Source organism: Triturus cristatus, chromosome 1_1, assembly GCF_964204655.1.
Source record: "Triturus cristatus chromosome 1_1, aTriCri1.1, whole genome shotgun sequence".
In the NCBI taxonomy this organism is placed as follows: Eukaryota; Metazoa; Chordata; class Amphibia; order Caudata; family Salamandridae; genus Triturus; species Triturus cristatus.
Window position 1 is genome coordinate 96207603 of NC_140579.1, and position 72089 is coordinate 96279691.

At 46.9% G+C, this 72089-nt stretch overlaps 1 protein-coding gene across 1 annotated transcript; it reads right to left on the bottom strand.

The window, feature by feature from the left end:
- Positions 1 to 12403: 12403 nt before the first annotated feature.
- LOC146869604 (telethonin-like) lies at positions 12404 to 46909 on the bottom strand. Its single transcript, XM_085608540.1, has 2 exons — positions 46510 to 46909; positions 12404 to 14157 (listed from the first exon to the last, which is right to left on the bottom strand). The coding sequence occupies exons 1-2, from the start codon at positions 46656 to 46658 to the stop codon at positions 13743 to 13745; spliced, it is 564 nt and encodes a 187-aa protein (XP_085464666.1). The 5' UTR covers positions 46659 to 46909; the 3' UTR covers positions 12404 to 13742.
- Between the last annotated feature and the right edge of the window lie 25180 nt (positions 46910 to 72089).

Genomic DNA, 72089 nt, shown 5'->3' on the forward strand with positions numbered 1-72089 from the left:
TTTTTTACTTTGCTGCCATTCCTCCAACCATCCAGTGCCTTAATGGACGAATCCACAAAATCCACCCATGACTGATATGACTTCTGGTTATCTCTGATCTTCAGGCCATACTTCTCAGGGGTCAAACCAAACTTATTGATGGGGGCTTTCTTCATGAGAGCACACTTCATCTGGTGAGCTACTTCCAGGGCCAGTAAGGTATCCCCACAATGGGCATGTGCTTTCACAGGCTGGCCCCCAATCCCTTGCTGGGACTCTATGCATACACAGGGACACTTCATATGGTGCAGACCACTTCACTATGGTTATACTCAAACACATTGCTAGGCACCAAGTATTTGGGGATGTGAACATTTGTACCTCACCCACTCATTTCACTGTCACTGCCACTACCTTCACTGGACTCAGAGGTCCTCCTGGCCCTCAGGTCTAGCCCTCTCTGGCTCCTCTCAAGGGCCAGATGGAAAATTTGAGAGAAGGAGTGAATTTAGGAAAAATTTAAAATGACCAATTAAAAATCAGAAGTCAGTTTAAAACTAAAAAGTCGACTTTGATGTCACATTGGAAAAGGGATTTTTGATTTTAACTTTTTCAAGTTTTAAGTACAAATAATGCCAAGAAGCACGAAGTGCCAGTGATAGTCAATGGTCATGGTAAACTGGAATGTAGGCGTGATTTGATGCTGTACTACATATACATTTTTAAAGGAGGGTCCGAGGGACATTTTAACAACCTGCAAGGATTCCATCCCCAATTTTACACTTCCTAGCAACAAAATCCTTGGGTCTAGAGCTAACTCAACTAGCATGTAAACTGACACGCAAAATCACACAGGAGAGCCTGTGGAATGATCCCTTTCAGGACAAAAATGTCTCACCGACCATAGGTGGCATGCTTCATTATTTGGGTTTCTCCTCTCAGTGAGAATTCCTTGTCCCACCAAGGGCCACAAATCCCTCTCTGAGAGGGAGGCGCTCAGGGATGTTTTTGTATTCCCACACTAATGAGGATATACTAAATCCAGTAGATGAAAGACAAAGTCGGGTGAGGGCTCAGCGCAACTTAGAATAAACTGAAAAGAAAGTGATCTTTAAACTAACTAGCGGGAACACAAGAGCAACTATTAATATCTTGTTCTCGCTGTCAGGATTAAAAACAGTGCACCTGCAGTACGGATTTAAAACTGCATGTGCAAGACAAAGGGGTCTACATGTTTTAGCCAGGGTGACCCATCTGGTGTCAAGGCTTTCGTCAGGACCTACAAGGGGTGTTGCTGCCAGAAAAAAGTGCAATTGTGTAAAATAATACAGATAACACTATTTCAATATCAAACCAGTAATCCTGCCAATCTCGGGTCCAGAATATTACTGGTCGTGCCTAGTGAAAGGAAGACAAAAGACATAGTGGAAAACCATAAACACCGTCACTTTAAACATGCTGAACGAGCGCGTTAATATAAATAACGTGGGATATGCTTTTCACCACATCTATTGAGCGCAGATTGCATCACAGGGAGAGTAGAAAAATGTCCATACCCGTAGTGCACAGATAAGTAACCTCACCTCTACCTGGCAACAGCTCAGGGAAGGGGGCACCGCTCTGTAAAATAGGAGATTTTATTTCAAATATGTCAAACATAACCAACATTATCTGTAAGGCCTGTACGAGGATCGAACAGATCACCTAGAAAACAGGCTCAAGTAAACAGGCTAACCCATGTTTTATCGGTGTAAGCATGCCTGAAGCAATGTTTACAATAATGACCTTTAGCATGATAAGTAGTCATTGACGTGTCTTGATCAGCCCTGGCAGTCTCTAGATATGGTACATGTCTAAGACCTAATTTATAAACTACCCTGTTATGTTCTGCGCACTTCTAGGGAAACCATTAGTAAGTTTATCAATATTGTCAGAGTCTGTTGACTGCAAATTTAATTTCATCATGTAATCACTCATTTGTAATTCATAATGTCTTGTCGCGAAAATGATAGGATGGCCTATCTTCTTCTGTTCGAAGCGTAAATTTATGTTGCTATCAAGAGTACTATATATGGGGGCGATATTAGTACTTAATTACTCCTCCAACGTGAAGGTGCTACCATGAGGGGAACTGAGTGACGTACACCCAAAGGAACTGTATAATATTGCGTTAAAATGACGTGATATAGTCAATGTTTCACAGACGTTTATACAACGTGATACAATCAATGTGTTATAGCCTTTTTGTACGGTCGTAACCTCTAGAAAGGTGTGAGTCATGGGTGCACGGCACAAATTCATATTTAACACAGTCAAATGAATGCCAGCAGCGTCAGTGTAAATGGTTGCCCCAGAGGTATTTCAAACCCAGCGTGCGAGAGTAAGTTAAGTGCTCTGGCACATACTTATAATGTGTGCTGATCAGTGCTAAAGTGCATGTGCTCCCTATGGTAAATTGATGTATGGATTAGTGATTCCATGATTGGCTGGTTTGGTTTACCTGTCAGACCCTAGTACAGTGCACCAGGAGTGCCCAGGGCTGGTAATCCAAATGCTGCTGGTGGGCTTGCAGCACTGGTTGTGCCACCCACAGAAGCAGCTTGTAAAATGTGTCTCAGGCCTGCCATTGCAGGGCCTGTGTGCAGTCTGTGACTGCCATGCTGACTGGGCAAGTGCGCCCACTTGCCAGTCCCTAAACCTTCCCTTTTCTTCATATCAGACACCCCTATGGTAGACCCAAGGGCAGGGTGCATTGTAAGTATAAGGTAGGACATGCCCTGATGTGCATGGCATGTCCTAATAGTGAATTACAGCCATTTTTGTTTTTCACTATTGCAAGGCTATCTGTTCCCCATAGTCCAGAATGGGCAGTTTGATCATTACATCTTATAATCCTAACTGACTCAGGGAACATGGTAGAAATTCGAGTTTAGTATGCCTGAACTCAGAATGATATAATGCATCTTTTAGTGAAGTTGGTTTTAGCATTCTGTGTTTGAAAATACCACTTGCAGAAAGTAGGTTTTTTCTTGTCTAACCATCCAAGCCTGCCCCTGCTACGTTGTGTATTCCTTGTCTGGGGTTTGAGTGACAGGGGCTGGGGGATTCCAGGAGACTGGGTGAGTCAGCACAGGGCTGAATAGAGAGATCTGCATCTAGTTGGGTGGGAGGAATTGCACCTGGGACCTGAATAGGGCTGTGCCTTCCCTCCACAATCCTGGCTCCACCTCCTGTGGTGTGTCTGATGTCTCTGCCCTGCACTCTGAAAGGAAAAAAGGAGTCTTGTCAACAAAGTGCTCCAGGACTGACCAGAACTGGTTTGGACTAGGCAAAGGCCTCTCTGCCTTCAGAGAACAAAGAGAAACTGGGTATATATTTTGAAACCCAAACCCAAGAACTTTAGATCACTTTGGGAGACAAGAAGAAACCTTTGCTGAGGAGAGGAACCAGAGAGACTGAGGAGAGACTATCCCTAAGCTTAAGGGATTGGCCTGCAGTGGTTGCCTGACTGCCAAAGAGAGGAGAAAAGGAACTTTGTGTACTTTATTCAACTTGGGAAAGACCTCCAAGGGCTTGAGAAAAGAGCTTGCTTCCTGCTGAAGTCTCAGGGACAACAGACTTCACTCACCAGCTCCCCAAGAGTTCTTTGGAAGTGCCTGCTGTTTTGCGAGGCTTTCCGAGTGACTGCGTGTCGCAAGGAGCTGGAAGCATGTCGCCGAACTGCGGCTGTCGCTTCACAACGAGAAAGCGCCTTGCATCGCCGGAGAAGAGGATTGACGTTGCATCAGACGCCGCCGCATCACCGGGAAGCATGTCGCAGGGCCTGTTGTGGCCCAGAAGAACCGTTGAATCATCGCAGGTTTCCCGAAGCGCCTCGCATCGCCGGAGAAGAGGATCGATGTCACAGCAGACGCCGCCGCATCACCGGGAAGCGTGTCGCAGGGCCTGTCGCGTCTTGCATCGTTGTCAAAGCAACTCGCATCGGCGGAGAAGAGGATCGATGTCGCATCAGATGCCGCCGCATCACCGGGAAGCATGGCGCTGGGCCTGTCACGGCTCGCATCATTGCTGGAGCGTCCCGCACCATCGGAGAAGAGGATCGACGTCGCAGCAGATGCTGCTACATCACCGAGAAGCGTGTCGAAGGGCCTGTCGCGGTCCACATCGTGTCGCAGCAAGAAAAGATGCCATCTTTGTTTCTTTGCACCGGATCTGCATCGCATCACAGCATTGCATGACACATCGCCACGGAAGCACAGTAAGAAACCGACGCATCACCTCCCCTCACAGAGAAGAACCGATGAATCCCCTAGACAGCAGTAGGGACCCGACTCATCACCGTTCTTGCAAGTAAGGAACCGACGCATCACCTTCCGTGCAACACTTTTGTTGTATTGCGTTACGCATCTTAAGGTACATTGAACTCAAAGCATTTTAACATCTAAAAAGAACTAAGCTAATTCTACCATTTTGAGTACAGTATTGTGGATTTTTGTCATGCTTTACACACTGCCTCTCAGATGAGCCTGTCTGCTCGTGCCAAGCTACCAAGGGGGTGAGCAGGGGTTATTTTAGGAGTGTACCCCCTTACCCTGACTAGATGCAAGGGCCCCTACTTGGACAAAGGTACCTACCTCTGCCAACTAGAGACCCCCAAATCTAACACAAGGGAAGGGGAGCAAATAGGAGAAACAGGCGCATCTGGACAGGAAGACAAGGAGGCCCTTTTCCACCGCAATGGTGGCCACCGACACCTTATGGCTACTCCAACACACCCTTCCAACCGCCCACAGTGCCTTACCATCCTCACCCCCAGCTCTTCCCCAACCAGCCTTTTTTAGGATCAGGCTGAGGGAGATCGAGGGGATGAAGAAGAAACCAACAAGCCTATGTACATTTGGGTCCCCCACCTTCTCCGAGGACTACTCGGAGCATGATGAGGCCACATCCGGGAAGCAGTCACGAAACGACTTAGTGGTTAATCTGAGTGGCAGACAGTGGACAGAAGGTGAATTTAAGGTCCTGAATAGAGGTTTGGGCTTTGTTTCATCAAACAAAGGGGACACTTTTCTGATCAAACAAGAACTGGCATGTTTCTTTTGCATGATCTGTCTTCAATTTTTCTTCTTAGACAAACCAAGAGAGAGCTCAGAAGATGAACCAATGAATACCGGTCTAAAACACAGTCGACCTTCAACCCACCAACACATTTCATTCCCTCTCAGGTCTCTACCTTTGAGAAAGTGGTCTTGGGAAATGTGAACAGTATATGCAAGACCAACAAGAGAAACTTTCAGAACCTACCAAAACAAGAACAACTAGTACAGACATTGTCTAACTACGAGTCAATCGTCATAAAACCAGCCGAACTGGGGGGGGGGGCGCTACTGTCATCATGGATGCGTCCTCCTATTGTGCTGAATGCTTAGGACAACTTGAGAATAAGCGTTTCTACAGACCCTTGAAAATGGATCCGACTAAGAGACTTTCTTTGGAGATCAAAAGTATGGCTGATGAAGCTAAAAAGAATGGTTGGATTACAAACCAAGGAGCATCTTTCTTGATTACTTCCCATCCTACCATTCCATACTTTTACGTTTTGCCGAAGATACATAAAAAGCAATGACCACCTCCCAGACGACCTATGATCTCCAGTATTGGCTCTATCCTAGAGCCCCGGTCCACATTTGGGGACCATTTCCTTCGGCCTTTGGTGGCGGAGATGCCAACGTACATACAAGATACTAAAGATCTGCTGAGGCTTCTTTTAGAGACTACATTTTATGAGACTACCTGGTATCTTTCGACGTTGAGTCATTATATGCATGTATCCCGCAGGACGAAACATTGCCAGCAATACAGACTCTGCTCACTGACAGAGACATGGATACCATTACTCCAGCACATTTCATCTTGGTTTGTGCTCTTCTTGCCATGAAAGAAAACTTCTTTAAATTTGAAGAGGGACTGTATCTACAGACATCAGGGGCATCAATGGGCAGAGTTTTTGCGCCCAGTTTTGTGAATTTGTATGTACACCGGTTTGACCAGGAACAGATTCTTGTAGACAGTGACACATATAGAGCACACATTTTGATTTGGAAATGCTGCATTGATGATGTGTTTGTCATATGGCGTGGCACATCGGATACTATCATCCAGTTCCATCACTGGTTAAACACAAGGAATGGGTTTCTGAAAATCACTTGTGAATACAGCAAAACAAATCTGCCATTTTTGGATATGCGCCTTTTTCCAGAGGGAGAAGGCCTAGGAACAGAACTTTTCAGAAAACCAATGGCCAGGAACTCTTTAGTGTCTTACCAAAGTTTCCATCCTAAAGCCCTTTGTGATAATTTGCCATATGGACAACTTTTACGAATCAAGAGGAACTGTTCCACGAAAGAGAATTATACTGCACATTCAAAGAACTTTTCTTCCCAACTCAGAGACAGGAATTATCCATCTAGTCTGATTCGCAGATCTAAGCAAAGAGCAGCCAATAATAACAGAGAGGCCTCAATTGAAATCTCAATACCCAAAGAGGACTCTCCCAGAATCACATGCGTGAACAAGTTCTGCAGCTACTCCAACCAGATAAAGAAGAGCATTCTGAGACATTGGAAAATTCTAACCATTGGTAGCACTCAAATTCCTAAACCACTGTTCGCTTTTAAAAGAAGTACAAACATTAAGGATCAGTTGGTACATACTCGCCCTAGGCTCAAGAAATCTCCCGATCAGGAGACCCTGCTGGGCTTACCCGCTGTTAAGGGGCATTACCCATGTGGAGGGTGTGCTGTGTTGTCCCCAAACAAAACATACTGCCTCTATAGACATTAGGACTGAGAAACCATGGATACTTTCCATACACACGAATTGCAATAGTGATAGACTCATTTATTTGATCACATGCGCGTGCCGCCTACGTTACGTAGGCATGACGACTCGCAAGATTAAAACTCACATTATGGAGCACTAAAGCCCGATTCGCTACAGGAAACAGTCAACTAAATTGACTAACCATTATTTGGAGAAGAAATACCAACCAGATGACTTGAGTTGGACGGCCCTTGAACAACCTTGGATCCCTCCGCCTGTTACTGACATTTCTAAATTTCTGTTTTAACAAGAACAGAGATGGGTCCATAGACTTAAGAGTGACATTACAGGTCTTAATGATGATAGTCCATGGACAGCACTGAGATACGAACTACCCTCAGGTCCACTGGTACACGTTATAATGGAATCTACAAGAACAGCAAGGGGTTGGTCAACATAGCTCAGAGTAGTTCAGATTTGGCATACGATGCAAAGCCCTAGAGCACCACCTGAGACTTTTGTCAATAACACTGGGTCGCACAGACTATTATTCCTACCCACAAAAAAAATATATGTACACTGCCGTCTATTTACACCGTATACTGTTTCTTGACCGTCTTGGGAATGCAGTATAGATGTTTCCTCACCATGAGCGATAAACAAGACTCTTGACTACCAATCGGAGCGATGTAGAGTCTCTGCAGTTCAGCCCCCTGACACAGAGAGCTTGCGTCCATATGCCCCCTATGCTACACAAGTTGTAAGATCTGATGTGTCTCGTTAGTCCGCAGACTGCCCATTGCATGTATCATCACATATCAACAATGTATATAGAGGATAGTTATATTGGTCCTATGTAGACCCGCCTAGGTCTTAGGTAATACGTACCGTTTTTATTAAATCCGATGGGCTGACTTAATTATTGCCACTACACCATTCTGAACAATCTAAGAGGTCTAAGAGGCATACCTCCCCCAATGGACGATCACTGGCAGCCGTGTGGATAACGTAGTGACGTCATTTCACGTACTGCGCATCATGCCGGCCATTCAAATTGAGCCAGGAAGACGTGGCACCCACCTTCTGTTGCAGCTCGCGTACTGACCCGAGGTACCGATGGAGAGGTAAGGGCTTACTGTCTAGCTATCTGAACCTGGCCTAAAATGTATCAATAAGACGTACGCTTGTGTTCCGATATTAATCCTAGAAGTTGTGTACCTCATAGAGGCTACGGCAATGCTGGTTAACTCATGTTGAGGCCATAGTCCAAACGCTCATCTTGACTACCCAGTCCTAGCAGTTACCGTTACAAAGTTTTCTAGTGGTCACTGTAGCACGCATAACTTTGTCAGTGGGTAAGATCATGTTGTTTCTAGCGCATGCCTCAGCGACTAGAACGGGGTTTACTATCACTATGGTGATCACAGGGATTATTTTTACGGGCCTCGAGGGCACGAACATTGGGTTCGGACCAACTATTGGTGATCTTATTGCTTATGACAACTATAGTCATTCGTGCTAAAACCTATGAACATAATAAGTATGCACCAGAGCACTCTCGCGCGCTGGGTTTGAAATACCTCGGGGGCAACCATTTACACTGATGCTGCCGGCACCCATTTGACTGTGTTAAATATGAATTTTTGCCATGCACCTGCTCCACCACACCCTCGACTCACACCTTTCTAGAGGTTACGACCGTACAAAAAGCCTATAACACATTGATTGTATCACGTTGCTTAAACGGCTGTGAAACATTGACAATATCACGTCATTTAAACGCAATATTATACAGTTCCTTTGGGTGTACGTCACTCAGTTTCCCTCTTGGTAGCAACTTCATGTTGGAGGAGTAATTAAGTACTAACATCTCCACCATTTATAGTACTCATTAGAGCAACATACATTTACGCTTTGAACAGAAGAAGATAGGTCATCCTATCATTTTCGCGACAAGACATTATGAATTACAAATGAGTGATTACATGATTAAATGGAATTTGCAGTCAACAGACTCTCTGACAATATCGCTAAACTTACTAATGGTTTCCCTAGAAGTGCGAAGAACATAACAAGGTAGTATATAATGAGGTCTTAGACATGTACCATATCTAGAGACTGCCAGGGCTGATCAAGACACGTCAATGGCTACTTATCATGCTAAAGGTCATTATTGTAAACATTGCTTCAGGCATGATTACACTGATAATGCATGGGTTAGCCTGTTTACTTGAGCCTGTTTTCTAGGTGATCTGTTTGATCCTTGTACAGGCCTTACTTCTCTGTATGGGAGATTTTTGCCAATTATTAATTATTGATTAGCCTTGCAAACTCACTCTTGAATTATATTTTTCCTGAAACTCTTTAAAGAGTTCTGACTAACATAGAATTAGGGGTTTTCCCTCCTGTATGCAACCTATAATATGTTTGTATTAATTGTATTTTTCCTATTTTCAATTCTGTAACCTGATTGATATTTGACTAAATGAACAAAGGGTCAGAGAACTTTAACTTTTAACTAGAAAATAAAACCATTTAAAAATACTCACAACTCTCTTTATTGGCTTAAAAATGAATTGCATTTTTGATTTTTCATGTTTATGCAAAGTCTCCTGAAGGTAATAAACAGTGGCAAGGATCCAGTACCTTTACAGCGGTTAATTAGAGGTAAATGAGGTTTTGCATTGAGAAATTGCCGTGAAATTACCGCTGCATCAGAAGGAAGCATATGATATTAGGATCTGTGCAGTGAAAAGCTCTCAGATAGAACACATTTTCACCCTGTAGGTGTCTTCTTCAATAACTGTCTCAACTCTCTGGCATTCTTCCCCAACAAGTTTTCACCCTCATTCAAATGTTATCCCTTTTGGTGTCAACCTTCAGGTGTTATTTTGCAACAAGTTTATCACCCCATGGGCATTTTTTGCCATCAAGCCTCACCTATGGGTATCCAACCCAAAAAAGTTGTTTCCTTACAGCCATTTATCCCCAAAATGTATCTCAGGTGATCCTCACTATACGTCTCACCCCAAGGGATTTCTCCCCAACTGTTGTCTTGTTTCATGTGTAGTCTTCAGACATGTTCATTCCATATGCATGGAAGGAATGTCCATCCTTACGTGTGTCTGCTCCCAAGACATGTCTTACCCCTCTGACATTCATTTCCAAGTCTTATTCCTAGCAGGAGTCTTCTTAAACCCTAGTTCCTCCAAACATTTGTGACACTCCACAAATGTCCTACTCTAACGAGTGTGTCATCCCTCAGGAGTTCTTCCCTCTGTGAATCCACAGTGGGTCTTCATTTGTTGTGACTGCGCAAATTTATTGAGGACTTGGCTTCATTTACTCTTTAAGCCCCAGCAATGAATAGACTTGGAATGTCAATCATTGAACGCAGGGCTGGCTTTAGGGAAGTGCGACTGGTGTGCTGGCCTGGGGAGGAGGGGGCTGACCTCAGCGGGGCGCTATGTTTACCAATAACTTACCATTCAAAAACACCTGCTGCAGAGTTCTTTGTGCCTCCAGCTTTCAGGCAGCAATAAAAATGTCAAGATATATATTGTGATTATTGTTCCTGCTAGAGAAAGAAATTGAGTTTTGTCTAGTGGTAGTTTTGACTCGCCATAAAGTAGTACAGAGGGTTAATGTGCCTGTTGTAGAGAACAGATACATTGCAGATCACAGATCTGTATTTTATGTGGATAGCTGAGTGGATTACTGCTTTTGTCACAGAGAAGCTATTGTTACTATAGTTCATAAGATACTACTATCATGTAGAACAGTGACTGTTATGAACTGTCATCAAAACCCTGCATGCAAACTGCAAAAAAGGGGTTATATTATGCTTTTTTCCCCAGTCTTTTGTTATATATTCCTAATGTTACCGGTAAAAAAATGGTTTGGGTAGGTATACATTCTTATTAGTAATGACAATCTATACCAGTGCTTTAAAACAAATGAAATGTATGTGAGAGAGGGGCTATGGAGAGATGTGGGGCACTTTTGCCTGGTGGTAATGAGGGAATCCGAGGAGAAGGTCATGGTGGGGCGCCAAAAATGATTGTCGCACCAGGCGCCACTAGCGCTTAAGCCGACCATGATTGAACTCCCTGGGACATGCCTGTAAGTTACACTATCCAGAGGAGTTGTGCAAACCACGGTGGCACACATCGGTCCAGCATGCCACCGGGCATGCGCTGGTCTCCTTTGATGTTTAGAGCTATGTAAAGGATCTCTGATATCGATGCTGCATTAATATTCCTTTGCCGGCTTGCTGGGCAGTATCATGTTGGGAATAATCACATACAAGTCAGCTCAAATCCAGGTCCAGTGCCTGACTGACAACTTAATTATTGACCTGTTTTAAGCCAAGATGACTGTTTCCTTAAGGGATCTGATGTGGAGATGCACCTGGCTGCGACGGATATAGACACCACAACCTCAGCTTCCTTTGTTGGGCGGGCTAACGAGAGGAAACCTAGTACAGGTAACCTGTGCCTTTGTCCAGATGTGGCTGGTGCCAGGTAAGGAAAGCAGGTCGGGAATGGAATGTTCTCCTGACTTATCTGTCCACCGCGGCACTCAACCTATAACGATGGTGCCTCACGCTGTTCAATGCAAACACTTGAATGGAGGTAGAAGGATACACCCAAACAGTCAGTAGCCTTAGGTGAGAGATGAATACTCTACTGGTCTGGGCCAAAACCTGGCTGACAAAGCCTCCAGCTAATGTCTGAAGGAGGCCATTGGTTGAAAGGGGCAGACTCAAAGCCCACTTTATGTATATTGTTAGCAATCGGTCTGTTTGCCAGCTGCGCCTTCAAAACCTAGCCCTACAAAAGGCTTGTATTCATAAGCACTACAAGTAAAGCATTAGGATCACACATAGTCAGCAATGAAACAAAAGTATTGAGGAACATTTTTCAAAAGCAGTGCATGAAAAGTAATGGGAGTGCCTGGCAAATGAGGGCAGAACCTGGCATGTGGTGTGAGTACCTGTTGTATATAGTAAAATCTGGCATGTGGTGAGAGTACATGGCAAAGTGGGCATGTACGGGGAGTATCTGAGCAAATCATGTCACTAATTGGTGACATTTTTCATTAGCTCAGCCTTCCAGAAGGATACTCCTCCAGAAATGTGTCAAACATTGATATATAAATGTTTGTCCCAACCTTACAAAACGTCCATATTTACCCAAACACCCATCGATACAACCATTGATCACTTGGGGAAAGAGAGAGTTCCATGGAGAAGTCCCCTATATGCAGGATTCATGGTATCTATGCCAAGCTGGTGCACTGTAGTCCTCTTCTGCTGGTAGAGCTGGGAGAAATCAGTGGTTTTACCAATGCCTACATCCCTAACTTCGAGCGAAGAATGCATTATATTTTGTTTCTGTGTTGATGTATTCGTTGAGTTCTAACCTGAAATCTGAGGTCCTTCTAATTGAAGTGCATGGTATATTACAACCTGCCCTCTGCACCTACAACAACTAAAATTATCAGACAAAAATAACACACGAATGGGAACAATAATATACAATCGGAAACCAAGGAGTGACTGACAACATATTATCAGATCAATAAAAGCTGCCATTATTTTATACCAGATAGAAAAATAACTTTATTTTGTAAGCGATGAATGGATAGTCAAACTGAATACAATGGCATGCGCGTTATGACACATCACAACAGAGGTAACTGTGAGTATAAGGGAAGGATGCTATGAAATGCTCACACAGCAGTCCTTTCAAAGACAACTCCCGGGGCTCTCCTCATATGGACTGGTCCAATATCCCTCTTCCCCCAGTACCACTCTGCACACAGCACTGAATTGCCCCTGCGTCCACTTCTTTCTCATTTAGCACACATCAATGTGGGATTAGGAAACCTCCAGGACTGCCCCCAACCTTACCGTACCCCTCTGAGAAGACTAGATTGGTCCAACCTTTGTTACCTTTCTGCTCCGTCCTTGACTGTCAAGTAATTTTCCATTTCTTGCCAGTACTCTTTTACTCATGACACTGGACAGAACTAGCATCTATACACTCCCCACCCATCTACCCTTCCTGCAACCCTTAAAGCATCCCTCTTGCCATGCTACCTCTAAATCAAGTAGAGGTGGCCTTGGGTTGTAAGGCTGAGCACCAAGACGCAATGGAAGCACATCTTTTCTTTCGGTTTTGAGAGGTAGCCGACATTCCCAAAAATGTGGCCATGTCGGAGTGCAGCTCAATAACCTTCCTATCATTATTTTTTAACCTCCGGTAAAGGTAATCCTGCAGATATTTCCATGCCAACATCTCGGAAGAAAAAGGCCTGCTGATGAGTTTCCAGTCAACCTCCTACGGTCTGGATGAAATTCTGGTGCCTGCCTTCCACATCCCATTGTCTCTACTCTCATCTTACACCTCACTGCACTGAACTGTTTGTGACTCAAGAGGCTCCAATAACAACCGAACAAAATGACGTCAACATATGGGTATATGGGGAGAAGGCCTAACGGAAGAGTCAATATTAGCAATCCGCTTCCTGAATGTCAATGGTGGCCTTGTTCCTCCCTCTAATCATGGGATTGTCACTTCTCTATACCAAAGTCTACTTTCCCTTTACTGCACTTTCTTATGGCTCCCGTCTGAGCTTTCCAGCTGGGATCTTATAGGTCCTCCCTGCAGAATGGGGGTAGCAGGAGTCCCAGGCTTGTTTTTGGCATTTCCAATCCTGCATCAGAAAGGAGCTCAGAGTGTGAGGGACTGGTGCTGGAAGTCACCATCTTGTCTACTTGGCAGCGTTACCACAGCTCTGCTCTTCATAGCTTTTGGTATGCTAAGCATTGCTGCCTGTCCTAACACAACACATACAGAGCTCCACGGCCTCAAGGCACTTGATTTTCTAGAGAGAGGATTGCAACGCAAGCACAGTGGATTGACCTCCTGCATTCCTTAGCCTCGCTGGGCTTCCTGGGACAAGGTTCTGGACAGCGACCGTGGCAGTGGCACCTTCCCAAAGTCCATGCGTGTAGGCTGCATGACCAGGGGCAACTCTTTGGTGATTTCAGAGATCATCTTCTTGTCTTTGCACAGGCCGTTGCCTGGATTGCTCAGGGCTCTTTCAAACTCAATCATTCTGCGCAGTTCCTGAGGTGTGGGCACTCGTTCCGTCTTGCCTCCCAGGTCCACAGGCTTGAAGATGGGCATTGGCAGGGCCCGCTGGTAGGGCAGACGATATTCTTTCGGTGCCTCCCCAAGGCGACCAAGCTTCATGATATTCCAGGGTGACCTCTGAACCAAGAAAAGGACCTCGTGCTGCTTGGCATAGGTCTCTTTTCGTCGATCATTGGCTTCTCTCAGAGCACAGCTGTGGAGAGAGTGAAGGAGCATAAGTGTTAGAGTCCCTGATCAATAACTGGTATATCATCTTGATGACTAATTGATTTCATTAACAATGCTTATTAGATTTCATCCCAGGCCTTGACAGCCTCCATTTATTTTTTTTAAATATGTTTTTATTATTTCCAAAACATTACAATTCAATTATTATCAGAATACTTAAGCAAGCTGGTGCACATATAACGACAATATAACCTGGTCGCACCCAGGGACAAGTGACATAGCCATAGCCAGCGTGTACTATATATCGTTCTTCAATGTAATAATGCCAAATGTCAACAAGACTCTTGGTAAACAAATGTATTAATAATAACCAATTGTCAACGAGGATAATAGAAAAGGCATCCTAGCCGCCCATTTAAAAATACGAAACGAGCTTTCCCCTCACCCTCTTGTCCCTCCCCTCGGTGTGTCACACACAGCAATAGTAATGGCAACGTCAAGGTGTATCAGAAAGGAGCGCTATAAAGGTACACTGCAGCCAGGATCAGGGAGTGCCTCCGTGGCTGAGGCAGGTATAGTCAGGGATACAATAGGTATAAACATCAGCTTATTAGATACACAGGGGTCCGGGCAAAGCAGCTGGGTCACCAGCAGAAGATCATCATCCAGATCATCGTCCGAAACTTTCAACAAGACCACCAACGCTTCCCACGCCCTCGCTGCTTCCACAGCTTTCTCACTATTTGCTCGATGAGCCAACTGTAATCTAACGCTGCCCTCACATTCTGCCCATTTAAGGAGGTCAGCTTTCCATCTCTGGACGCTTGGGCCCCTCTTGTAAATCCAATGTGCTGTAATGTCTCTTTTAGCCCAGAGGAGGCCCAGGTCCAAATACTTACTAGTTATCTTATTCTTGGAAGTATGGGGAAACCAGTGCAGCAGACAGAGACCTATAGTGGGCTCTACATCTCTTTTAGTGATGTCTCGCAGTAGTGTAACCACCTATTCCCAGTATGTCCCAAGCTGGGGACAACCCCACATCATGTGGCGGAAATCCGCATCCTCCGTGTTGCAGAGCGGGCACATTGCCGTATCCGTGTTAAAATATTTATTAATTGTTGCCGGGGTAAGGTACGCCTTGTGTATTATAAAAAAATGCACAAGTTGGAAATTGGCATTTCTAGAGCCTTTCCATGCCCGTTCGACTAGTTCAGCCCATAATTTCTCAGGAATCTCTTCACCCAAATGCCCCTCCCAATTCTGTTGTAGTATCAGTAATGGAGTTAGTGCCTCATGTATCATACACTTATAAAGGCAGGTAACTGCCTTAAGGGTTCCAGCCACTGATACAATGGATTGGCAGACCATTGAGGTTTGTGGCTCAATGAGCCCCTCCCGCCAATGCTTTTGGATAGCAGCAACGGTGAGCAGTCAAAATATCGACTTTTTTTATATCGACCTACACTAATATCGATTTTTTAATATTGTAGGGACAAAATATCGACGTCAAGAATATCGGTGACCAGAATATTGACCTTAAGGTAAGTAATATCGTTTTTTTATATCAAAGTAAGTAATATCGAAGTAAGTAATATCGATAGCAAAAATATAGTTGTTAATCATATCGATATTTATATTAGTGTTATGTATTTTAGTATGTATTTTATATATATGTTTAACATTTTTTGTAATGTATTTTCATTATTTTTAAATATATGTATTAAATGTTTAGAAATTAGTAATATTTTAATGTAAATTTTGTGTTTTAGCATCAGAATGGGTTGTGGGTTTATAGGGGAATAGGGTGGGAAGTAATTTAAGTATAATTAATTAATTGATATGTTTTTATTTATTGATTAGTAAATTATTGTTAAATAATTACTAATTGGTAATTAATTTGTATTCACTGATTAATTTATCATTATATTAACTATAATTAAAATATTATTTTTTATTTATTGTTATTGTTAATTTATTGTAAATTTACTATTAATTGGTAATTAAACTTATTAATTGATAATTAAGTTAATTGTGTTATTTGTTCATGTGTTGTAGGTTGTGGGTTTATAGGTGAATAGGGTGGGAATTAATTTATTATAATTAAGTATTTTGTTGTTGGTATTTATTATTAATTTTTTGTTAGTTAATTTTTCATTGGTAATTAATTTTTATTAATTGATTAATTGATAAATAAATTAATTGTGCTATTTTTTTATGTGTAGCGGGTTGTGTGTTTCTGGGGGAATAGGGTGGGAAGTAATTTAATGTTATGTAAGTAAATATTAATTTAATTTTATTGGTCTTTATTATACATTTTTTGTTAATTAATTATGAATATGGTATTTATTTTACAAACATTATTTAAATAAGTATGTTAATTTAAACCCTAAGCTATCTTACATTGTCCACACTGTTACACTCACTGGAGTTGGAATAGTAATTTTAACCCCTACGATATCCAACACTTTCCCCACAGTTGCACTCACTGGAGTGGGAATAGTAATTTTTACCCCTACGCTATCCAGCACTTTCTCTACTGTTGCACTCACTGTAGTGGGAATAGTAATTTTAACCCCTACTCTATCCAATACTCTCCCTACTGTTGCACTCACTGGAGTGGGAATAGTAATTTTTACACCTACGCTATCCAACACTTTACCTACTGTTGCACTCACTGTAGTGGGAATAGTAATTTTTACCCCTCCGCTGTCCAGCACTTTTCCTACTGTTGCACTCACTGGAGTGGGAATAGTAATTTTTACCCCTACGCTATCCAGCACTTTCTCTACTGTTGCACTCACTGTAGTGGGAATAGTAATTTTAACCCCTACTCTATCCAATACTTTCCCTACTGTTGCACTCACTGGAGTGGGAATAGTAATTTTTACACCTACGCTATCCAACACTTTACCTACTGTTGCACTCACTGTAGTGGGAATAGTAATTTTTACCCCTACGCTATCCAACACTTTCCCTACTGTTGCACTCCCTGGAGTGGGAAGAGTAATTTTAACTCCTATGCTATCCAACACTTTTCCTACTGTCCCACTGTTTGGAGTTGGAATAGTAATTTTTATCCTTACGCTATCCAACACTTTCCCTACTGTTTGGAGTTGGAATAGTAATTTTATTCCCTCCGCTATCTAATATTTTTTGTATTATTTTAGTTGATGTAGTGTATAATTAATTTAAAAAATATATAAATAATTTAAATTTTTTAAATATATTTATTTAAATTGTATTTATATTATTGTTTTATGTGTATCGATGTATTTCTAATTTATAAGATATTTTTTAACAGTTGATACCTTATTAAAATAATTAATAAAAAATATTAATAAATAATATAAGTATATATAATATATATTATATGTATATGTTTAATAATATTTACATTATATATATTACTTACAATTTTTAAACATTTTAAAATATTTTTAACTATGTTTATTTTAATTATATGTATTATTTACTTTATTTTACATTTTTTTTTACTTAAATAAAAAACGATATTTCTAACAACGATATTTTTAACATCGATATTTTTTTTCCGATATTTTTGTACTTACCATAATGTAGATAGGATGTCGATATTCTTGACTTCGATATTCTTCCTCCGATATTTCTGTAGGTCGATATTCTGACCTTCGATATTCTGTCAGTGATTCGGCCGCAACGAGGGCCGAGTGGAGCAGAAAGTCCCCGCGAGGTAGGTCGTGCCTTCTTGCAGTGTACGAAAGGGGAGCAAGGTATTGTCCTCATACAGGTCCCCAAGTGTGGTCAAGCTCTTCTCCCTCCAGTCAATCAACGCGGACCAGTTGCCCCCATGTGGCAGAGCAATGCACATGGCCAAAGGGATCTCAGGGGCATAAGGAGGTGCGATCTGCCCTCTCCTCTGACTCCTGTTTCAATAAAGCCGAAACGTCTGTAATTCGGTAGTGAGTGCCTTAGGTCGTAGTGGTAGTTGTAATATAATGCGAGACAGTGCCTGCCCGGGGGTCTGCCCATTATCTTGTCCGCCCAGCCCTCGAAATTCCATTGCTACTGCTTGGGTAAGCCACTGTAATTGGGCCACCAAGTAGTATGCCTCAAGGTCAGGAACCTCTAGCCCACCCTCAGCCTTCGGTCTCATTAGTATTTTGAGCGCCACCCTCCATCTGCCAGCAGCGCAGAGAAACTCTGTAATCAATGATTGAAGCTGTTTAAAGATTGAAGCGGGTATCCAAACCGGCAGGGTTCTAAAATAGTACAATAGTCTGGGGAGGGCCACTCAGCCAGCCACCGAGAGAGGCAGGCTTCCCCAAAACTCAACATTACTTTCAAGGCTCCGGATGGCTCTACCCACATTGCCCTCCAGTAAATCAGTCTGCGTATGATAGATTCAGGCCCCCAGATATGTCAAGTAGCAGTATTCCCACCGTACCCCATCTGTAGTTAAAGGACCACCAGCCAGAGGGGCCGCGGGGAACAGGCAGGACTTCGCCCAATTCACATTGAGTCCAGCAACAGCGCCTAGGTCATGCAGTAGACGTTTTGCTCCGACGAAGGCGTCAGCAGTATTCTCCAAAAACATGAGTAGGTCATCGGCGTATAGGGCATTGGCAGCCTCCATTATATCATATAAAGAGACATTAATGGCAACACTCAAATAGTAGCTGAGTTAAAACCAGAGGCAGTCTAGCTTATAAGGATAGGTTGTGCAGATTTAATTATTTAAAGGGTACCAAAGCCCATGCAGTGAAAATCAATTGAACAAACTTAAGAATGAAAGATTACGTTTGGAAGAAATCTCCTAGTAAAACATTTAGACTAGAAGAGAATATCTGATTTGAATCTAACTGGTGTCACAGGTCTTCCAGGAAATACAAAATATAAAAATAAATTGTCACAGCAATCTGCAGTCAACCAGGGGGAGTAAGGCTTTCCCAAAAGCAGCCAAACGTGCTGGTAATTAGAGTATATACTCGTCCGTAGTGCTCCTGTCTTGGTGGGAGTTGTCCATGGTGGCTCAGGCAATGGCAAACCAATTTCTAATTGTCGCCCAGCAGATGCTGCTGGCCTTCACTGCCCTCGGTCATTCTGTGCTTCTGTATTTGACCCTTGTTGCTCATAGTCACTCTGTCCCTGTGAAAGTCATTGTCCAGGGTTGTCTTATTCTTGCAGTTGTAATTGCCCACTCCTGCCTTAACTTGTCCCATTCATGTGTCTGGTCTGTCTGCCTAAGTGAAAGTCGCTGCTCATTGTCCTTCACTGCTCATGGTGGCTTTGGAGAAATCATTGCAGATACTTGTCAATGTCCCATGCACATGAGAGTCACTGAACTGGACACCCTTTCCACATCACTGACAGTTGTTACTCTGTACTTATGAAACCCATTGCTCATTTTGCCCATGATAACCCTATGAATGTGTAAGGTATTCCCCATGGCACTGTGTGCCCACTATAGTCATGTTCATGGGAAAGTATATTTCCCATCATTAGCCATGGTCGCCCTGTCCTTGCACAAGCTGCTGAACCTTCTTTGCTGGTTACCACCATGTCCTTGAGTAAATGATCGCACTTTGCTACCCATAATCGCCTTAAGGCAGTGATTGATCTTGAATACTTCACCCACGCGAAGTTGTCCAGCTATTGTTGCTTTTGGTCTCCCTGGCTGCGTTAATTGTGTTGTCCTTCAGTTCCTTTCCCTAATTATTTCAAGTGGAAGACTTTGCCTTTTATTCCCCTGATGTCACCCTTATGGGTGCTGCTGTTGCCTTTCTTAAAGTTGGCATTCATCATTTCTGAAGGTCCATCTGTACACATGGGTCATTGACCATTAATGCACAGTTTCTGTGGCAGGCATTATCCATCATTGTCTATATTAAAACTAGTTTTCAATGTAGAGTTCTTACTCCTCACCCCCCTATCTTTGTTGGTACCTATGGTGGCCTATTACGATGGCGGGCGGACCGTAACGGAGCGCGGAACTGCCCGCCGAAGCTGCGGCGGTCCGCCATGCACATTAGGTTGTGCCCGCCACACTGGCGGGCTTATCCTGTGCCTTTTCCATTGTGGGTGGATCTGCTGGCTGCAGACCCGCCCGCAATGGAAAAGGACTGTGCACAAAATTGCCATGCACTACATGCCAGGCACCACGTGGTGCCTGCCACGCAGTGCATGGCAATGAGGGGGGTTACCATAGGTACCCCCCCTTGTGCACCCCCATTCACCCTGGGGGCCCGCAATGGGCCCCCAAAGCAAAGACCGTATGCCTTTCCAAGGCGGCGTTGCCGCCGTGGAAAGGCATACGACCGCCAGCATCGTAATATGGATGGTGGTGTCTTTCAGACACCGCCACCGCCCGCCATCCTAATGGGCCCCAATGTTGCTGATGTCTTGTGAGCATTACGTATGCAAATCGATAACTTGCTTAGGTTTGCCTCCCTTATAACGCAACTCAAAACATAGTTGTGTACAAAATGCTCATGATACTCACAACTTTCACTTAAATGTCCAACTTGCTTAGAACTTTATGACCAGTGGGTATTTTTTGTTGTTCGTGTGTTTGTGTCCATCCTTTCTAACTTCACACACCTCCTCCCTCATCCTTCATTAATACCAGAGAACCCGACTGCCATTTTGCGTGCAGAGAGGGGAAATATATAATGCTACTGCTAGCCCTTCATGGAGGAAATGGGTGAGGAGGCGGTAGGACAACAGAGGAGGGCTTAGAATTCGAGGAAGAAGAAAGGGATACATTGAGGAAAAGGAAGAAAGTCAGCAAGAAAGCAGGAAAGGAATAATAAGGAAGAAAGAAAGGGTGTCCTAATGAAAGAAGAAATAAAGAGGCAAAGAAGAAAGCATGGATAAAGGAAAGAAGAAAGGGAGGATGGAAGGAATAATGCAAGTAAACCCATCTAGCATGACAATCTTTCGAGAGAACTGGGTAGGAAGTAGGAGGGTTTGGAATACCCCCAGCAACAACTCAAGACAACATTTCACAAATTTACTCCTGGAAATTCCAATGAACTAGTTGAAAAGGTTTTTACTGGATCAGATTGAGGCACATGACTTTTGGAAAGTGAAATCTGTGTTTCCAACAGAAGAATAGGGAATGTTCTTCTGGTTGACACCTTCAGAATCCAAGAGCACGTCACGGGATACAGCTGGAACCGAATGAAGTTCTTCATAAGTGATCATTCCATGCCCAAAACCCCCATGCTCCTGACTGGCTTCAACAGGCACCAATTTACCTGGTCAACTGTAATTTTCATGAGGGGGGCATGGCCAAATGCTGGGCATGGAGGACGTGAGCTGAAAGAGCTCCGTCCCATACCCTGACACTTAGCGAAATATCCTGTACTAATCTGGACCTACACGGCTGGGTCACCCATCCTTCAACAGTGGAACACTTCTGGGACCGATGACTGCGTTTTGAGCCCCGTGGACTCAGCGGATCCTGTCCATTTCTGTGCTATTCCTGGACGACACTGGGGCTGTGGAGTGACGGAGGGCGGAGCCGCGTCTGCTGCGAGGAGATCCCGCTGAAACTCGCAGCTCCTGCCGTGCCTGCGGCGGACATGGGCGATTTTGCCAAAGGAGATATGGACACTGTTCCTGGTTGGTGCTAGTGAAGGAGGTGACTGCGGCAGAAGACTGAATGCCCGATTTGATATGCGACAGCAACGGCCATGAAAACAAAGTGGCGGATGTAGACGGCCACGAACCCGACCAGCGCACGTAATGGTGGATGAAGGAGGCGCTGCGGTGAGTGACTGAGCACTTGGGGAGAACACTGGCAATGCGAAGCGTGGGTGCTGCGGGCGCCTCCCCCCCCTAACTGGGACATATCCTGGTGATTGCATCCAAAGCCTGTGTGAGGAGGTGTATTGGGAGAGCCCGTGTGGGGACGCCCCTGCTCCTGAGACAGAAACCGCTATAATCCCCGCTGACTATGAAGGGAAACAACCTGCACGAAGACACATTGGGGTGGCCTCCGCCCGCTGCCCGAGCCTCTGTGCATGAATAGAAAAACCGCTGCTGGGACTAACGAACTGTATCGCTGCCAGGGCCGCTTCTGAGCACTGGTGCCCCCGCCCCCATGAATGGTGGCTACACACACTAGCAGTGGTAACGAGCTCTACCTGCTGGCTGCCCTGACTGCAGTGGAGTGCCCTAGACCAAACTGGGGGTTCATTGGTACTGCCTCCATTAGGATTGATTTATTGTCCAATAGTTGTGAGGAGACCAGCATTCATGACGGTGCACACTGGGAGTGAGTGACCGGTGCCTGGCTGGGAATAGACCCATAACACACGGCTGCATGCATAGTTGGTTTACACCTTTGGCCTGAGCCTACCTGTGAGCATATAACTGCAAGGTGAATTGCTCTGGTGGCCCCGCAAGTAAACATCCTGGAGCAGAGACGAATGGGCGAACGCCATGGCACAATGGGGCGCATATTTGGCAGTGACCCCTCCAATGCTTCGGATAATGATGTGATACCTCGCACGTGGACGGATCCCCACGATGCTAATCTGGACTTAATTCTGAAGGAGATACGTGACTCACGAACAGAGCTGGAGGCGCGAAAGAGGACGATGTCCACCAATCTAGGTTTACAGCTGGCGGACCACAAGAAGATTGCCGACAAGGTCAAATTGAATAAGTTGGCACTGGACGATCTCATACCCCAGCAGACCATGCATTCCGCCCAGCTAGAACAATTCCAACGCCAACTGAAGGGCTTGCAGGACAGAGTGGACAACGCAGAACGGAGGTCCCACCGCAATAATGTCCGCATACTTGGAATACCGGAGCGCAGTGAGGGATCCAACCCCACCCAGTTTGTAGAGGACTGGCTGAGGGACCATGTGGCGAAAGAGGGCCTAACATCCCTGTACAGTGTGGAGCGTGCGCACCGAGTACCGCCCAGACCTCCTCAACCACGCGCACCACCCCGCCCTCTGATCGCACGCATACTACATTACAAGGACCCCGACACGATCCTACGGGCCGCTAGAGAGAATGCTCACATACGTTTTGAGAATGGGATAATTTCTCTCTACCGAGATTTTACCCAGGCAGTCCAGAATGCTAGAGCTACTTTTCAAGGAATCAAAAAGAAACTATGTGCACACAACTTGAAATATGTACTGCTGTTACCGGCATGACTGGAGGTTTTTTACGGACAAAAATCGATCTTTTTTGAAAGCCCGGAGGAAGAGGCGGACTGGCTCGAAATAACTTTTACGCTGGAGACCTCACAGTCCTCACTTCCATCAGGACAACTACATCATGCCTCCCTGCTGCGGACTGCTGGACTACTCAGGCCGGGAAATGGCAGTAGTGTGGACACTATGGACGCTGGCCCAACCTCGGAACAGATCACAAACAGCCAGAAAGATGCACTCCTGACGGCAGCGGCGTTGGCTGCTCATGATGCTCAAACTGCAGCGACTTCAGTGCACTCATCAGATGCGGCCATGGTGCGCTCAGACTCTGAGACTAGCATAACGCTGTTCCTCTTGATATTGGCTCAAATTGCCAGAGACTTCTAATGTTGTGTTCCGGGATGATCGGGAGTGGTAATGTATATAGATGCTATGCAATATATACTACTGTTGATGACTGCTTTAGTAGGTCTAGTGTAACTAAGCTGTATAGGGAAGTGTGCTAACATAACCAACGCTTTTTCAAATGGGCAATGTGATGTTTGTATGAACTGCCGCAGTTCAAGCCTCCACCCCCCCCAGGCAATTGCGATATGACATTTACTGTTTGGAGTCCATGTTGGACTTTTGTTTCAAGTTTGGTCCTCTGATGTTTTATGGGGGAAGCAAGTATTGGGGAGTTTCTATGTTGAGGCATGCTCGGCTCGTATGCAGCTCATGTCTGAAGGGCTTCGAACTCCACATGTCGCGTGGCCAATGCGCTATCTGTACCACAATGGCATTACATAATAGATACACCTACTGCACCTGGAACGGGAGGGGCATGGGTTCAATCCATAAGGGACACTGTGTCCTGGCGCAACTCAATAGAAGGAAGGTTGCTATAGCTTACCTGCAAGAAACTCACCTTAATGCTGATGAGGCAGCCAAGTTACAGAAAAAATGGAGGGGGCAACTGTTTGCCATGACATACTCAGCTTTTGCCAGGGGGGGCGGCGGTGTGGGTGTGTAATAATATCCCTTTCAGGCTTCTAGAGCAAAAAATAGACCTTAACGGCAGGTATATGTTACTTCATGGCTTGTTGGATGGGGCTCATGTGGTTATGGGTTGTATATATGCTCCGAACACTGATCAGGAAAATTATCCAGCTGCACTGGGTGTAGCCCTGACAGACTGGGCCGAATATCCCTGGGTGTTGGGGGGCGACTTTAATGCTGTATTGGACATTGACCTGGACAGGTCTCACCCCCCATTACACGCTACAGAAAGCAAAAAGCAAGCTGAGGCACTCAAAGGATGGACAGAGGGCTGGGAAATTCATGACGCATGGCGGGCAAAACATCCAGGGCATAGAGAATATTCCTTTTACTCACCACCACACCGACTGCACACTCGGATAGATAGGTTCCTGTGTTCCGGAGCACTGTTGGGATCAGTTATTATGGTACTCCATATGGGCAAAACCCTGTCGGATCATAACCCGGTGGAATTAACGCTACAATGGGGCAAGATTCCAACTCCAAAACCGACCTGGAAACTACAGCCCACGACGCTGGAAGATCCGGTCTTCCGTCATGCCCTCTCAGAGGCGATTGCCCATTATTTCTCGGAGAACGCGGGGTCTGCTAGTACTCGCCAGATGGAATGGGATGCCTTTAAAACGGTTATCAGGGGAGTGGCAATTAGCACTAAGACAGGAGTTCGGCTTGCTCTGATAGAACATCTCACTGAACTCGAGGGTAAACTGGCTGCGCTGGAAGGGGAAGCTTTGGGGACAAATGAACAATTGACACAGCTACGGGAGGCTAACATACAATACGTGGAACTCCTCGAGCATGTTGTCGATCACCGGCTATACACACAGAGACAACACACACAGGCAGACAGGTCAGGGCCGCTGCTAGCACGGTTGGTTCGGAACGCACCCTTGCCCGCACCTATATTGGAAATTCGAAACAGTGAGGATGTTGTGGTTAACACGCAATTAGACATCAATACTGCGTTTAGGGACTACTATGAGCACCTATATGGTCCACTCACTGGACATACTGACACTGATTTTGAACCCTTCTTTGACTTGGATTATGCTTACCAAAGCTCACACAACAGCAGCGTGATGAATTAGCACAACCGATAACAGGGGTGGAAATCCGACAGGTGATTAAAGCTTTACCATGTAATAAAACCCCCGTGAATGATGGCCTTCCGGTTGAATTTCAGGTGGTATATGCCGACTTGCTGATTCCTCATTTACAATGCATATATCATGAGTCGTTGGAAGCAGGTGGGCTCCCCGCTACTACGCTGCAAGCGCTAGTGGTTTCCTTACTGAAGCCTGGGAGGGATGGATTGATCCTATCGAGTTATAGACCTTTATCACGGACTATAAAATCCTGAGTAAATTGTTGGCCACCCGCCTCTGTCAGTTTATCCCCAAACTAATACACACTGATTGGTACCTGGTAGGAACACGGCACTTAACATCAGACGCCTACACCAAATTATGATGGGCACACTCGGCACGGGAACTAAGGAAACGGGAACTAAGGAAGGTTGCATATCGCTTGATTTGCGGCAGGCATTTGACTCCTTGCATTGAGACTATATGTTCTATGCCCTTGCACGATTTGGTATACCTGCCAAATATATTACTATACACGAACCCCACTGCGCAGGCACGCAGGGGTCGGCATATCTCGCGGCAATACACGGTGACTCAGGGTACCCGACAGGGATGCCCCTTGTCGCCATTGTTGTTTATACTGGCACTGGAACCACTTCTGCACAGACTCCGTTCTTTCTCAAGCTGTAGGGGATAACGCGAGGTCATGCATCTCACACGGTTTCAGCTTACGCAGATGATCTCATTCTTTATATCAAAGACATGGATGCGGATCCTCATCCAATGCCCTCCATATTTGCGTCATTCCAAGAACTTTCTGGCCTGGCTATTAATGCTGCCAAGTCGTATGCCTATTTCTTTGATAGCTCTGTGAGAAGCGGTCAATTTACGTTCGGCCCCTGGACCTTTCACATAGCGCCTGATACTTTTAAATATCTTGGAATACAGATTTACCGTGATGCCACGGATCTCCTAGATGGCAACTTAACGCGCGTGATTACTGCTCTCAAATCTCAGATCCATTTCTGGATCTCGCAGCCCCTATCGGTGGCGGGCCGAGTAACCATCACTAAAATGGTGCTGTTGCCGCGGCTACTTTATTACTTCACCAATCTACCTATACTTGTACCATCGAGGATTTTTAAAGTATTGAACTCTTTATTGATAGAGTTAGTCTGGGGCACGGGGCGCACGCGTATCAGCCTGGCAAAACTACAATTAACCACAAAACAAGGGGAGATCGGGGTACCGGACTTGCGCGCATATTGCTATGCTAGCCAACTGCAGTGGTTGGCATTTTGGCTTGCAGGACGTAATTTAAAAGAATTGGATATGTCACTGCGGGACAGGTCAAGGGGGTCATCCACAGGCTCTTACTGCCTCAGGCCTTCATACCAACATCGACACCCCACTTGCTACGGATAGCCATTACTTACTGGAGGAGCGCAGTGAGGTATACTGGACAGACACCGCCGTATGCTCCCACCATTCCGCTGCTAGGTGTCCCCACACGAACGGGACTGGTCACTAACCGTGCTTTACAGGCATGGACTGATGCGGGCATTACCACAATAGGAGAGTTCTTTTCTGAGGGTGTATTAATGACACCTGCAACATTTATACGCGAACATGGTGCCCCCGATACACTGTTCCTACTACATGCAGATATATACGCACTACATGGTCACCAGAGGATACTAAACCAACCACGAACACACTACTTACCATGCAATACCGAAAGGGACATGGGGCACGCCTGACAAAATGGTTGACTCACGTGATTCGGACTGAAACGGCGATCTCATTACGACCATTGCGCGACAGCTGGGAAGAGGACATAGGCCGCGAATGTACAGACAAGGAATGGTACCCTATACTGGGCTACCCCAAAAAGGTGTCTCGTAACCATAAATTTAAATGCATTCAATTGATGTTACTCCACAGAGCCTATTTAACCCCACGCAGATTGTGTGCTATGTTTCCAGGGGCAAGTGATACCTGCCCACGCTGCTACGCACCCTACGCGGGGCTGATACACATGGTATGGAACTGCCCTAGACTGGGACACTACTGGGCGACGGTGTGCAAAATAATGACGGAAATAGCCCCAGTGTGTTATAACGCCACACTGGAATACTGTATATTGGGACTAGAGCCCCGTGGAAAGAAGGGTAATCCTATTTATCGGTTTGCTAATCTTGCGCTCCTTCTAGCTAAAAGAGCCATAACCACACAATGGAAAGCCGCTAGGGCTCCGTCCCTACAGGATTGGCATACGGAAGTAGTGAGATGGGGTAAGGCGGAAGGGGCTGAACTAAAAAAGAGGAGTATAGAGGTCTACGGAAAACACCGATATCGATGAGCTGGAATGCAATGATGGAGGAATGTGCAGCGATAGATATATTATCCTACTAAGGGGTCATGATGCCATCTGCGGGGGTCTTGGACCACTGGCATGGGACACACAGGCTCCTTACAGCATCAGGGGGATCTATTACTTCTCTGCATACTTCTCAACACCCGTTCTGCATACAAACACGCCGTCGAGCTCTGGGATCTGCTCGACACCTCCGCCCCAGACGTGGCCTTCGTGACCTGGTGGAACGACTCCTCGGCGCCCGACATCGCCATAGCCATCCCGGACGGTTACAAAATCACCCGCAGGGATCGCGTCAACGGAATCCGAGGAGGAATAGCCATCGTCCACAAGTCCACCCTCAAGGTCGCCACCCACACAGATGACACCCTCAACACCGCCGAACACCTGCACTTCTGGATCCACAGCGACCCCAGCACCACCCTCAGAGGAACACTCATCTACAGACCCCCCGGACCACGGGCTCAGTTTAGCGACGCCATCGCCGAACTCGCCAGCTCCCACGCACTCGCCTCCACGGACTACATCCTCCTCAGGGACCTGAACTTCCACCTCGAGAACAACAACGACGCCAACTCCGCCACCCTGATCGACAACCTCGCCAACCTCGGCCTCAGACAACTTGTCACCGCATCCACCCATCCCGCCGGCCACATGCTGGACCCCGTCTTCTCCACAGGCACCCACGTCACCTTCGACCACACCACTGAACTCCACTGGACCGACCACCGCTGCATCCATTTCACCTTCAAGAAGCTCCCTCGCCGCTGCTGGAGCAAAGTCACCGAAGACCAGCTGACCGCCACCCTCACCCAGAACCCACCCACCGACCCCATCAACCCAGACGCCGCAGCCCGCAACCTCAGACAATGGATCGACGACTGCGCCAACACCCTCGCCATGCTCAAGAAACCCTCCAACAGCCACGCCAGCAAGAGAGCCACCTGGTTCACCGATGAACTCCAGACCTCCAAACGCGCATGCCGGAAACTGGAGAAGATATGGCTCCACAAACGCACACCGGACAACCAAGCAGCCCACAAGGACGCCACCCACAGACATCACCACCTCATCAGATTAGCCAAGAGATCCTCCTTCAAAGACCGCCTGGACAACAATGCACACGACAGCAAAGAGCTCTTCAGAATCGTAAAAAAGAACTCTCCAACCCCAGCGCCAACACCAACGACATCCCGCCCTCACAAGAACTGTGCGACTCTCGCGCCATCTTCTTCCACCGCAAGATCGCTGAAATCCACGACAGCTTCAATACCACGTCCGCCGCGACTATACCAGACTCCACCTCCCCTACGAGCACCACCAGCGACAACCGACTGACCTCATGGTCCAACGTCAATGACGACGAGACACGCATGGATCAGGATCTCCATCAGACCCGTGCCCACACCACATTTTCAACAAAGCAGACGCAGCCATCGCACCCCAACTACGGAAGGTCATCAACATCTCCTTCGAAACAGCAACATTCCCGGAAGGCTTGAAGCACGCCGAAATCAAAGCCCTCCTCAAGCAGACCAAGGCGGACCCCAAGGACCTCAAAAACTTCCGGCCCATCTCCCTGCTCCCGTTCCCGGCGAAGGTCATCGAAAAAATAGTCAACATGCAACTAGCCCGCCACCTGGAAGACAACAACATCTTGGACCTGTCCCAATCCGGTTTCAGACGAAACCACAGCACCGAGACAGCCCTCATCGCCGCCACAGACGACATCAGGCCTCAACTAGACAACGGCGAAACATCAGCCCTCATCCTCCTAGACCTGTCAGCCGCCTTCGACACGGTCTGCCATCGCACTCTCAAGAAACGCCTCCTAGAAGCCAGAATCCAAGAGAAGGCCCTTGACTGGACCACATCCTTCCTCTCTGGCAGAACCCAGAGCGTCCGCCTCCCACCCTTCCGATCCGAAGCCACTGACATCATCTGCGGCGTCCCCCGGGGATCATCCCTCAGCCTGACGCTGTTCAACGTCTACATGGCCCCCCTCGCACAAGTGGCCCGCCATCACGACCTCAACATCATCTCGTACGCCGACGACACCCAGCTCATCCTCTCCCTCACCAAGGACCCACACACCGCCAAAACCAACCTCCACGAGGGAATGAAGGCCGTCGCCGACTGGATGAGGAGCAGCCGCCTCGAAGCTGAACTCGGACAAGACGGAGGTCCTCATCCTCGGACCTACCCCCTCAGCCTGGGACGACTCTTGGTGGCTGGCCACAATGGGAACAGCACCAGCACCAACACCCACCGACCATGCACGCATCCTCGACTCCTCCCTCTCCATGTCCAAGCAGATCAACGCCGTTTCCTCCTCCTGCAACAAAACTCTCCGCATGCTCCGCAGGATCTACAAGTGGATCCCGACCGAAAGAAGAACGGTGACACAGGCCCTCGTCAGCAGCAGACTGGACTACGGCAACGCACTTTACGCAGGAATCCCAGCCAAACACCTACGACGACTACAACGCATCCAAAGCGCCTCAGCCCGACTAATCGTCAATGTTCCCCGCCGCAGCCACATCACGCCCCACCTGAGAGACCTACACTGGCTACCCGTCAACAAGAGGATCACCTTCAAGCTCCTCGCCCACGCACACAAAGCACTCCACAATGCCGGACCAGCCTACCTGAACACCAGACTCAGCCTCTACACCCCCACCCGCCTGCTCCGGTCCGCCATCCTCTCCGATGTCCCCCGCATCCAATGAACAACCTCCGGCGGCAGATCCTTCTCCTACCTCGCCGCCAAAACCAGGAACACCCTCCCTACCCACCTACGGCAGACCGAAGACCTACTCGCCTTCAGAAAACTCCTCAAGACCTGGCTCTTTGAACAGTAGCGGCCCCCCCCCCAGCGCCTTGAGACCCTCACGGGTAAGTAGCGCGCTTTATAAATGCACTGATTGATTGATTGATTACTTAATATAGCAGGAATGCACAGTACACCTAGGACAGACTGTGGACCTGAGATACACGCAAATTTTAGATCTGGGCATGTGAAAGTGCTACTATAGGCACTTGTTGCCGAGCTTGCGGGAAGAGGGCGGGTTGGGTAAGTTTTGTTAGGATGGTATAGATGTGATAGGTCATGATAGATTTGATTAACCATGATATGTTATGCTGGACTTCTGATGTAGGCGAAAATGCTGTGTACTATCCGTAATGTCCTGCTGTTAGAGACTCATTCAACGATTTAAGACTCTCATAGACCCTATGCAATGTGAATGTGTACTCTTCTAATTTGATTGTAAACATATGTAACTATACCATGTATCAGTATGTTCATGTCTCGCTCTACGATGTCTGGATAATTGCTGTGGAAAATCAATTAAAAATTTTTTTTTTTAAAGAAACTGTAATTTTCATCAGAGTTCCTACAATGCCCACAATACACCTCCTGTAGGTCACACTACTCAACAACGTATTAAGTATAAATGGAACTAACAGGAACTGTATGGAAGTGGGAAAGAATGCATTGATTTCGTTTTTTTTCCTACAGCACAAATGCACTAGATTGCAACACCGATATTCCAAATATACCATGAACTGACTGGATTTGAAAAGAGGAGAGTTTTAGAAAGGGAATGAGGAAAATAGACAGATGAGGCTGCAATGTCTAAGAAGCAAAGAGGAAGGCAAGAAGAAAGGGGAAAAGGGAAAGAGGATGAAAGAGGAGAAGTAATGAAAAAGGATCGATGAAAGGGGCATGAAAGGAAGGGAAGAAGGTGGGAAATTAGGCAAGGAAAGAAGGTAGGGCGCACAGAGCCTCCTCTGAACACCCACTCACCCTCAAGTATCCACTCTGTAGATCCGCTTTCACTCACCCTCACTTAATCAAACCATAGACCAATCCTCCCTCACCTTCACTCAGCCAGCCATTGTGTGTACATTCAAGCTTCTCCTTGGATTTGCACTCACTTCCTCTACCATCCCCTGGATCCACACTCACTCACCCCCCATAGCCACAGGCTCACTCGCACATCTGCTACTCTCCATATTCTTATCACTTCTCCTAAACGTCCCTACAACCACACTCATCCTCACTCACTCCTCCTGGCTCCACCCCAAGTCAAAAAGGAAGATCATCCTGGACTCATTCTGAAGTCATTCGATGACTTCAGCCAGGCTATTCCTGCAATTATCTGGGGAAGTCCTCCCAAGCCATCCTGAAGTATGCCTATAGGGTGGAATATTTAAATGAGATGACTCCTCGAGTCATCAGAGAAACTACTCCAGGATTAGCTCCCGATTACTTCAGTGGAAAAGATGTCATGATCTTGTACTACTGCAGGATGAGCCCATGATGATTTCAGGATTAGGATGGATTACTCCAGGATGGGTTCCCGATTACTTCAGTGTAAAACATGAGATGATAATGTACAACTCCTGAATGATCCCATGATGATTTCAGGATTAGGCTGGATTACTCCAGGGTGATCCTATGATTATTTCAGGATGGGGCTGTATTATTACAGAATCCTCTTGTGGTGACTTCAGAATGAAGCTGCATTACTCATGGATGATCCAAGGATAACTTTAGAATGGGACTGGGACCGTACTAGTCGATGAATTCATGATGGGGATGTATTACCCAAGGATGGTTTCTGGTTGTGATACTGCATGATGGTTTCAATATGCAGATTTATTAATTTAGAATGACCTCGAGTAGTAATGCTTGATTGACATACACAAGATGTTAGGAAATACACAGTTTTATTAGTTCATTAGCAGACCAAATTATTGCTACAAAAACAAGCACTGGCAAAGCCAATAGGTCTTGCCTTTTTGACGATGTGGCTTGCCAATGTCTTCTGCCGATGGGCTGTAGTATCTGTTAAAATAAATAAGCATTGGGAAAGCCAAAAGGTCTGGCCTTTGAAAAGCTAATGACTTTGCCAATATGTTTTAGCCATATTGTACATGAGTGTGGCTGCTGTTCAGCAGGGCTAAAGGTTAGAGGGGTACTGGAGAGTCACAGTCGAAAAGTGCAATGTGATGAAGTGGCGTAGATTATAGCGGCTGAGTGTCATAGGGCGGTGTAGAACAGAGTGGCGTTGAGAGTCTTGCGTAGAGTGATGTACAGTAGATTGCTGTAGAGTGGAGTGGTGTAGGAGAGAGTGGAATGGCAGAGTGGAGTAAAGAGTTGTAGAATCGGGTGTCAGAGTGGAGTGGAGTACAGCGGGGTGGTGTGCTGTACAATAGAGTGGAGTAAAGTGGCATGGATGGGGTTATGTAGAGCGTTGTTGAGTAGTGCTGTAGGGTGGCATAGCATTGAATAGTGTTGTAGAGTGGAGAGGCATAGATTGGAGTAGAGTTTAATGGAATAGTGCATCACAGAGTGGAGTATCATAGCTTATAGTGTCGTAAAGTGCAGTAGCCTAGATTGAAGCTGTGTAAAACACAGTGGCGCAGAGTAGACCGGCTTAGAGTGCACTGGTTGATTAAAGTGGTGTAGAGTGCATTGGCGCAGAGTAGAGTGACGTAGAGTGCAGAGTATATTGCAGTGGTGCACAGTAGATTGTTTCAGAGAAGAGTGGCGTTGAGTTTAGTGTTGCAGGGTAGAGGTGAAGAGCAGAGTGGTGCAGAGTGCAGTGACGTAGAGTCCAGTGGTGTAGAGTGCAATGGTAAAGAATATATTAGAGTGGCGTGGAGCAATGCAGAGTGTAGTGGTGCAGAGTGCAGTACAGTGGAGCGGTGCAGAGTAAAGTGCAGTGGTGCAGAGAGCAGTGACTTAAAGTGCAGTCGTGCACAGTAATGTGGCATTGAGTTCAGTGGCATAGAATGCAGTCTTGCAAATCTGAGTGTCAGAGTGCAGTGGCGTGGAGTGCAGCGGCGCAGAGTAAAATAGTGGTGCAGCTTAGAGTGCAGTGGCATAGAGATCAGTGGCAGAGAGTGCAGTGTTTCAGATGAGTCTGTCATAGAGTGAAGTGGCATATAGTAGAGTGGCGTAGAATACATTAGCATGGAGTCCAAGGGCCTAGAGTGGGGAGTAAAGGGGCGGTGAGAGCAGTGGTAGCAGAGTGGTGGGGTCATAGAGTAGTGGTGTCAAGTGGTGACACCGAGTGGTGTTGTCGAGTGGAGTAGAGTGTTGTGGAGGGGTAGAGAGTGGAAGGGCAGAGAGAGAGTGACGTGGAGTGGCATAGAGTTGTAGAGCAAACAGTGCACCATCCTTCCGAGACTGGTCAATGTAGAAATATGAAAGAGGGTAAAAGTAAAAATTGTAAGATTTAGCGCTTAATGAAGGAAGTATAGTATAATTTTTTTTTTATACTTTAGTGATAGCAGACCTTTAATGTAAGAAATCACCATATGGTACCCTACCTTCACTGCAGAATCATTTGAAATAAGAACGACGCCCTTGACACTAATAGGACTCCTTGCCACCACATGTGATTGCAATACAATGAAAGGACCCTACCTGACTCTGACTCATAGCTTTATTTTAAGTCTGTTATTTTATATACACACACACATATATATATATATATATATATAAATTCACTGAAAAAACCATAGGTTTCACACATGTTATAGTTAGCGGAAATTTTACTGATAAAAAACCAGTGAAATTCCCCCGTTATAGTTAGCGCAGGCAACTATAACTCACGCGACCGCAATCCTCTGCTGATGCTAATACTGTATTTAGACACTTATTTGCCCATGTCTTCTTCCATACATTTTTAGCTATACATATATTACAAATATTTTTTTTTCATAAAGACACATATGTCATCAGCAGAAGATTGCAGTCGCGTGAGTTATAGTTGCCTGCGCTAACTATAACGGGGGAATTTCACTGGTTTTTTATCAGTAAAATTTCCGCTAACTATAACATGTGTGAAACCTATGGTTTTTTCAGTGAATTTGCAAGGTTTTTTAAATGCTAATTCCTAACTATAACGTGTGTGAAACCTATGGTTTTTTCAGTGAATTAGTACGGTTTTTTAAATGCTAAGTTTTTTTCCCTTATAATAAGCCCTGTACATTTGGTGGCCTTCGGCCACCAAAAGCACAGGGGGTGGGGTAAGTGTGGATAGTGTTTTTTGCCCTTAACATAAGCCCTGTGCTTTTGGTGGCCTTCGGCCACCAAAAGCACAGGGGGTGGGGTAAGTGTGGATAGTGTTTTTTTTATTTTTATTTTTTTACCGTACGCTTACGGTAAGCGTACGGTAAGCGTACCCCGCGAAATTGCCGAAAAAAAAATAAAACCGTTTTTGCACTTGGGGGATGTTTGGGGACTCCCTCAACATGACTATGTGGGAGGGAGTTGTCAAAACAGCCCCTTTACATGTTTTTGGGCTTGATATTTTAAAAATCACTCTCAGTGCGAGAGACAAAATGGCGGCCGCCGCTTCCTGGTTTCGGCCGATTCGAATGTTTACTAAGATCTAAGAGCCAATCAGAATCGCGCTCGCGCACGCTACCGTACGCTTACCGTAAGCGTACGGTAAGCGTACCGTAAGCTGGCTCAGATATATATATTGATTTAAAGGCTATTTTCTCAGAATCTACTGAACAGATTTACACCAAACCTACAAAAGGCACTTCCTTGACCTAGGGACTACCTCTCTGCCAAATTTTGAGTAATTCTGTTCAGCCGCTCGGGCTGTAGCTCGTTCTAAAGGTCCTATGGAAAAATGCATGGGAAAAACGCGTTTTGGGACCCCCCTTTTATCTCAGCCCCCGCTTGACGGATCCCCCCGAGACTTTCAGGGTAGGAGCGGAGCGTAGCGCCCCACCTATTTTGAAAAATTTGCGAGGATTCGTCGACCGGCGCCAAAGTTATTCAAAATAGAATGTTGAGGTTTTCCTATGGAAACGTGGTCCTAACTATAACTACCTACTGGCTATCGCCAGTAGGTAATATATATATATATATATATATATATATATATATATATATGAAGGCTCCCAAGGTTGCACCAGCAGCCGGGTCACTCGCAGGCGGGTGCTATAATGTGGCGGTGCCCCACAAGAAATTGCAGCTCCCAAAACTCTCGTGATCACACAGAGTTAAGCACTCACAGGAGGGGTTCTTTATCAGTTATTCCTTTATTTCGGCAGAAATCAAAGTAACAAGACAGACGCGTTTCGAATCGATCTTCATCAGTGTCTCGATGGCAAGACCGCGCATCTACATTTAAATACAAATTACGTCATGTATTGCGCGACAGCGTGAAACAGATTCAACTGACAGCCACTGAAACAGAAGATGGCTCAAATCCCACTATTTACAATATTCTTGGGGCGGCCATCTTGGAGTGATATATTCACTCATCATGTCCATACAATTTGAGTCTCTTAATCAGGGAAGCCATGATAGAATTAGCAATCATATATAGCATAATTCATCAGATATTGCTGCATATTTAAATAAATCAACAAATCGTCATGGGAAAGGTATATACCGTTATCATGCGAGAGACCATATAGCGCCATGTATTGGCCATAGCTTTCTATACATTCCAGGAGACAAATAATGGACAGAAAGAGAAAAAGGAAAGAAAAAGGAGAGAAGGGATGGGAAACATGGGAAGCGAAAAATGCAGGGAAGACAACGAGATAGAGAATGAAAGCAGTATAACAATAGTAAGCATCACATGTGGGGGTTTCAAACTCATTTCCATAATTCCTATACATGTGAGATCCATATATCTCCAATGTTGAAACTAATCAGGAAAACTTGACATACACTCATGATTGTGCATTCTGCTTTACAGCTTGATTCGTAATCCCTCAAGATATATAGTTCCATCTATCTCTAGAATCAGAGAGTGCGCTCATCTGCCCAGGTGTACACTCAATTCTTCCCCACTGTTAAGACCGTGTGGGGCCTTTGTGTGTAGGTCTATAATGTAGCGGGATTCCAATCTGCGTAGTCTTTGGACTCGGTCACCCCCCCGAGTGTTTGCGGGTACATGATCGAGACCAAAGTACTGTAGGAGATCTCTGTTGCTATGGTGCATGGTGGCGAAATGCCTAGCTACAGGGTAGTTTACATCATTTTTATTGATAGCGCGCTGGTGTTCCAAAATGCGCATTTTTACACTATTGATCGTGCTGCCAATGTATTTGAGCCCGCACGGGCAAATGAGACAATACACTACATGAGTGGTAGAACAAGAGATAAATTTGTCTATGCGCCTTGGTTGCCTGACCCCTGGGATATTGTATGTGAGAACTCTCTTGCAGTTTTTGCAGGCTCTACACTTCCCGCAGGGGAAGAATCCGTGCAGGGCCATGAGAGTACCTGTAGGTTGTGGCAGAGGTGATAAGTGGCTCTGCACCAATTTATCACGTAGTGATCTGGATTTCCGAAAAGTGATCATTGGTTCTTTCGGAATGTCCTTACCGATAACTATATCGGTTTTAAGGATGTGCCAACTTTTTCTGACCATTCTCCTCAGTAAATTTGCGTCGTCCGAGAAGGTGGTTATGAGGCGAAATTTGCCCTCGTGTTCATCTATGTTCCTGTTAGCTGTATTTTTGTATGTCAGAAGTTGTTGTCTGGGTATTTTTCTCACTTTGTTGAGTATAGAGATCAGGTCTGTATGATTATAGCCCCTAACTTGAAATCTTTTGATACTTTGAGTTGCTGCTTGTTCAAAGTCAACTTCTCTTGAGCAGTTCCGTTTCAGGCGAAGCAGCTCGGGATAAGGCGCTTGGAGGGGTACTTTTGACAGGGCGAGCGCACGCTTTGCCCTTGGCAGATGCAGCGAACATGTTCGACGAAGCAGACCGACATGAAGCAGCGCGTGACATCTTCAAGACAACCACTGACAGAGGTGCTACTGGACCCGATGATACACCGAGCGGGTCCAACACTCGGAGCACCTTGCGCATGCAGTATAATCAACTTGAAAGACTCTGTGAGAGAGAGATCAGGAAATGGTGGGAGGCGACCTCACTCCAGAACTATATGGATGTAGACAGGGTGCCAAGAGGACTACGAATATACACAGTACCCGCCTACGAAAATCCGGATCCACAACTCCTGGAGGAATGGGCTGAGTATACGGCAACATCATGCAAAGGAATGTTGGCAATTTTGGTTAAATTCGCTTGGAGCGATAGAAACAAAGCTCTAGCGGAGATAGCTATCCTCGAAAAGGATCTCACCAACAACGCGGATGTTAGCACCCAAGAAACCCTAAGGGAAGAAATGAAAAAACGACTCAAAAAATACGAACTAACAATAAGACAACGGAAACAAGAGAAGTTTGCCCGTGATGAACGCGATTATTCACAGGGGAGGATTTTAACTTTTGCGAAGAAATTCGACGAACCCCGGAGAGCATTGAATAAGAAGCAACCACCTGAACCGATCAATAGAATTGAAACATCGGAATCTGAAGTCACGGAGAGCGAACTCTCCGGAGATGAAGTACCAGCCCCTTCTAGCGCTCCCGCGAAGACTCCTTTTCACCAGGAGTTCAATCTTATACGCCAATCCTGGCTAAGAGGGGGCAAGAGCAAACCACCCGAAAACGTAGACAGACCAGAAGGAGCGGCTGGAAGGGCAAGAGGAAGAGGAAGGGGCAAAACAACGACACGTGGGTCACGGAACAACAGGGGCAGGAGATGGTAAATGAAGTTGATGACCTAACCATCGTGAACCTGACACCGAGAGTACTCACGAATGCCGAAGAGTCCGCCCTTAAACTGGGACTTTCCTTTTGCCCTAATAACCACATGGAATATACGCAAACACGTATTGACTTATTCAAATTCACACGGAAAATGAAGCTTCACAAATTCTTCAAATTAAAACCCACCATGAAGGAAGCCAGACAATTACAACAACAAGGACAACTTCAAGGTACCGATTTATTGACCACTGGTGATCTTGACATGCTGGAAATGTTGGAGGCCCTACGGAACGAGGAAGAAACTGCTGGTACCCCGACAGATGATACGGCAACCAGAGCCATGCGAGTGGGTATAAAACAAACAACACCGGCTACGAGTTTCAAGCCCCCCTCAGTCTTTATCCCGCAAATGCCATATGATGCGATTGACGCATTTTCCGATGCAGTGATGCAGGACCTCCAAAAGTTTAGAACGAAAGCATCCGGCGGAACAGATCAAGTCAATAACCTCACTGAAGAACAAAGGTCCATACTGAAAGACTTATCAAAGGATGCACAAATAGTGTGCAAACCCTCCGATAAAGGAGGGAACATCGTACTACTAACAAGAGAACAGTACTGTCGTGAGGCTTATCGTCAATTGAATGATGTGAAGGTTTATGAAGCAACCAACAATGAACAGTATAATGCAAGCATTCTACAATATCACAACTTATTAGAGAAATGGCGCAATAGAGGCATGTTGGGAACAAACGAATTTCTTTTTCTACGCAATCTGGACCCCATCACACCAACCTTTTACCAGTTGCCAAAAATCCACAAAAACACCAACGACCCGCCTGGGAGACCTATTGTTTCCTCTATAGGAAGCCTCACTGAGAACATGTCTGTATATATTGACTCCTTTCTTTCTCCACTGGTTTTGACATTGAAATCGTATATCAAGGATACTACTGATTTCATCATGCAGATCAAGAAGATCAATTGGGAACCTACATACCAATTAATTGCTTTGGACATCACCAGCCTGTACACGTGCATCGAACATAGCCAGGGGCTAGAGGCAGTAGCATATTTCCTAGCGAAAAGACCATTGAAATTTTCTGAGCACAATACCATGCTCCTGGAATTTATCCAATTTTGTCTGTCTAATAATATTTTTTTATTTCAAGAACAACTATATAGACAGCTGTCTGGGACCGCTATGGGGACCTGCTTCGCCCCCAGCTATGCGAATCTCTTCGTAGGCTGGTGGGAGGAGCAGGTCGCCCTTAGCAACCATATGAACAAATGGACTAATTATGTGATAGCCTGGCACAGGTACATAGATGACCTCTTCCTGGTATGGGGGGGGTCACCAGATGAGGCTCGGACTTTTATCTCTGAGCTCAATAACAATCAATTCAATCTCAGGTTCACATCTGAGATTAGTTCCCTAACGGTGAATTATCTTGATCTGAAGGTGTCTGCTAGAGAGGGTGTCCTCGAGACTGAGTTATATAGGAAGCCCACTGCGGGCAACTCCATTTTACACGCCCACAGCAATCATCCCTCCACACTGATTCGCAGTATCCCGTATGGCGAGCTGCTTCGCCTGAAACGGAACTGCTCAAGAGAAGTTGACTTTGAACAAGCAGCAACTCAAAGTATCAAAAGATTTCAAGTTAGGGGCTATAATCATACAGACCTGATCTCTATACTCAACAAAGTGAGAAAAATACCCAGACAACAACTTCTGACATACAAAAATACAGCTAACAGGAACATAGATGAACACGAGGGCAAATTTCGCCTCATAACCACCTTCTCGGACGACGCAAATTTACTGAGGAGAATGGTCAGAAAAAGTTGGCACATCCTTAAAACCGATATAGTTATCGGTAAGGACATTCCGAAAGAACCAATGATCACTTTTCGGAAATCCAGATCACTACGTGATAAATTGGTGCAGAGCCACTTATCACCTCTGCCACAACCTACAGGTACTCTCATGGCCCTGCACGGATTCTTCCCCTGCGGGAAGTGTAGAGCCTGCAAAAACTGCAAGAGAGTTCTCACATACAATATCCCAGGGGTCAGGCAACCAAGGCGCATAGACAAATTTATCTCTTGTTCTACCACTCATGTAGTGTATTGTCTCATTTGCCCGTGCGGGCTCAAATACATTGGCAGCACGATCAATAGTGTAAAAATGCGCATTTTGGAACACCAGCGCGCTATCAATAAAAATGATGTAAACTACCCTGTAGCTAGGCATTTCGCCACCATGCACCATAGCAACAGAGATCTCCTACAGTACTTTGGTCTCGATCATGTACCCGCAAACACTCGGGGGGGTGACCGAGTCCAAAGACTACGCAGATTGGAATCCCGCTACATTATAGACCTACACACAAAGGCCCCACACGGTCTTAACAGTGGGGAAGAATTGAGTGTACACCTGGGCAGATGAGCGCACTCTCTGATTCTAGAGATAGATGGAACTATATATCTTGAGGGATTACGAATCAAGCTGTAAAGCAGAATGCACAATCATGAGTGTATGTCAAGTTTTCCTGATTAGTTTCAACATTGGAGATATATGGATCTCACATGTATAGGAATTATGGAAATGAGTTTGAAACCCCCACATGTGATGCTTACTATTGTTATACTGCTTTCATTCTCTATCTCGTTGTCTTCCCTGCATTTTTCGCTTCCCATGTTTCCCATCCCTTCTCTCCTTTTTCTTTCCTTTTTCTCTTTCTGTCCATTATTTGTCTCCTGGAATGTATAGAAAGCTATGGCCAATACATGGCGCTATATGGTCTCTCGCATGATAACGGTATATACCTTTCCCATGACGATTTGTTGATTTATTTAAATATGCAGCAATATCTGATGAATTATGCTATATATGATTGCTAATTCTATCATGGCTTCCCTGATTAAGAGACTCAAATTGTATGGACATGATGAGTGAATATATCACTCCAAGATGGCCGCCCCAAGAATATTGTAAATAGTGGGATTTGAGCCATCTTCTGTTTCAGTGGCTGTCAGTTGAATCTGTTTCACGCTGTCGCGCAATACATGACGTAATTTGTATTTAAATGTAGATGCGCGGTCTTGCCATCGAGACACTGATGAAGATCGATTCGAAACGCGTCTGTCTTGTTACTTTGATTTCTGCCGAAATAAAGGAATAACTGATAAAGAACCCCTCCTGTGAGTGCTTAACTCTGTGTGATCACGAGAGTTTTGGGAGCTGCAATATATATATATATATATATATATATATACACACATATATATATACACACATATATATATACACACACACACATTATCTACTGGCGGTCGCCAGTAGATAGTTATAGTTAGGACCATGTTTCCATAGGAAATCTCAAAATTCTATTTTGAATAACTTTGGCGCCGGTTGACGAATCCTCGCAAAATTTTCAAAACTAATGGGGCGCTACGCTCCGCTCCTACCCTGAAAGTCTCGGGGTGATTCGTCAAGCGGGGGCTGAGAAAAAAAGGGGGTCCCAAAACGCGTTTTCCCCATGCATTTTTCCATAGGACCTTTAGACACAGCTACAGCCCGAACGGCTGAACAGAATTACTTGTAATTTGGCAGAGAGGTAGTCCGCAGGTCAAGGAAGTGCCTTTTGTAGGTCTGGTGTAAATCTGTTCAGTAGTTCCTGAGAAAATAGCATTTAAATCAATATATATATATCTGTAAGCGCGCTCCGTGCGCTTACCGTGCGCTTACGGTAAGCTTACCGTACGCGTACGGTGCCGTGCGCGAGCGCGATTCTGATTGGTTGTTAGATCAAAGTAAACATTCGAATCGGTCGAAACCAGGAAGTATCGGCCGCCATTTTCTGTCTGTCGCACTGAAAAAAAAAGGTTAATAACATGAAAAGGGGGCAACGAAGAGAGTTGCAGACCCCCTAGCGTTCGTCAGGGGGTTCTCGAAGGACCAAAAAGTATGAAAAATATATTTAATAATTTTTTTTAAAAATCGCGGGGTGCGCGTACGGTAAGCTTACCGTACGCGTACGGTAAAAAAAATAAAAATAAATAACAATCACATGTAATATATAAATCTAAGGACCCCCAAGGGAGAAAAAAACAATTGATATTTTGAAAAAAATGGCGAGGCGTGCACGGTACGAAATGCGCAACGTGGGCGCTCGGCGCGCGAAGCGCACCGAGCGCCCACAGCGCGCGCACGGTGCGCGAAGCGCACCGTGCGCGCAAAAATTAAAAATAAATACATAACTTAGCATTTAAAAAACCGTACAAATTCACTGAAAAAACCATAGGTTTCACACAAGTTATAGTTAGGAATTAGCATTTAAAAAACCTTGCAAATTCACTGGAAAAACCATAGGTTTCACACATGTTATAGTTAGCTGTACATTTCACTCGTAAAAAACCAATGAAATTCCACGTTATAGTTAGTGCAGGCAACTATAACTCACGCGACCGCAATCCTCTGTTGATGCTAATACTGTATCTTTAGCTATACATATATTACAAATATTTATTTTTCATAAAGACACATATGTCATCAGTGATGTAATATCTGACATCATCAGCAGAGGATTGCGGTCGCGTGAGTTATAGTTGCCTGCACTAACTATAACGTGGAATTTCATTGGTTTTTTACGAGTGAAATGTACAGCTAACTATAACATGTGTGAAACCTATGGTTTTTTCAGTGAATATAAATATACACACACACATAAATATACACACACACACATATATAAAGCCACACACACACATATCCACACACACATATATTTATCCACACACACACGCATATATATATCCACACACACATATATATATCCACACACATACATATATATATATATCCACACACACACACATCCACACACACACACACACATATATATATCCACACACACATCCACACACACACACACACACATTTAGATATATACAAATTTGCCACCGTTTGACAAATCTTCACAAACCTTTTCCAAAAAAGGTGCTCCGGTGATTCTTGTTGCACATGGAAAGTTTCGGGGGATTCGTAAAGAGGGGGCTGAGAAAAATGGCATTGAAAAAAAGGGTGCATTTGCAATGTTAATTCCCATCAAACCTGTCAACACTACTACAGCCCAAACCATTGAATGGACCAGGCCGGGATGGCTAGAACACAGAGTACTCTTCGACATACAGGTTAACACAACAGCTTACCAGCAGAGGTCCGAGTAGAGACACATGTTGGCTATATTGAGATTGACACTACCAAACTTGACCATTTTTAACGTTAATTTTGATGATACATTTGATGTGCCCTGATGAAGTCAGAGATGTTTATGCATCAATCTGCCGAAAACACGTGTTGGGTAAGGGGGGACTACTGAAGAATAAGGATCAAAAGAATAACAAGCATTGGCATAGCCAATACGTCTCGCCTTTGGGACCTTATAAGTGTTTAGCTATGCAACAGTTTATGTTGTTGCACCAAGGATACTGTGCTGGATAACTAAACAGTTATAAGGTCCCAAAGGCGAGACCTATTGGCGATGCCAAAGCTTGGTTTTTTTTTCACGAGAACGCAACAAATTCAGTCTTTTTTCAACTGGGGATGGATGAGGTTACGCGGTGGAGTTCTGCCGCCCTCAGTCACGGAAGATGGTCGGGAAAGAGGAATGGTCTGGAGGTGGAAAGGAGTACGGAGAGAAAAGAATGGGAGAAGGCAAATGAGGAATGAAAGAAAGCAGAAAAGGAAGAGGGAAGGGGCAAACTCAAAAAAAAGATTCAGAAAAGATGAGAGAAATAGCAAAAGGCATTTAATCTGAGAAACGTCACAAACAAAGCCCTCTAACTTCACCGCAGGATCATTTGCATTCATGAAAGCATCCTAGACTCAACTGGACTCCCTGCACATCACAATATGATCTCAGTACCCTTAGGAAAGTCTCCATGACACAGAGCTCTAGTTGTATGGGCAATAGACTTACTTGAAGACGCTTTCCCTCATACCTCTACATCTATAGGTCAATAAACCCACTACAGCATGGAGCAGCTCACTTCACACATTGGCTAACTTCGCTTTCAGTGACGGGAATCTTTCCTTTCACCAGAAACACATTCACACACAAAGTATTTTCCTTAAAGGCCAGGGGCTAATATGCCACGGTGTGCTTAGACCAAACACATTTTTGCTTTTAACCAATTGTTTTAGATTGATGAGGGCCTGGCAGGTTCCCTAACCATGTTTCGCAACATAAATGATAAAACAAAAGCTGACAAATCGAAAAGGCATGCTGTCACTGCCAGTCCGTTTAGCTTCGCCACTGCGTTTTCCATATTTTAGATCATTCAACCCCAGTCCTGTCACTTTGTCGCCTCACTGTGACCATTGCCAAGCAGCAGCGTCATCGAAGAGAGTGAATCTGAGTTTTTGGCCTATGCTGGCTGAGACCTGCAATTTGGAGATCAAGCAACCCCAGGAAAGAGGGCTGGGGAATGCGGCAATTTGGGGTACCTTTCAGTTTCTGTGTGCACTAGATAGTGGAGAGTGCATGGTGCTGTTTGCGAAGACTCCAAGTAAAAATTGGGCGGGCAGATAGCAGTACTGCACAAAATGTAGCAGTTAACTGCACAGTGCCTGAACAATCGTTGTACTAATGTGCCAGGTCTGGATTGCAACGTGTAAACACTTTCTGAAGTTGGGGGTATGGAGGAAGAGTAGCAATAAGAAAGAAGCAGGCAGGTGGGAGTCATGAAAGAGATGTACAAGAAGGAAAATCATAAAAGGGAGAGTGAGGAAGGAGGAGAGATCGGAATGCAAAGGAAGACAAAGAATTTGAAGAGAACTGGGGAGAGCACAGATAGGAGTACAAGACTGGAGCGGAACATAAAGAGCGTGAAAAGGAGTAGACAAGTGCGAGAAGCAGCGGTAGAAGAGCAGTCCTAGAAGAGGGCCTGATGGGAGAGAGTGATGGAAAGACGCAAAGCTGAACAACAAAAAGCGGTTAGCGAGCGGAGAACCGAGAGAAAGGGGAAACTCGGACATAGGGAAGAGCATGAGTGGAGAGAAGGAAAAAAGAGAGGTGTGTGGAGAGAAGGAAAAAAGAGAGGTGAGAAGAGGAGGAAGAAAAGCTGATAGTGAAGGAGAGAAAAAGAGTGTAGGTATTCATTATTAAACTGAAAGTAATTTAATATGTACGGTTGAGGGATTGACAGGGCTGGAGTATACATGGCCTGCTTCAATAGTGGCTAGTTTTGCTGTCGAAGACATGCAATAAAAATTCTTTAATTGTGTTAAGGTCTGCTGCTGTTAAAAGACATGTCTGTACCATTGGTGCTCTTGATACAAGAGAATAAAGTCTCAGTAATGCCATCGGGATCAAAGTCTGGTGGAGATCGGGCTCTGAAGCTTCAAGGAGTTATATTAGACGATCAGGCTGTAAGACACAACATCCTACTGCCACCTCTTTCAACCGAAGTCAGACACTCATTAGGACCGGCTTTCACGCGCACCTTAGACAGAATGAGGCACTAAATTCAGCTGAGTCTGCTGCATGGTTGTTGAGATGTGAGCATACCCCTACCCCACACACACATGAGCATACCCCCTACCCCTCCCCCACACACATATTTGCTCGGTGTCTCAAACAAAGCCCCAGGCACATTCATGCAATCTAGTTTATATTCGATTCTCACATTTTCAAGAGACAAAATAATGAAATCAGAGGAGCGGCCTCCTGCATTCGCCACTGCTCCCAAACAAAGCGCTACATTTTGGCGCGGCATATTAAAGAGGGGCGGTTTCCCGCCTTGAAGCGCTGCGTTTTCCTACAAAAGCGTGAGGAGAGGCGGCAACAATCAAACCCATCGCACTCTCTGCCTCTTCCCCTGACCCAAAACACCAACGAAACGGAGCCAATCTCTCTTCTTTCCCCCTCTAGTAGTCGCCCCGAATCTGTACACTTTCGAGGAAGAAGAACTTTCTCTGCTCCCAGTGGGTTCCCCTGCACCTCAACTTCCGCTTCCGTCCAATACAGAGTGTCTTCTAGGGCATTCCCATGTCCCACCCTCCTTCACTACCTCCTCCCACCCCTCAAACCCGCAGTCACTCACCCCTTCTCAGCTCTGCTGGACAGACTGAGGTCCCTCCAGTCCGCCGTGTAGGTCTCCCTCCGGGCTTTGTTCTCTTCCTGCACCTGGCAGCTCAGCTCTGCCGCAGTGAGCCCCCCTCCACTCCGGAGGACCACAGTGCGCCCCGACATCTCTGCGGCGTGTGTCCGTCTGTCTGCTCCTGGTACCTAGCCCGGGCCTGTCCGCGCCTGTGCTTGTTTTTCAACCTGCCTGCAGGTAGCCCTCCTTGCTTGATATGACCAGCCCTGGACTCCTCTCTCTGTCTCTTCCTGTCTCTCTGAGGCTCTGTACCCTGCACCTAGCACCGCGCGATTTATACCCCCTCCGCCTGCTGCTATTTTTATGCCCCCCTGTGTTGTAACACGCTATATCTGCAGAACACACTCATCTCTCTTCCCGTTCCCAAATATTCCATCCCTCCTCCTGGAGGGGCACTGCCAGCCGTGCTGACAACAGATAATTCACATAGAGGGTCAGTACACGTGAAACCCCCTCCCTCCCCCCCTCACTCAAGTGACGGCTGGATGCGAGTGTGTGGGCGGTCACTGCGTCATCATAGCTCATTTCACAGGCCTGTGGTGTTACTGGCAGAGAGGTGTCAATTTAGCTGATCTGCCGTAAGTGAGATGGCCTTTCACCTCATTTAGTGGGCAAGCGCGCCCTCATATGTCATTCCTTAAGCTTGTAGGGCTTTTCGGAAGGCAGGCCCCCCAACCGCAACCCCAAAGAGCTGTGCATGTGGCACATTGGCCTGTGTTTTACTTTGGGGATGTTTTCAGAGTGGATCACGGAGTTTCATGCCCTTCCGGTATTACTTTGTGGGTTTTCTGTATGAAATTGCGAATTCCACAGTCAATCAGAGCAGCAGAGAGCTGTGATGTCACCGGGGAATGTTGGCTGGTTTGACAGACAGCAGTGTGAGTGTGGGTGTGGAGCAGTGCGGAGTGAGGGAAGATTAGCCAAGAAGGTAACTGTGTTCTGAAGAGCCTTTTAAGTAACCCCAGAGTTGTGTTTAGGTCGGCGTCTACCAGACAGGACACCTGTCTGCTTGTAAAGACATATTGGGACATGTAAAAGCTTACTTAGGAATGCATTCCGCGCGTTGCTTACCATTGGCTTTGTGTTTTGTTACTTGCATTTGCTTCCTTCTAGTCACTGACTTCATTTGTTTTAGCCCGTCTATCCTGTGTTTGCTCCCCGTGGAGCATTGCCTGTTTACCACCTCTCTGCTATCGCTCCTTCTAATTTTCCACGCATATTCCCTTTCGGAAACAATTATTTTTTCTTTATCGTAAAGCACTTTTTTAATATAAAATGTGCTCAATGAATTTCCCTTATTTGCATGTATTTTCAATAACATACGTGAAACTACTAATATAACACAAGAGTGTATAATATGAGAAGATGTGCACAAGGCATGATAGTTGATCTTTTTTTAGCTGAAATAATGTGAATATTGCTAAACCTATCTACCATAAGAGTTGAATTGTACTGGTGCAAGGTGTCCAATTTAACTAGTGACCAGCATATGCCAGGCCAACTTCTCACATTGGTGGGCAGCGTGTGGGATTACAGCTTGCCATTGTTTTACCAGAAAATCTCTATTTGAATTAGTAACTGAAAAGCACTCTAGGTACTCAGGGTACATATAAAGTCAAGCTTAGTATCAATAAGTTCTACTGAACTTAGAGCTGTGTGTCAAGGGATAGCACACCCTTTCTACAGCTCAAGCTAGGATCAGTAGGCCACAAACTATTGTAGGTAGTACAACACTGCACAACACTAGAATGTCCTTAAAGGGTGGAGCCAGTGGGTCCACTCAGCCTCAGTATAAGGACATGACTTTCTTTGACTTGAAGGCCATGTGTGCTGCAAGGCACCTGAAGCTAGGACAGAGTCCCTCCACACTACACCCGATAGATCTGCTGACAGCAGATGATCTTAGATTAGCTCTAGGAGCTAAGGGGTCTGAATCAGGGGGTGGGTCAATTACACTCTCTGGGTCAGATGATGAAAATCAAGATGACCTGGACTCTGTGGTTGAAGGGCCAGATCCACAAGGATCTGAAAAGGACAGAGGAATGCTCCCTAAGAGAACTGACAGAGTGGAGGAGAGGCCTAGGTCCCCTTCTAGGGAATCTGACCACTCCTATCACTCTGGCAGGGAATCTGTCTAACAGAGGAACTCATACTTTCCTAGAAGAGAGACCTCCTCTGAAAAATGTACAAACTGCTGCAGTATGAGGAAGCACGATTTGCCCTCAAAACCAAGCAGTTGGCATTAGATAGAGAAGCCTTTGAGCTCCAGAGAGCTTCTAGAAGACAGGGGTTAGAAACCCCTGGTGGCAGCAACAGTGTCCCTAGAGTTAGAGAATATATTCCAGACCATAGGAACCTGTCCAAGGTTGTTCCTCCGTACCAGAGTGGGGATGATATCCATAAATGGATAAATGCTATGGAAAGGGCCTGTAGAGTACAGCAGGTCCCCCAAAAGCAGTGGGCAGCAATCTTGTGGCTCTCCTTTTCAGATAAAGGTAGAGACAAGCTCCTCACTGTTAGAGAAGAGGGTGCTGATGACTATGAAGCCCTGAAGAGTGCATTGATAGATGGGTTTGACTTAACCACTGAGCAGTACAGGTTAAAGTTCAGAGACACCCAGAAGGCACAGACTCAGGACTGGACTGGCTTTGTAGATTGTGCAACCAAGGCTCTGGAGGGTTGGCTGGTTGGTAGTAGAGTTACTGATTTTTAAAGATTGTATAATCTTATGATGAGAGAACAGATCCTTAATAATTGCTAGAACCAGTTGTTGCATCAGTACCTGGTGGACTCTGATCTGACCTCTCCCCAAGAAATGGGAAAGAAGGCAGACAAATGGGTCAGAACCAGGGTGAGGCAGAAAACCCAGAACCAAGGGGGTGACACCAAGAGGCAAGATCCTAAAGGCTCAGAGAAAGGTGGGGATAAGTCAAAAGACCAGAAGTCTTCACAAGGGCCCCACAAATCTGCATCTGGTGGGGATTCACAGTCTAACAAGGGAAAAGGCCAAAAGAAGCCCTGGTATACATTCTGTAAACAGAAAGGGCACTGGACTTCTGACTGTAACAAGTCCAAAGACCAAACCACCACCACTCCTGCCCCTAAGGCAACTGTTCCCCCTAGTGCAGCTACTGGTGGAGGTGGCAATCAGAATAAGGGTGTAGTAGGGTTGACCCTGGGTTCTGAAGTGGACTCTGGCCTAGTCAGAGTACCCACTCAGGCATTGCTGATTTGTGATGGAGACATTGATATGTCCTTCCTAGTGAGCCCCAGTAATCTGGGCAAATACAAACAGCAGCCTGTAATAAATGGCAAACAGGCTTTGGCATTTAGGGACACAGGTGCTAGTGTCACCATGGTGGCAGAGGATCTTGTGGACCCTGGACAGATCATCCTGGGTGAAATGTACCAGGTTACCAATGCAAGCAATGTCAGGACCCACCAAAGTCTGGCAGCTGTGAATTTCTCCTGGGGAGGGGTAACTGGCCTCAAGAAGGTAGTAGTCAGTGCAGACCTCCCTGTCGAATGTCTATTGGGCAATGATCTAGAGGCTTCCGCCTGGTCTGAAGTAGAGTTATGGACTCATGCTGAGATGTTGGGCATCCCTGCAGAGGTATTTGCTGTGACCAGGTCACAGGCCAAAATGCATCAAACTGAACCAGCTCTGGATCCTGAAAGTATGGAGCAGGTGCTACCCAAGAAGAGGAGCAGTAGGGTTAAGGCAGTGCCTTCCCCTCTGTCTCAGATCACAGATTCACCTCTTGAGGGAGGAGAAGCATATCCTGAAGAAGGAACTGCCCCAGAGAGACTTGAGCCTGATCAGGTTGAGTTCTTGTGGGCAGGGGGCCCTTCTAGGGAAGATCTGAGTAAGGAGCAACAGTGCTGCCCCTCTCTTGAACCCCTCAGACAGCAGGCTGCTGCTGAGGTTGCTGGGAGTGCTAGTGGGTCCCATAAAGTTCATTGGGATGAGGGACTCCTATATTCTGAGGCTAGAGATCCAACCCCTGGAGCCACCAGGAGGTTGGTAATACCTCAGAAGTTTAGGGGGTTCCTCTTGACCCTAGCACATGACATCCCTTTAGCAGGTCACTTGGGCCAAAACAAGACCTGGGACAGGCTTGTTCCACATTTTCATTGGCCACATATGTCAGAGGACACCAAGAAGTTTTGTCACTCCTGTGTCACTTGCCAAGCTAGTGGCAAGTCAGGTGGCACAACAGAGGCCCCCTGATACCACTACCTGTGGTGGAGGTACCCTTTGAAAGGGTAGGGATTGCCATTGTTGATCCCCTTGACCCTCCAACTGCATCTGGGCACAGATTTATCCTGGTGGTAGTGGATCATGCCACCAGGTACCCAGAGGCCATTCCCCTGTGGTGGCAAGAGCCCTCATTGGAGTTTTCTCCAGAGTAGGTTTCCCAAAGGAGGTCATATCTGACAGAGATACCAACTTAATGTCAGGATATCTAAAAGCAATGTGGAAAGACTGTGGTGTAACTTATACATTCACTACTCCCTATCAACCACAATGCAATGGGTTAGTTGAACGTGGCAACAAAACCCTAAAGGGAATGATTAAAGGCCTCCCAGAAAAGCTTAGGCGAAAATGGGACCTTTTACTTCCCTGCATTCTGTTTGCATACAGAGAGATTCCACTGAAGGGGGTTGGCTACAGCCCATTTGAACTTCTGTTTGGGCATCCTGTAAGAGGTCCATTATATTTGGTGAAGGAGGGCTGGGAGTTACCTCTCAAACCTCCCAAACAGGATGTGATGGACTATGTACTTGGTCTCCGCTCCAGGATGGCCAAATACATGAAGAAGGAAACTAAAAACCTGGAGGCAAGCCAAGAACTACAGAAAACTTGACATGACCAAAAGGCTGTGCTGACTGTGTACCAGCCAGGACAGAAAGTATGGGTGTTGGAGCCTGTGGCCCCAACATCCCTCCAAGACAATTGGAGTGGCCCCCATACAATTGTTGAACAAAAGGGAGAAGTCACATACTTGGTGAATCTTGGAACTCCCAGGTGCCCCTTAAGGGTGCTCCATGTCAACAGATTCAAAACATCCTTAATTGGATGACTAGAAACCAATTAAAGCTCAATGGAGACAAGACAGAGAATCTTCTCTTAGGAAAACGGCAAGAACTTTGGAATCCCTCACACTGGCCAGACCAGTTGGCCACTTTTCCTACCCCAGTGACGCAAGTTCGCAACCTGGGTTTCATCTTGGACAGTGCCCTTTCCATGAGTAAACAGGCCAATAAAGTCGTTGGTCTATGCCTCACCATCATCAAATGGTTGAGGAAAATTATCTGGATGCTGCCCTCTTCTACTCAATGCCCTCATAACATCCCGGCTTGACTATGGTAACATTCTGTATCTCGGGTCAAATAAAGTGGTAGTCAGTCGACTGCAACTTGTTCAGAACGCCGCAGTCCGATTACTTTGCAAAATCCCTAAAAACTCCGGGGTCTCAAGCTATCGCCGGGAACTCCACTGGCTCAGGGTTGAAAGCAGAATCCGCTTTAAAGCCCTGTCCTATATGTTCAGAATCAAGGTAGGTACGGCGCCTAAATATCTTCTGGCTTTGGCCCATCCTTACATCCCCAAGCGCCGTCTTCGTTCACAATCACATTCCAACTTCTGTGTACCAAGATTTAAATTGGCAAGAATGGGAGGAAGATCGTTTGCCTACCTTGGTCCGTCCCTCTGGAACGCACTCCCTCCTTTCATTCGAAAAGAGGAAAACGATGTCAGGTTTCGAAGAAATGTTAAGACCTGGCTATTCGAACAATAACTAGAATAGCTTGTAATCGCCCCTGACATTCTTTTGCTGTATCTCGGCGCCGGGAAACCCTTTTTGGGTAGCTGTTGCGCCTTGCAAGTTCAAAAAATAAATAAAATAAATAATTGAAACCATATGTTGATAGGGCTGACATGGGCTTGCTCATGGCAACTGATGAGGAACAGGAGGAGGAGAGTGACCGTCTCCCTGACCTGCTCTCACAGAACCCTGATAATGGGTCAGTAGATGGTGTTACTTTGGCAAGCAGCCTCACTGACCATCAGCAAACTGAATGCAGACAAGTTCTGCAACAGTACAGACATATGTTTAGCCTGACCCCTAGTCAGACTACCTGGTGCACCCATGAGCTGGACACTGGAGACAGTCTGCCTGTCAAGAGTAAAATCTACAGGCAACCTGACCATGTCAGGGACTGTATCAGGACTGAAGTCCAAAACATATTGGAGTTAGGTGTGATTGAGCCTTCAGATAGCCCTGGGGCTAGTCCAGTAGTCCTAGTACCCAAACCTCATACCCAGGGTGGTAAGAAATAAATGAGGTTTTGTGTAGACTACAGAGGCCTCAATGCAGTCACCAGGACTGATGCCTATCCCATTCCAAGGGCAGATGAGCTGATTGATACTTTGACCTCAGCCAAGTATCTGAGTACATTTGACCTAACAGCTGGCTACTGGCAGATCAGGTTAGCTGAGGATGCCAAGGCCAAAACAGCATTTTTGACCCCTACTGGGCACTACCACTTTGTGGTGATGCCCTTTGGATTGAAGAATGCACCTGCCACTTTTCAGAGGTTGGTGAAAAAAGTTCTGGCAGGGATGGAAACTTATTGCTTAGCCTATCTAGATGATATTGCTGTCTTTAGTTCCTCCTGGCAGGATCACCTGGTCCACCTCAGAAATGTTTTGGAGGCCCTGCAAAAAGCAGGCCTCACTATCAAGGCCACTAAGTGCCAGATAGGGCAGAGTCAGGTTGTGTACCTGGGCCACCTTGTAGGTGGAGGCCAGGTTCAGCCTTTACAGAGCAGAATTCAAACCATCATGGAATGGGTTGCTCCAACCACCCAGACACAGGCGAGAGCCTTTTTAGGCCTGACTGAGTACTATAGGAGGTTTGTTAAGGGATATGGATCTATAGTGACCCCCTTAAATGATCTTACCTCAAAGAAAATGCCAAAAAAGGTTCAGTGGACAGCTAGCTGTCAGAAGGCATTTGAAGACCTAAAGCAGGCCCTGTGCACTGCCCCCATCTTACAGAGTCCAGACTACACCAAAAAGTTAATTGTCCAAACTGATGCTTCTGAGCTGGGTGTGGGAGCTGTACTGTCTCAACTGAATGATGAAGGTCAAGACCAGCCAGTAGCTTTTATAAGCAGAAGGCTGACCCTAGAGAAAAACGTTGGTCAGCTATAGAGAGGGAGGCCTTTGCTGTGGTGTGGGCCCTGAAGAAGCTGAGGCCATACTTGTTTGGCACTCACTTCATAGTTCAGACTGACCACAAGCCCCTCCTAAGGCTCAAACAGATGAAAAGTGAAAACCCAAACACTTTTAAGGTGGTCCATTTCCCTACAGGGGATGGACTATACAGTGGAACATAGACCAGGGACCCAACATGCCAATGCAGATGGACTCTCAAGGTATTTCCACTTAGAACACGAAGACTCAAGTGGTCAAGGTTAGTTTAGTGTCCCTGCGTATGGGGGGGGGGGTTTGTGTAGGAGAGTAGGATCAGCACATATGTTGCCCCCACTTTTTTTCTGATGTTAACACTGGTTTCTGGCTATAGTCTGGCTGGGACCCTGCTAATCAGGGCCCCAGCCTTTCTGTTCTCTCTAAACAACTTGGAGTGCATATTAGATGCACTAGTGATTGGATACTGTGGTACCTTATGAGCCCCTAGTATATGGTACCTTAGGTACCAAGGGCATAGGTACTTCACAGGCCAACCAGGGGCTGAAGCATGTATTATGCCACCCATGGGAAGCAGACTAAATCTGACACCACGCTACTGCAGCCTGGATGAGGTAGTGTTAGCACTCCTCACTGAGATATAGGTTCACTATATCTCTACCTACTCACACATATAAACATATCAGTCACCCCTAAAGCAGGCCCTATCAATCCTGAGGGCAGGGTGCTTGGTTTCCATGTGAGGGGGTGCCTCTGCCTGAGCAGGGCCCCTCTGAAGCTCGCAGAGTCCATTCTCTGTGGCTGTTTGTGGATGCGGTTAAACCATATACTCTTAAGTGCATTATAACCTCGCGGTAAATGCTAACTCTGGGATGGCTGCATCAAAACATGTCGTGTTTGGTGTCAAACGCTTTGGAATCATACCCCCACACCAGTAAATGGTGTGGGAGTATGATCCCACCCTTCTAGAGGGATAGACATGTACCCACTGTGGAAACACGGTAGAATGCTGAAGAGCCCTGGCATCACAAAATAGATGCCACCAGTCACAGACACTGGGCTGCCCTCCTACTGCTGACTGAAACTCGCAGTGGAGGAGGCCCAACAATAGGTATCCTGTCACAGGGAGGTGTAACACCTCCCAGACAGGATTTTGTGTATTGGGGATCGGTGGGTGCACTCCTAGAGTGCTTTGAAGTCCTGCACTGGGGGAGCAGTAGGCTCCTCTGTGCATATGCCAGCTCAAACCAGTTCAGGGGCTACCTGCCCCTGCTCTGGCGCGAAACTGGACAAAGAGAAGTGGGTGTAGCCACCCACTCCCTTGACCCTCCCATAGGAGCGGGTCATAGAGATAGTCCCTCCCTTCCTTGTAGTATAAGTTAGGGAACCCTTGCCATTGCAAACTAGATATCCCTGGACGACGCTCTGAAGAAGACTCCTGGACCTTCGACGTTCCACTACCTCTGGAAGACTGAAGAATCTCCCTTGGAGTCAAGGAGTGACTCCCCTGCTTGGCAGGCACCAAAACTTTGAATCAACGGTCGCAAACTTTCCCGCTCCCGCCGGAGTCCGAATTCCCTGCAGCCCTGGAAGTGGATTTCCTGACTTCTCCACGGCCATCGTGAGTCCCCAGCGACGCTGAGGCAAGTGGACCCCACGAGTGACGAGGAACAGCAATGCCCAGGTACCGTTCACTATTTTCGAGTGCAACCCTTTTACGATGTTCTATGAACTTGTGCATTGGACCACGTGTGGTCCAAGCCTCCAGCAGGATTTGCTCCGAAGATCAGATGCCTACCTCGTCCCGTGTGACCGTGGGGTCCTGGTGAGTGAATCCTCCCGAGGCGTCTTTGCGATCCCTTGCCGGCTAGCTTGTGGGTCCCCAGAAGACCTTTCGACAGTTTCATAGGGCTCCCCTGGTTGCCCCATGTCTGCCCTGACTTACCCTTGCTGGGTGAGTCCCTCAGACCTTGCTGGTCTGCACCGCTATCTTTTTACACTTTCCTCGAGACTTGCTGTTACCAAGGCTTGTTGGCTCCAAACTGGTCACTGACACCGCAGTAAGCTGCAAACTTCATGGGACACTCCGAATCCAGCTCCTGTTTGTCGTCGACACTTCCTGGAGCTCGTGGCTGAAGAGTCAAGACACCCATGATCACCTGAAATCACCCGACGACTGTGGGCATCCATCTTCCTTGCCCCGGGTCACTGCCAAGTGACTTTGAACACTGTTTCCTCTGCTTTCAGGTCTTCTTTCTTCTGAATCCAGCCTTGGATTCCACCGGATACTTCTCCTGTCTTCACAAGCAGCAAGTCTTCTTTGGCTCCCATTGAAAATGACGCCGCGACCCGACACCAAAAGACACCTATGCACACAAGCTGCTTTACATTCCTCTAAATACTTAGCCTGAAGGCTGCTCTCCACAGCCACCACTAGGATAGCTTTCTTTAAAAGGTTGTCTTAAACCTATCTACCATAAGAGTCTAATTGTGCTGGTCCAAGGTGGCCACTTTAACTAGTGACCAGCATATACTAGGCCAATTTCTCACAATAACCAAACTTTGTGTCATAAAAATGTAGTTGTGCAATTTATATCGAATAGCCTTAATTTGTAATACACATTTATTAGGACAAGGGAGCAAGCTGCAGATTGCGCTCAGACCAGTATTACGAGCGAGAGCAGCCTGCCCACAAAAGGAACAGATTCAGGCTGGAAGCGTGTGCGGACATAGGTGTGTCCAGCAGCGGATTCCTGGTTCCCACACCTCCACCTCACAACTGCGACGAGCAGCGAGACAATCCACGGAGTCGGAGACACCGCGCTGCAGACTGCCTCTAATTAAAATGGTCTGACCAGAAGCGGCGTAATTATCCCCCGCCTTTAATTATTTCCCGCCATGGCTGCTCATTACAGAGAAGCTGCTGCTGCCAGACCTACACGCCGCGCATGTGCCTCTGATCCACTCCAAGCGCAGCCACATGCATGCAGCAACTTCTAGGGGGGTTAAGAAAAGTCACGTACTGGCAAACAGCACCATCTTTTCAGCCATCAAAGCCTGACGAACACATACACTGTTGTGCCCGCTCACCCACTCACCCATTAACGTGACACTGCTTGCGGCATCTCTCCTAGCTCCGCCGAACAGGCTGTAGTAACACCCTTGGCAGCGCCTTTGAAATGTTCCCCAGCGACGCCGTACCGGTGCAGCGCATCAGGTGCTTGAGATATAGCCAGGCAGGGGCTGCCGAGGTTCCCTGCACGTCCAGAGACACCCACGGGCCCCATTCCGAAAACGAGCCCAGGAACAAAAAACAGTGGTGCGCGCTCACCACAAAGGAGCAGGGCCGGGAATTGAAACTAGTGGTGCACGCGCACCACAGAGGAGCGGGGGCGAGGGAGCGCGGTAGCGAGGCGAACGCACGCTGCTGCGCGTGCTAGTCACAGACGGGAATGGGCGGAGCAAAGGCGGGACATGCGCCCGCCTTTGCCCAATTGCATGCCTTATTTCTGTAAAAAAAACACGCTCAAGCCAATAGCAGCTGGCGAAAGCCTGATCACACGCAATCAGAACCCCGTACAAGAGGTCTTGCGCTGCACGAGCAGGGTTACACACTGCACCGCTAGGCGCGAGACCTAAAAAAGGCTAGGAGGAAGGAAAAACGTTCAGGGATGACCCTGAAAAAAGGGCCAAGTCCAACAGAGAGCAAATGCATATTTAGGGGCATATTTATCAAGGGTTTTGTGTCACCCTTGCACCATACAAGGAGGTGCGAGTGATGCAAAACCTATAATAAGATTTACCAAGTTACGCAAGGCCAACTTGTGTGGCCCTGCATGGCTTGACAGATCTGGAGTAATGCAAGGCAGTGCAAGTCGCTACCTTGCTTTACTCCGCACCAGGGAGGCATTTCATAGGTGCAGCATGGCTATTCCCACTCATGCACCCATGGATTCTGAAGCAATCCCAGATTTACCAATACTGGTAGACCTGGGAATGCACCAGAATGCTGAGCCTTCCCATGGGAGGCGTAAGGAGGTGAAATATCTTTAATTATCTTTATTTTTCCTCTATCTACGTGTGCTGCATTCTGCAGCACATTAGAAAGAGGAAAAAGCCTCAGAGGATTGTTTTTGTGCAGGAAGGTGCCCCTTTGTGCACAAAAACAATCCTGTATACAACGCAGGCACTCGTGCACCATGGTGCAAGGCTGCCTGCATTGACGCTAGACATCAGCTTGTGCATTAATGCCGGCAGAGACCAGGAATGCATCATATCTTGACAGATATGGCGCATTCGTGTCCTCTCTATTTCGAATATATATGACATTACATCGCGGTCTTCACACCGCAATACATTTACAATTACAATGCAAGTCGTTACAAGGACTTGCGCTGGAGGGTGCCGGATTTAGGAATAGTATGATCTACCATTCCAACTCAAGCCTACGAAACAGTAGGGAAGATGTTGGAATAGTAAAGCATACTATTCCTTAGTGTATAGAGCCATCCAGTGCAAGTTGTGGTAACGACTTGCGTTGTAATGCCTGCGTTGTAAATGTATTGCGGTGTGAAGACCGCGATATAATGGATGTTTCCCCTCTATTTCATGCAGCACAGCACGGTATGTTGCTGCGTTGTGTGGAATAATGCTAAAAATGGCCCTCAGCCTCCAGGAACATAACGAAGGGAAAATGTAACTTTCTAACAATTACTGTTCTTGATATTTCGAGATAATTGTGGCATTTACAAACAACAAGGTTCAGGATGGTATTAAAAATAGAGAAAAGTTCTCTAACAGGATTGTCAGATTTTCTATACACAAGAAGAAATATTTTGCACAAACTGTACGAATTTGGCATTGGTATGTTTTGGTGGTTGCCCTGTAAGTGGTTTGGGACTCTGCGGCGTACAACGTCCGTTATACCGCTTCAAGGGCTTTACAGTTACGGTTGGCCATTCTCAACTTTTCTGAATATCCAGGGGGGGAAGGCTTATTGTAGACGTGGCGAAGAGATTTGAGGATCCCTTTCTTGAGTGACCTTTGAAATGCTACAGATGTTCGTGCCCTGGATGCATACATTTGTACTTGGAGCCAAGTGGGCATTTCCAGACACTTCTCCAGCATTCCGTGCTTACTTTGGGTCCGCTTCAGATTATATAATTGATCAACTCAATGGAAGCTTGTTGTATCATGACAATAGTTGCCAGGTCCCATGGGTTTCCAGTGCACATTAATTGCAGGATCCTGGTATGAGGGGCTCTAGTGTCACCTCTCTTCCGTTTCCTCAAAAAGAATTCCATTCCCTGTCCTTGTTTCACCCATCACCAAGCTGGTTCCAAACCAGTTAACCAGCCTAGTCCCTGTTCCACGAATGCTCCACGTACTGCCAAGCCTTCTGTGTGAGATTTGCATGATGTGACTCTCCCTCTCAGATCCTAGGGGGTGGGTGCAGACAGTGCAAGTGTATACTTTGCATATATATGTTTCCCCAACTCTGACGTCAGAATTAACATCCCCCCAAACGCCTGACTCTGCCACACCCATTGGGTCTCGCAGAAGGCTTAGCCTGTCTGGAATTCTGCCAATCAATGTACCTGGTGGGGCTGTATTCTTCTGCTGTCATTGATCCGGGGCATGGTGGGCAGCCTCATTTCACGACGGCATAGATTGTAGCAGTGCTGCTGAGTTTTTCGGTGGCATTTCCGAATTAGACAGACTGGACCATGTCACCTGCCTTGGCCTTTCAATTCAGCAACCTAAATGCATTTGTATCAGAGACATCCTCTCTGTGCCATCATCTTGGCTGTGTCCATTACCTCGCATTCGAGTATTCATTTCTCGAGCAGTGGCGGCCATTAAGGTACGGGGGTGGTGGCCCACCTAGGGTGACCAACCGTCTGTAAATTTCACGGACAGTCCGTAATTTCGGCCGTCTGTCCGTTGTCCGTGAAGGATTCTTTAACGGACGCCATTTGTCCGTAATTTTAACAGGGCACCGGTCACACCACCCTAAACCGGCACTGACTCCGATGCAGTTGAGGTCGGGTGTAACAGACTCCGATGCGGTACCAAAGCTCAGATACCCAGCAGCATTGGAGAGGCACAGTGGGATGGCAACACCACACCTTCAGCCCTTGATGAGCTGGTAAGAGGTGCTTGAAGGTGACTGAGAGGGAGGGTGTAGGAAGGTGGATATCTGACTATGGTTACCCCCAACTTTTTGCCTAGTGTCTAGCTGGTTTTTCGACTTAGTTGGCCTGAGATCCTGCCATTCAGGGTCTCAGGCTGTCTGCTCTCTCTGTAAAATGGACTCCATGTACCCTAGGTACATAACCAATTGGTAAGGATCACCTTATTGGACCCTGTACAGTGTACCCTAGGTACCCAGGGCATAGGTGTACCCTAGGCCTCCCAGGGGCTGCAGCATGTATTATGCCACCCCTGGTCTGGCCTTCCAATCAGACACAACTGGCTGATCACTCAGCTGGGGCAAGGTCGTGTAATCACCCCTTGCTTAGATATAGTATGCCTATATCTACCCTTATATATAGACACATGTGTACCTATCAGTCACTCCTATGGCAGGCCTTAACAATCCTGGAGGCAGAGTGCTTGGTAACATGTGAGATGGTGCTCTAGCATGAGCTGAGCCTGTCTGCAGCTTTCGGAACCATGTCCTTATAGCTGTTCTATGATATAGCCTACCATATACTCTTAAAGTGCCTTATAATCTTAAACGGTTATGGTAACTATGGTTTGGCTTTATCAAAACATGTCGTGTAAGGTGTCTAACACTTTGGAATAATACCCCCATACCATTTCTGGTGATGAGGATATTATTCCTCCCTTCTAGAGGGAGAGACATGTTAAAATCCTACTTTGCTGTTTATCTCTAACCAAAGCCTCAGCATCACAAAATGGATGCTGCTGCCACGACACAAGTCTGACCTCCTGCAGCTGGGAGTGATCCCAGCCAGGGAGGCCTGGACAATAGGTTTCCTGCTTGGGGAGGTGCTAGCACCTCCCCAGACAGCCTTTAGTGTATTGGGGCAGGGTGGGCTGAAAGGAATGAGACATGCCTGGGGCACACAAGGTGTTCCTTGCATAGTCCAGTTCAAACCGGCGCTGGGGCACTCCAGCCCCAGCTCTGGCGCGAAACTGGACAAAGGGAAGTGGGTGTAACCACCCCCTCCCAGGTCCCACCCATAAGGCGTGACCTAGCAGGTATCCCAGCCCCCCAGATTAGTATAAGAGTGGGAGTTGGGCCTCAAGACTTTAGATTATCCTGAACCTGCAAAACTGAACAGAAACTCTGGACCTTCGACATTCGACGAAAGAAGAAGACTGAAGAATCTCCCTTGTAGCCAAGGAGTGGCTACCCTGTGCAAACAGGCACCATCAAGAGACTACCCTTTGCTTTGCCCACGTTCTACGAGGAACCGACTGCAGAGCCCGACCAGAGCCTTGACTTCCAGACTTCTCCGACCCTCATCCACATCTGCAGCAGAGCTGAGATCCGTGGAGGCGACGAGCGACGTGGGACCGGCTACCTGGGAAAAGTGGCTAGTAACTTACAGGTCAGCTTCTGAGGTACCCTCGAAGTTGTGCACCGGGGATTGAGAAGCCCCAACCCCAAGCACCATCTGCACCGAAGACCAGCCCCCCACACTCCACGAGTCCTGCGTGGGGCCCTTCAGCATTTTCCTGCTTGCCGCGTCTGTCCGGTTGCTTGCCCGCTGGCTAGTGGCCTCTGTGACGACGCACCCTGAAATCTTCTGCATTGGTTTGGCTCCTCCAGACTGGCTCCCGCTTCTCTGCAAAGAAGAAGCACCCCAGACCTTCCTGGTCTGCACCAGAAGCAAGTCCTTTGTTCTTCGTGGGTTCCGCTTGCCAAGGCTTGGTGAGTCCTAGTCCAACTTCGACGCCGCCGACAGCAAGAGCCTTCGTGGGACAGCTCGCCTCCTGGTCCTGGTCGCCCTCGACGCTTCCTGGTCCTCCTGGCTGCAGCGACAAGCTTCACCTTCACCTGCAACTCTTCACGACATCGCCTGGTTCCTTCCTGGTTCCACGTGGTCACTGGCTAGTGACCTTGACTCTGTCCCTTCTGCTTGCAGGTTTCTCCTCTTCTTGATCCCAGCCTTGGGATCCACCGGACACTCTTCACTGACTGCCTGTCAGCATCTTTCTTCAGGCATCTATAGGAGTCGACGACTAAAACGACGCATCTTCACCCCTATGCACCCGCAGCCTGTGGGCTAGGTAACTTGGGTACTCCGGTGCTCATCAGGATAGTGACTATCCTAGTGTCTAGTTTTCAAGTCTCAACTTCCTAGCTACTCCGGAAGTGTCCTAAATCTACCGTTTTCTAAACTGTACTATTGCTATTGACTTTTACGCATTACGCGTGAGTGTGTCCACTCTGCACACGAATCCCGTGGGCCTCCCACTCCCTAACTAACGCTAGTGTAGTGTAGCCCCAGCGATTCCCTAGGCCTAGGCCTACTCTATTTCCGTGACAGTGGTTCTTATACCACTTATTTAGTATATGGTTTGCGTGGCCCCTAGGGCCTAACTGTATTACTTACCTGTGTGACTTACTGTATGCATTAATAAGACTGTGTTGTACTTACCTCTAATCTCATAAAGAGTGCTGAGGGTTTGCTTAGAATAAATACACTTTATTTTATATATATCTGTTGTGGTGTCCTTTCATTTGGTATTCAAGGGATTATATATGGTATCACAGCTGGCTTCACATGCCATTCAGAGTTTAGCCTAAGACTGCTCTTGTCCATGCTACCACTAGGATAGCTGGTCTATAAGGTTGACTTTACAACCAATCACCATAAGGGTATTTGGACTGATATAAGGTGTACACTATAACTAGTGACATCATACATCAGGCCAACTTCTCACATTGGTGAGCAGCGGTTGGGATCTGAGCTTGCTGTTGTAATACCATTGTAATCTTGAGATACTAAATTGAAAGATCACACAGATATTGTCTAGGTACATATAACATAGATTATTATACTTAAGTCCTACTGGACTTTGTAGTTGTAGGTTGAAGGGAGTAACACACCCTGACTACAACTACTAGAGAGGTTTAGTAGATACAACTAGTGTAGGTAGGTGCACACACCACACCCTCACTAGATCATGTCTCTGAGAGGAGATCAAGTAGATGTTCTCTCAGGAGGATCAGGTCTGCAAAAGATCCCCTCTAGATATGATACCTTAACATTCCAGGAGATGAGACACTTGTGTACCTCCAGAGGAATAAGACAGGGTGCAAACCCTACCCTCCTTCAGTTAAGACAACTCCTAGAGGAGTATGACATTCTTAAGGCATCTCAGGCAGGTGCCCTAGGCACAGAGGAGGGTCTACCCACCACAGAGGAGTCAGAGGAGACTTCAGATGAAGAGGTAGACAGCCAGGACCAAGTAGGAAGACTTAGCCAGGCTAACCTAAGCTTACATGGGAGTTTGCATGGGGTCCCCCCATACAGACCCACAAGTAGGCTTACACAGAGAAACAGGAGGGACAGATCCCCTTCAAGGGAATCCATCCACTCCCATGTCTCTAGCATCTCTAATACTTCCTCTCACAGGGGAATGACTTCACCTGAGAGAAAGGAGCATAAAGCCAGAATGAGGGAAGCTAATCTGAGGATTCAGAGGGAAGAAATTGCCCTTGCCAAGGAGAAGCTTGCTCTGGCTAGAGAGCAAAAATTGTGTGGGTCAGAACCCACTGGTGGCAGCAACATTCCTAGAGATAGGGATAGGTCTTATGACCATAGAAACCTAAGCAAGATAGTCCCCCCATATCAGAATGGGGATGACATCCACAAATGGATGACTGCTTTGGAGAGGGCCTGCAAAGTACAGCAGGTACCCCAAAGTCAGTGGGCAGCTATCTTGTGGCTCTCCTTTTCTGACAAAGGTAGAGACAAGCTCCTCACAGTCAGTGATGAGGATGCAAACAATTACAAAGTCCTGAAGAGTGCTCTGATAGATGGGTTTGGCTTAACCACTGAGCAATATAGGTTGTTGTTCAGAGACACCCAGAAGACACAGACACAGGACTGGTCTGATTTTGTGGATTGTGCCACTAAGGCTTTGGAAGGTTGGTTAAATGGCAGCAAGGTGCAGGACTATACAGGATTGTACAACTTGATTATGAGGGAGCAGATCCTTAGTAATTGTCAGAACCAGCTTCTCCATCAACACCTGGTAGACTCAGATTTGACCTCTCCCCAAGAATTGGGAAAGAGGGCAGATAAATGGGCCAGGACCAGGATTAGGCTAAAAATCAGGGTGGTGACCAAAAGAAAGATACCACCAAGCCTCAAGAGAAGGGTGGGGATAAAGCAAAAGAGAAATCTTCCTCAGGGCCCCAAAACTCCACACAGGGTGGTGGGTCCCAAGCTCCCTCCTCTACCACAGTTAAAAAGCCTTACTGCCATGTGTGTAAAACACCTGGGCATTGGAAAACTGACAGCAGTTGTCCACAGGCTAAAAACAAAACTGTTCCTCCAACTACTCCTGTCACACCACCTATTACTGTCAGCAGTAATCCCCCAGGTGGTGGGAGTGCCCCCAAAAATTTGGTTGGGTTTTCTTGGGGAACACAGGGGGATCCTGGCTTAGCCAATTCCCCTGCAGCAGCTACTCTTGTCTGTGATGGTGGCATGGGGTTTGCCAACTTCACTGCCTGTCCCAACACTTTGGGTAGGTACAGACAGGAACCCTACATCAATGGTAGAAAAGCTGAGGCCTACAGAGACACTGGAGCTAGCATCACTATGGTGGCCCATAGGCTAGTTCCCTCTGAGCAGCTTTTGCCTGGTTTCTCATACCAGGTCACTAACATTGATGGCAAACAGAACAGTCATCCCATGGCAGAGGTATGTCTCAGCTGGGGAGGTGTCACTGGCCCTAAAAGGGTGGCAGTGTCTCCAACCTTGCCTGTGGACTGCTTACTGGGGAATGACTTGGAACTCTCAGCTTGGGCTGGAGTTGAACAAGACACCCATTCCAAAATGGTAGGCCTTTCCAAAAAGGGTAGTGGGGTTGTGCCAGTCACAACCCCTGTCCAAGTAGCTTTCCTCCCTGAAAAGGTTGGAAGGGCAGTGGTAGCCACAGCCCAGGCACAGACAGACTTCCCTGTAGCGACTGGCAGAGCTGTGACAGTCACAGCTCAAACACAAACTGAGTGCCTCCCTGAAAAGGTTGGCAAGGCTGTAATGGTCTCAGCCTATACTCGGACTGACATAGGTGTAGTGAAGCCTGAAACTATGGATCACTCCACACAAACAGAGAGTAGTGGGGAGGAAGAAAAGTCTCCCTCTCCCCAGACATTAGGAAAAGGTCAGCCTCCTCAGGGATCTGACCTCACCCCTTGTGAAGGAACTGCCCCAGAGGTAGCCAGGCCTGGCCTGGCAGAGCCTCTGATGTCAGTGGCCCCTTCCAAGGTGGGACCCAGTCTGGTGCAGGTAGCCTGCCTCTCTCTACCCTGCCTCAGTCAGCCCAGGGCTGCAGAGGTCAGGGAGGCCAGTGGACCCCAAGAGGGCCCCTGTCCACAAGAACCCCCCCATCAAAAGAATGAGGATTGCCTGGCTAGTAGCCCTAGCCAGGTGATGGGTAAAAACATTCCTGAGGGATCCCCTTCACAGGTAGTTAGGGACCTCCCCCAGAGGGATTCTGTTGGGCACAGGCAAACATGGGACCTTAGGGCCCCAAACCTGACCTGTCCCTCCAGTAAGCCCACAAAAGGGACCCAGCCTCCAGCTTTAGGTAGCCAGAGGCTGACCCTGAGAGCACAGTGCAACTCAGTTAGAGAAAGAAAGGCATCCATGGTGGAGGATGATTGGAGGAAGCTGAGGCCTCACTTTGAGGACACTCACTTCAGTACTCCATCTCAACACCAGCCTTTTACTTTGCAAAGACACACCAAAGGTAGTGATTCCCTATGGTGGAGACCCTATGATACCTTTAGGGTGAGGGATTGCTTAGTGGACCATGAGACAGGGGGTAACCATGCCAGTGCTGGTTCTTCCTTATATGGCCACTCAGGCAATAGAGGCTTACCTTGTCAAGGCCAGCCTTATCTCCTTTCGTTTGGGGGGGGGGGGTTGTGTAGGAAGGTGGATATCTGACTATGGTTACCCCCAACTTTTTGCCTAGTGTCTAGCTGGTTTTTCGACTTAGTTGGCCTGAGATCCTGCCATTCAGGGTCTCAGGCTGTCTGCTCTCTCTGTAAAATGGACTCCATGTACCCTAGGTACATAACCAATTGGTAAGGATCACCTTATTGGACCCTGTACAGTGTACCCTAGGTACCCAGGGCATAGGTGTACCCTAGGCCTCCCAGGGGCTGCAGCATGTATTATGCCACCCCTGGTCTGGCCTTCCAATCAGACACAACTGGCTGATCACTCAGCTGGGGCAAGGTCGTGTAATCACCCCTTGCTTAGATATAGTATGCCTATATCTACCCTTATATATAGACACATGTGTACCTATCAGTCACTCCTATGGCAGGCCTTAACAATCCTGGAGGCAGAGTGCTTGGTAACATGTGAGATGGTGCTCTAGCATGAGCTGAGCCTGTCTGCAGCTTTCGGAACCATGTCCTTATAGCTGTTCTATGATATAGCCTACCATATACTCTTAAAGTGCCTTATAATCTTAAACGGTTATGGTAACTATGGTTTGGCTTTATCAAAACATGTCGTGTAAGGTGTCTAACACTTTGGAATAATACCCCCATACCATTTCTGGTGATGAGGATATTATTCCTCCCTTCTAGAGGGAGAGACATGTTAAAATCCTACTTTGCTGTTTATCTCTAACCAAAGCCTCAGCATCACAAAATGGATGCTGCTGCCACGACACAAGTCTGACCTCCTGCAGCTGGGAGTGATCCCAGCCAGGGAGGCCTGGACAATAGGTTTCCTGCTTGGGGAGGTGCTAGCACCTCCCCAGACAGCCTTTAGTGTATTGGGGCAGGGTGGGCTGAAAGGAATGAGACATGCCTGGGGCACACAAGGTGTTCCTTGCATAGTCCAGTTCAAACCGGCGCTGGGGCACTCCAGCCCCAGCTCTGGCGCGAAACTGGACAAAGGGAAGTGGGTGTAACCACCCCCTCCCAGGTCCCACCCATAAGGCGTGACCTAGCAGGTATCCCAGCCCCCCAGATTAGTATAAGAGTGGGAGTTGGGCCTCAAGACTTTAGATTATCCTGAACCTGCAAAACTGAACAGAAACTCTGGACCTTCGACATTCAACGAAAGAAGAAGACTGAAGAATCTCCCTTGTAGCCAAGGAGTGGCTACCCTGTGCAAACAGGCACCATCAAGAGACTACCCTTTGCTTTGCCCACGTTCTACGAGGAACCGACTGCAGAGCCCGACCAGAGCCTTGACTTCCAGACTTCTCCGACCCTCATCCACATCTGCAGCCGAGCTGAGATCCGTGGAGGCGACGAGCGACGTGGGACCGGCTACCTGGGAAAAGTGGCTAGTAACTTACAGCGCAGCTTCTGAGGTACCCTCGAAGTTGTGCACCGGGGATTGAGAAGCCCCAACCCCAAGCACCATCTGCACCGAAGACCAGGCCCCCACACTCCACGAGTCCTGCGTGGGGCCCTTCAGCATTTTCCTGCTTGCCGCGTCTGTCCGGTTGCTTGCCCGCTGGCTAGTGGCCTCTGTGACGACGCACCCTGAAATCTTCTGCACTGGTTTGGCTCCTCCAGACTGGCTCCCGCTTCTCTGCAAAGAAGAAGCACCCCAGACCTTCCTGGTCTGCACCAGAAGCAAGTCCTTTGTTCTTCGTGGGTTCCGCTTGCCAAGGCTTGGTGAGTCCTAGTCCAACTTCGACGCCGCCGACAGCAAGAGCCTTCGTGGGACAGCTCGCCTCCTGGTCCTGGTCGCCCTCGACGCTTCCTGGTCCTCCTGGCTGCAGCGACAAGCTTCACCTTCACCTGCAACTCTTCACGACATCGCCTGGTTCCTTCCTGGTTCCACGTGGTCACTGGCTAGTGACCTTGACTCTATCCCTTCTGCTTGCAGGTTTCTCCTCTTCTTGATCCCAGCCTTGGGATCCACCGGACACTCTTCACTGACTGCCTGTCAGCATCTTTCTTCAGGCATCCATAGGAGTCGACGACGAAAACGACGCATCTTCACCCCTATGCACCCGCAGCCTGTGGGCTAGGTAACTTGGGTACTCCGGTGCTCATCAGGATAGTGACTATCCTAGTGTCTAGTTTTCAAGTCTCAACTTCCTAGCTACTCCGGAAGTGTCCTAAATCTACCGTTTTCTAAACTGTACTATTGCTATTGACTTTTACGCATTACGCGTGAGTGTTTCCACTCTGCACACGAATCCCGTGGGCCTCCCACTCCCTAACTAACGCTAGTGTAGTGTAGCCCCAGCGATTCCCTAGGCCTAGGCCTACTCTATTTCCGTGACAGTGGTTCTTATACCACTTATTTAGTATATGGTTTGCGTGGCCCCTAGGGCCTAACTGTATTACTTACCTGTGTGACTTACTGTATGCATTAATAAGACTGTGTTGTACTTACCTCTAATCTCATAAAGAGTGCTGAGGGTTTGCTTAGAATAAATACACTTTATTTTATATATATCTGTTGTGGTGTCCTTTCATTTGGTATTCAAGGGATTATATATGGTATCACAGCTGGCTTCACATGCCATTCAGAGTTTAGCCTAAGACTGCTCTTGTCCATGCTACCACTAGGATAGCTGGTCTATAAGGTTGACTTTACAACCAATCACCATAAGGGTATTTGGACTGATATAAGGTGTACACTATAACTAGTGACATCATACATCAGGCCAACTTCTCACAGAGGGGCTGCAGCTTCAGAAGCAGGGGCATCTATTCAGATGCAAACAGCCCTGAATGGGTCATGTCTCTGCAATTTAGAGGGGCCTCACACATTCCCTTTCTTCCCAGGGCCCCAAACATCCTAGAACCGGCCCTGATTACACTGAGGCAGCACGTGGATCTCTTCACAGAGCTTAATTACTGTCACTAAATTGTAAGCAAACCTCGGTTCTTCAAACATGCAGTCTATAATGTAATTTAAAAAATGGCACAATCGCACCCACACTGATTAACAAAGTATGGAGGACAATCACTTAAATCAGTTCTCTTGGAGTATCTCCTTTAAGTACTGTACATCACAGTGGGGGATGGCAAAACTAACATTTTGGAAAGAGAGCCTGTCTTCTCGTTGTCCTGTCCAGAAGGGGGTGAGGAGCCCTACCCCACCCTGGAAGAGACCAAGATGATACTAGAATACTGCATGCCCACCCCGGTGGATCCTGTTCCCCCTCCTGTGATGGCTACTGCCCCCCCCCCTCCCGTGCTGGCTCTTGTCCCCCCCCACCTGCCTGTGATGGCTCCTATCCCCCCCCTGTGGTGGATCCCGTCTCCGCCCTGGGTGGCTTCTGTCCCAGTCCTGGAATGGCTCCTGCAGCGAGGGTGAAGTTCTTGATGGGCCTCTTCTCAAAAGCTCAGCTCAAAATTAATATGAAAAGTTGGGCGAGTGAGTAAGTGAAGGGATGGGTGGATGGCTGGATGAATTAGTGAAAGGGTGAATGGATGAATGAAAGATTGAATAGATGGATAATGAGAGAGGATGGATGGATTGATGAGTGAGTGGAAGGATGGATAAGAGAAAAGGTAAATAGCTGAATGTATGGGTGGAAGGGTAGCTGGATGGGTAAAAGGGTGGATGGATGAGTGAAAGGATGGATGAGTGAAAAGGTGGATGGATTGATGAATTGATAAGTGCAATGGTGAATGGATGAACGGGTGGATGTAAGGATGGATGAGTGAGTGAAAGGGTGGGTAGATGGACAAAAGGATGAATAGATGAGTGAAGGAGTGAAATGATAGATGATGAGAGAAAGGATGGATGAGTGATAGGGTCAATGGATGGATTCATGAGTGGATGAGTACATGGATGGATGGGTGGGTGGATGGATGGAAGGAAGGATGGCTAAGTGAAAGGGTCGATGGAGAGAGAAAGGGAGGATGGATGGATGACTGATAGGGTGGATGGGTGGAAGGATGAATGACTGGGTGGATGGATGAGTAAGTGAAAGGATAGCTGGATGGGTGAAAGGGTAAATGGCTGGATGGATGAGTGAATGGATGGATGGGTAGAAGAGTGGATGGATGAGTGTACAGATGGATAGGGTGAAAGCATGGATGGATGGATAATAGATCGATGAGTGAAAGAATGGATGAAGGGATGGATGAGTGAAATGATAGATGGAAGGATACATGATAGGTTTGCAAATGGTTGAATATGTTTGGATATGGCTGGGCTTACTTATATACTATTGCGCGTCCTCCTCTAATGTGTCTGTAAAACTTACCTATTGTCCTGAAGTTTTGCCCTGAATTTTGACCTCCTGTTCTGAATTTGTGTCCTGAATTTTGACCCTTTGTCCTGAATTTTTACACTCACCGTCCTGAATTTGCACCAATGCCAGTTGGTCACCCTAGTGGTGGCGGGGAGGCAGGAAGTTTTTAATAAAAACAATGTTTTAAATCACCTGATCTCGCTGCGTCTCTCCATCCCCACGTCTCTCCTGCTTGGGGTGAATCTCTTCCAGGGACCGGGAAGCACCCAGGCACCCCACAACCAATCACAATGCTGCAATGAAGCGTTGTGATTGGTAAGTACACAGGCTCTCCTGAGCCAATCACAACACTGCAGTGCAGTGTTGCGATTGATCTGGGCGCTTTGGTTGGGCTCCTAGCCAGGAAATGGGGGCCTGGGCATGTTCCCCATGCAGGTTGTAATGCAGCTTGCATGGAGAACATGCGAAGTGCACGTGAATGTCTGGCTGGCCCGAGTGGGCCGGTCAAACATTCATGGACACTTTACAGAGTGAACAAACAATCCTCCTCCCCGACCTCAGGTGAGCCAATGCCCACCCTGCCCTAGCCTGACCATACGAAAACTAAAATGATAATACCTTCAGTTATTATCATTTACACCGCTCCGTGACCTTAGTGGAGGAGCAGCTACTGTTCTTGAGTGAAAGCTGCCCGCGTCGGCGGGTGATTCTAAACTGTCTCATACGTAGATGCATGACACGAAAACACTTCCCACCAAGCCCACATAAGTTATGCAATTGCACATTTTGTTGGACCAGCGTCCGAGCAAACACGTGTGCGGAACTGCGTTCCATGCAACCAGTCCCTAAGGAGCAGGTGCGTCACTCTGGAGGGTCGGCCCTCTTCCAAAGCATATGTGAAATATCTTTGAGACAAGCCCCCTTGTGTTGCGAGAGGCGCCTGGCCTCCTCTCCTGACGTATCACACTGACTGCTTAAGGGTGTCCCTGAAGGACAGCAGGGTCTCCGATGGGTAGTGGGGAAGGCTTCTGGGGGGCTGGCGATGGCCACCTTCCAGTAGCGTAACAAAACATGAGGGGGGCCCAGACACAGTCAGGAGCTTGGGGTCGCTGCCCGTGCACAGTGCTGGAGGGGGGGGACTCTGGAGCCCCCTCCCTCACACCGCGGGGGCTATTGTTATGCCACTGCCCTTTACAGGGATTCCCTCACTACCACCCTCCAACAATGCCCCAGGTCTCTCCATAGCCCCTCTCTCCCATACATTTCATTTTTTTATAACTCATCTCATTGTTCACTCAAACTCAGTTCTGTGATCGGCATGATACACCTTCTTTGCAGCAGGCACATGAACCCCCTGATGCAAGTCTTCAAAGAGCTCAAATAAGAGATACTTTTAGTTGTGACTGGTCAGCAATACGATTTAAAGGAAATATAGACGGATGCTTCTGAGCCGAGTGACAGGTACATGCTATGGAAAGAGAATCCGTCTCAGCTGGCGCACTCCGGGCAGGGGCTCGCCGACTGTGCACAGTGATGGAGGCCCCCCCAGGAGCTCGGGCACCCACGCACGGGGGGGGGGGGGGGCATTGTTACGTCACTGCGAGCTTCCTCTGCTACTGACCACAGCCAGTAGCCCCTCGCCCCACAAGCCCTCTGCAGCCCCACGCCCTCGGAATGCATGCTCCGATTACGAGGCTATCTATCGGCAGAGGGCAGAGCGAGCCCTGGCACCTGCATAAAAGCACTAAAGCCCGCGGCTTACACGTGCCCCCTGCCGTAATTAATTGTCAACCCCTGCGCATTGTCCCGCACCCCTTGTCTTCAGCAGTTGTCTATTTATTAATACCGACCCTCTCAAAATACACCGAACTGAAGATGACCCCGCCGCCTCGCTGAGCAC

Bases quoted from the DNA above. Each gene is read 5' to 3' on its own strand.
- LOC146869604 (XM_085608540.1), bottom strand. From the start codon at position 46,658: ATGTCGGGGCGCACTGTGGTCCTCCGGAGTGGAGGGGGGCTCACTGCG. The intron at 14,158-46,509 runs GTGAGTGACTGC...CTCTCTCCACAG, and splicing joins TCCAGCAGAGCTGAGAAGGG to CTGTGCTCTGAGAGAAGCCA.